At 39.2% G+C, this 62,113-nt stretch overlaps 2 protein-coding genes across 4 annotated transcripts; one reads left to right on the top strand and one right to left on the bottom strand.

The window, feature by feature from the left end:
- Positions 1 to 4,093: 4,093 nt before the first annotated feature.
- ZFYVE1 (zinc finger FYVE-type containing 1) lies at positions 4,094 to 27,998 on the top strand. Of its 3 annotated transcripts, none has more exons than XM_063289850.1 (12): positions 4,094 to 4,233; positions 5,277 to 6,126; positions 13,875 to 14,379; positions 15,576 to 15,790; positions 18,477 to 18,583; positions 19,893 to 20,001; positions 21,236 to 21,333; positions 21,427 to 21,544; positions 22,288 to 22,458; positions 23,484 to 23,688; positions 25,719 to 25,832; positions 26,249 to 27,998. In XM_063289850.1, exons 2-12 carry the CDS (start codon positions 5,629 to 5,631, stop codon positions 26,479 to 26,481), a joined length of 2,373 nt encoding a protein of 790 aa, XP_063145920.1. In that variant the 5' UTR covers positions 4,094 to 4,233; positions 5,277 to 5,628; the 3' UTR covers positions 26,482 to 27,998. The 3 variants fall into 3 exon arrangements, with proteins under 3 accessions (XP_063145920.1, XP_063145921.1, XP_063145919.1); XM_063289851.1 differs by having other exon boundaries at positions 4,094 to 4,434; positions 23,484 to 23,664; XM_063289849.1 differs by having other exon boundaries at positions 4,094 to 4,434.
- An 886-nt stretch (positions 27,999 to 28,884) lies between these two features.
- Positions 28,885 to 42,885, bottom strand: DCAF4 (DDB1 and CUL4 associated factor 4). Its single transcript, XM_063289847.1, is given in 14 exon segments — positions 28,885 to 29,250; positions 30,324 to 30,438; positions 30,530 to 30,706; positions 31,193 to 31,290; positions 31,360 to 31,455; positions 32,259 to 32,337; positions 33,119 to 33,193; positions 35,512 to 35,655; positions 36,082 to 36,184; positions 38,695 to 38,777; positions 39,057 to 39,214; positions 39,938 to 40,048; positions 41,224 to 41,405; positions 42,794 to 42,885. Coding segments are annotated over 13 exon segments (1,593 nt in total). The 5' UTR covers positions 41,324 to 41,405; positions 42,794 to 42,885; the 3' UTR covers positions 28,885 to 28,996.
- Between the last annotated feature and the right edge of the window lie 19,228 nt (positions 42,886 to 62,113).

The following is a 62,113-nucleotide window of genomic DNA, read 5'->3' as shown; positions in this document are numbered from 1 at the left end:
GTTCCTCCTCCTGTATTCTACTCTTGAGTTTTCCGGATTTTTGCCTTAAACAATGAGGACGAATGGAGGCGAAAGATGGAACAGTAGAATGACAACTCCGTTTCTGTGTTACTGTACTATTATAAACTTACTCTTCGGAGATCGCAAAGGAAGGGCGCGAGGATTTTGTCTCCTGTATTTGCTGTGGGGCATCAATACTCCTGAAGGGTAGTTAGTGCAGAATCCCATCTTGAGGTCAGCCTTGGGCGGGTTGAGTAGTTACACGAACAGTGGTGCATCCTGATGCACGACCTCTTCTACTTCAGCTTAGACAGAATCCTCAGAGCTGCCTCGGTTTGCAAATTAGGCACAGCACAGCTAAAATACACTTTCTCTAAATCAGTGGTTCTCAAAGTGTGGTCTTGGGACCCCTCTGGGGGTCCCTGAGACCCTTTCAGGGGATCCCTGAAGACATTTTAACATTTTTCAGTTTTAATTTTTAATACAGTAAATACGTGCGAGTTTCTTGTAGTGGTTAAGGCATCAGGCCAGAAATCTGGAGATCTTGAGTTCTAGTCCTGCTTCAGGCACAAAGCCAGCCAGGTGGCCTTGGGCCAGTCTCTCAGCCCTAGGAAGGAGGTAAGGGCAAACCACTTCTGAAAAACCTTGCCAAGAAAACGGCAGGGACTTGTCCAGGCAGACTAACTCAAAGGCAACAAATAGATATAACCCACATAAACCTTGTCGTTGAACCCCAGAATTTAACTAACTGAATAGCAGGGTTTATTCAAGTTGCTAGTGGTTTCCTTCAGGCACAGAGCCGTAAAGTGGATTTGCTATTATTAATCATGGGAACACATGATATATTAAACCGAAGTATGGATTATGTGGCTTATTGTGTGAACCCAGCTATGATGATGCTAAAGTAAGTTTCTTCTTCATCAGCTGTAATTTACATCACTTGTATTTTATGAAGTATGGAGTTGGGTGGCTATAGAAATTTTACATCCTAGTATATTGCCAAATATATTTGCATACCTCACTGGCTGTATTTGCACCATGTGCTGAGCTGTTCATTAGCCAACCACATTTTACAGTGTTAGGCAACCCCCCCACCCAACTGAATTAAATATGTGTAAGTGAACACAGCCAATGGGCTACAAATTACCCACCCACATCTTAGTTGGTTGGTACTTGGATGGGAGATCACCCCAGGAAATTCCAGGACTGAAACTGAATCTTAAGACTGAGACTAGTCTAAGAAGTAATAGCCACCCAGTGGCCTTGCTCAGGGCAACTCAAGATCATCTACAGGGTTATTGTGAGGAATATTTTTCTTATTTGGCAGGTAAAGTTGCTTGCCTCTGCTCAAAGTTGGACTCCAACTGTACAGGTCAAGTTGAGGTGCACAAGCTTTGTGTTATTATCTGGAGCAAGTATGATTCTATGATTCCTGTGGAAGTGGACAGGGTTCTCCATTCTGTTAACTCGGCCACCTGTTTGTTAGATCCTCCTAGATAGCTAAAGCTGCCTGGGAGGTGACCTGTGGCTGGGTCCATGCAGAGGTGTCAGTTTCATTGAGGGAGGGGGTGGACTCCTCAACCTTGAAGGAGGCTACAGTGCAACCTCTCCTCAAGTAGACATCACGGGACTCAATGATCCTGGACAATTATAATTCAGTCTCCAACCTTCCCTTTTTCGGGAAGGTAGTGGAGAGGGTAGTTGAGCTTCAGCTGCAGACAAACCTGGAGGAAGCTGATTGTTTGGACCTGTTCAGGGCAAAGTTCAATACAGAGACAGCATTGGTTGCACTTGCTGATGTCCTGTGGTGCAGCTGGGATGGGAGTAATACATCCTTGATCTCTCACCAGCTTTTGATTCCATAGACCACAGTATCCTTTTGGACTGGAGTTAGGGGTGGGAGGCACCATTTTATGGTGGTTCTCCATTCTCTGAGCTAGTTCCAATTGGTGTTGACCAACAGGAAAATATTACACCCATGGTCCTTCATTTGTGGGGTGTCACAGGGTGTCATGCGCTGCACTCATGACACAGGGTTTGACATTCTCTCCCCTTCTGTTTAACATTCATGTGGATGGGGTCAGGTATCATCAATATGCGGATGATACTGAACTGTATATCTCAACCCCTGGCTAACTGAGTGATGTGGTTAAAATCCTAACCCAGTACCTGGAGGCTGGGCAAGTCTTTATGGGGAGGAACAGATTTAGGCTCAATCCTGACAACACCAAGTGGCTGTATCTTGGGCCGCCAGGATCTAGAGGCATTCCATCATTGACTTTCAATGGGAATTTGAGACTTGTGTGCAATCTGGGGGTCCTCTTGGACTCTCATCTCCTGCTTGTAGAGCAGGTAGAAGCTGTGGCCAAGAGGGTCTTGCACAGCTACATCTAGTGCACCAGCTGTGCTCTTTCCTGGACTGGGGGGCCCTTAGTCACTCATGCCTTAGTCATCTGACAATTGGATTCCTGTACAGTAATGCACTCTACATGGGGCTGCTTTTGAAGACTTCCAGAAGCTAAAGCTGGTCCAGAACATGGCTGTGATGCAGGTGCTGTGTTTGTGTCATCCTGCTGCTTCAGAAGCTGCACTGGTTATTGGTTAGCTTCCAGGTACAATTCAAGGTGCTGGTTATCACCTTTAAAGCCCTTCATGGCATAGGGTCTGGCTCTCAGAGGGACCGCCTATCTCCAGTTGCCTCTTTTTGTCCAATTCGATCTAGCAGGGTGGTGGTGCTCCTTGATCGATTATGTGGCATTATGTTGACTCTTACAACTACATAGATAAACCTTCTCTAGGTTGATCTGTTCCAACTTGGCCCTTTAGGTCTTCCAACAGTGTACCCATCACTACTGTAACCAAGTCCATCTACTGTGATGCTGGTCATCTTCTTCTTTCTTCCATCTTGCCCAGCATTATGGACTTCTCAAGAGAACTAACACATCACATAATGTGTCCAAAATATGATAATATGAACCTGGCCATGTGTTCCTCAAGTGAGAACTGGATTGATTTGTTCTATTATTCATTTGTTTTCTTGACTATCCATAGCATTCACAGGAGTCTTCTCCAACACCTATGCTGAAAGTGTCAATACTTTCTATCCTGCTTCTTCAAAGTCCAACTTTTGCTTCCATAAAGTGTCACAAGGAAGACCACTGCCTGCATGATTCTGCATGATTCTGAACTTTGTAGGTATAGAGGCATCACAGCATCTGAATATTTTTTTCAAGGGCTTCATTGCTATCCTACCAAGTGTTAAGCTGTTGCGTATTTCTTGACTGCTGATTCCTTTACTGTTGATAGTCTATCATAAAAGGTAGAAGCTAATCACCATTTTAATATCCTTATTGTTGATTCTAAGGCTGGTTGCCCTGTTGTGATTAGTTGGTGTTCTTAATATTTAATCTCAGTCCCATTTTTTCACTGTGTTCTTTGACATTCATTCCTAGAGACTGCAGATCATTTGCATTTTCAGCAAATGCTGTCATCAGCATAGTGTAGCTTATTGATGTTTCTTTCTACAGATTTAAAACCACTCTCATCTTCTTCCAATCCTCCCTCAGTATATATTCAGCATGTAGATTAAACAAATAAGGAGCCTTGCCTCACCCCTTTCCCATGGTTGACATAATGTAGTGCTTAAATAAAGCACAAATTGACTTTTCTGGGTATTTGTTGTCTTTCTCAGTTACGCAGTGTGTCAGCACTAATGTCTCTTATTCCTCAGCATTTTCTGAAAACAGCTTGAACATTTGCAGTAAGCACTAAATACACTATAAATGTTAAAGGCTCACACTTATTCGAATATTCCTCACTGTGTGTATTCTATTTGTCCTTCCTCATTACACATCACGCCTCACCCCCACACTTCCCTACTTCTATAACCGTTTTCCATAATTATGAGTCCTGGGATTTCTGAAACGACACCTCCCAATATGCTGTGCGATTCCGTTTTACTCCTTCCGTTCTGCAACAGGAGACCATGGAACCGTCTCCGTTTCCAACGCTGCAAAGCTGCACACAAAAATACTGCAATTCCCACAATGCAATTGGCCGCCCTTTCTCCTTCCCCATTTGACCACTTACCTTCCTGTCTTAGAAAAAATAACCCTGAAGTTCCCTGCGATCAGCTGATCAACATTGACAACAAGGGGGGAAAGAGACGATCTTGGGACTGGCCCTTATATCTACCGGGGCACCAGGTCTACATGCTGGGGCTCAGATAATACGGTAGTTAAACCCTACTATCGGGAAAAAAAAGGGATGCCCTCTGCCCTCCGCCGGGTTTAGTAGTTATAAAGAGAGGAGCCGGAGGAGGAGACAATGGTTATTACTTAGTCACTGAGACTTGCAGGGAGGAAAAGGAGGAGAAGGAAGAAGATACCTATTGTTTTATAAACAATAGATTGGGCTGCATTGTTCTTCGGCACGGTTTGTTTTTCATCTTATTTTACTCTGCTTCCTCTCGCTTATTCTTGTTTATACAGGGAGATTTAGCGTCTCATAAGAAATTAAATTTAGTTTAAGACTATTTGTGGTGCTTTCAAGTAACTCAGTCAAACCGTGAGTTATATATTTTGTTCTTTAGATTATCCGACAAGGTTTAAGTCAAGATCTTCTCGTGGTAGCGAGTGAGTCACAAGTAAACACTGAAGCAATGTGTTCCCTGTAACCCCCCTCTCTCTCTTCCCCCCCCCCTTTCCTGGCCTGTTTAAAGACAGCTTAAATAACGTTAATTTTTATTGCTTTGCTTTATAGTAAGTATATAATTCATCACTATATGATATATTGTCTATTTATAGGGCTTAAAAATATATCCAACTTTGATGTGCTTTACTCAGTGTGTGTTTACAAAAGATGGGTATCATTGCTTGGAAAAGCGCAGTCCAAAACACTTTTACTTAAGATTAGGTGCCACTCAATTTGGGTGAATGGAAAAGTGACTTATAAATATTTAAAACAAATAGGATGGACTTCTCAGTTGAAAAGATTGAGTCCCATACATGTTTAATTAAAATCTCTTTGTCAGTCTGATGGGAGGATCCCAAGGTAGTTTTTAATCATATCTGAAGCTCAAATGGAGATTTTGTATGAGACTGATTTAATCAAATACATCTTTTCTTATACAAATATTTGAAACATACCCACAAATGTTTTTCGTTCTGAAGGAGGAATAAATCATGAAAAGAAAGTAAAGGGCTTTCTAATATTATCTGAATTCTTTATTGCAGTTATGTACATATTTAAATCAATAATTTTCCTTTATATTTTAGACATTACAAAGAAAATACTTGGTTTACATTTTGGAGATACATCAGATTGTTTTTCTTACATATATCCAAGTTTATTGTGACTTTAAGTGTGGAATTTATTTGGGCCCCTCAGTCATTATGGAAACTTGTGTTTACAATTCTTAGACCAAATGAAGAAAAAAGGATTTTGCATTTCATGAAAGCATTATAGGAGTGAAGAATCAAAACTGATACATTATATCCTTTTATATAAAAGGAAACTTTTATAGTTTCATCTCTCTTAAGACAAATACTGATTTTAGTCCTTTGGAAAACCAATGTATGTATCTGGTAAAAAACCCCAGTTTTATAAAGTAACCGTAATTTGTGGAAGATGAGTGCCCAACCTCCATCAGTAGATAAAGGACTGAATAGCACACTTTTGTGCCAGGAAAGCTATGCTTGCAGTGGCACAGATGAAGCAACCTTTGAGTGTGATGAATGTGGAAGCTTGCAGTGCCAGCGTTGCGAAGAAGAACTGCATAGACAAGAAAGACTTCGAAATCATGAACGGACTCGAATCAAAGCTGGCCATGTCCCCTACTGTGACACCTGCAAACTTACAAGTGGCAGCATCTTGCAGAACACTATCATAAGCTCCAGACAAAGGGCCACGGTAAGGTGCCAAGCATGCAAAATAAACTTATGTTTAGAGTGTCAGAAGAGAACACATGCTGGTGGAAACAAGAGGAAACATCCCATTACCGTATATCATAGTGGCAGACATCATGAGCAGCAAGAGGAGGAAGGGATGGATGAGGAGACCAAGAGGAAGAAGATGACAGAACATGTTGTGAGCTTCCTGCTGGTGGATGAAACAGAGGAGATTCAGGTAAGAATTGCTGTGAGCTTTGAAAATGAATATAGACTGATGGGAATGTCTTACTTGGTTCAGGATGATGCTATCTTGGAAAAAATAAACTCAATTATCATTCTAGGGGTTTCTCTTCATAGTCAAATCACTTCATATTCAAGTGATACTCTCCTTTTGATTTGACAAGTTACATGATAAGTAGTTTTCATTGTTATCCTACTGTCTTCAAGCATCACACTAAGCCATAATATGGACTGTTTGGTTTTAGTGTAGCTTGATGTGTAAATCCAACTAATATGGTTTATAATTTATGGCTTAGTATATTATGTGTACCCAGACAATTGTGGCTTATTCAATAAACTGTGGTTAAGCCAACCATGGCTTAACATAACATGCGTACCCTGTCAATGTGCTAAGCCAAAATTAAAGAAATCAAATTATAGTTTAGCACAATTTATCAACTAAGTTACTGTTTGGACACTGCAGAAATTTTACCAAAATGTTTTTTTCTTCATGAGTTTCTTCCCATTTGCCTTAAGAGAACTTTTCTGCAGTGTGTCCATACACGTAAAAGATCAGGATAAAATGTACATAGGAAGCAAGTGGCTGATTTGCTGTGATGCTGAAGGAGGCAGAGTCATCACCATTTGTATTGCTGTTACTCCTCTGAGGTTATGGAGAAGAAATCTTGGGCCTGGCTACTGGGAAACTAGAATTTGAATTCCAAAGTCCATAAGCAACTTTTGCAAAACTGAACTGTGTAATCATTTGTACTCAGTGAGTACAAATTGACTGAGTCATTGTGAAACTTTTCAATGGCATAAACAGCTGTTTCTTGGATGCCCAGTTTGAACCTTTGGACCAATATCTCTAATAGCAATAATAATTTTGTTTTTCTGCCTTAGATTTGTAGCCTTCCTCAAACAGATAATAACGATCACCACAGCCAATGGTAACTTAATTGGCCACCATGACCAATTAACTGTAATTTCAACACATCTGTAGGGCACCAGGTTGAGGAAAATGTAAATCTAATTAGATATCATCTCTGTTTTCTGGACATGGGAAGATCATGGCAGCTAATCATCCTCCTTAATCATATTATTCATCTGCCTCCTATAGTAGGATTTCATTGAACTGCTTGGCAGAAAGAAGGGAAAAGCACCTGAATAGCTATGGTAGATAGTCTTCAGTGAGAAGTTGAACAAAATAGGACAATACTGTATAAGTATTTAGCAAACAGAGGACTTTAAGACTGCAGAAGTTTACTATTGTTACCTCTTTTACAAAATATTTAAACAATGCATTAAAAAGATTAGAAAAAGATCCCAAATGAAGAAAACATGATTAATTTTTTGGTTGTCAAATCTATTTTTTTCCTCCTTTCATTCCTGGTATGGCTGTACAGTGTTTCAGATTCAAGGCAAAATGGCATTTCAGAGTATAGTCAGACTGTACCTATCTGCAACTTCTTAAAGCACCTGTGTCTTTCCCTGGGTTGTGGGGCTACCCTTGGCAGCTGCAGAAAAATATGTGCTTGATTTAAAAAGGTGCCAGCAGGTACATGCTGATCCTTGGATGCTCTGAAGCATCTTTTTGTTTCCAAATCTAAAGTGATACACAACCCTGCATGTTAGATTCTTTCTTGGCCAAAGCCCCTAAAGTAGGATTTCTCAGACTGTAGGTCCTGATCCCTTGTGGGGAGTGGTGGTCATGAACAACTCAGAAAGGGCTCACAATTTTTAATGTGTTTCATGTATTTGGTTTCTAACACAACTGAAATGGCCCATACTCTAATTTCTGCAGAATATAACAACTGATACCTGTTGATCATGTGACAAACTATTACTGGATATTAACAATCCATTGTCACTGACTGCTGATAATTGGATTCACCTTTTCGTAAATATATTTGTGTGCATCCTGCATTTCTGCTGGCATGGGATGTAGTAATATGTCCATAGAATTGGAGCGTCGGTAGAAGGGGACATGTTAGTGAAGTTCAGTAGTCTTATCATTTTTATAAAGTTGTAAGGTTATATACTGTATATCTATATGTACTGTATATCTATATGTATACACCCCCCCCCACAAAAGAGGTATATTTCTTTCTTGCCCAATACTAACCCCAATGAAATCCTTAGCTGTATTCATTGGAGGGGTCACACCAATTCATTTACCATGTTACAGTGTCTTGGAATCACAAAGTTTGAGAACTCTTGTCTTAATGGAGCAAAAAGTCAAAGTTCAATAGAAGTAAATATTAGTTCATTCACCAGATTAGTCTGGGACAATTTTCTTTATAAAACTTCAGATGGCTAAGCAGCTCCTAGTCAATGAAAGCAACGTTGAGCTAAACAGAACGAGAATCGTATCGTGTCTCCAAAATCAGGCATCTGTTGTCAGCCTCTTTTCCAAATGGACTAGATTCACACAACACGTTAAGCCAAACGTAATTTGCTTATTTCTGGATTACCATGTTGTTTGAGCCATTACTGACAAACAGCTGTCTACTTTCCACCTGAATTTATCAAACTTATTCTCTCTAAGTAACTGGAGTTAGAAAGCTTTTTCTAGTATTCAGTTCAAATATTTATTTATTTATTTACTTATTTATCAAATTTCGTCACTGCCCATCTCCCTCAAAAGAGGGACTCTGGGAGGTTTATAGTGAAGCTAAAAAGAGATTAAAATACAATAAAAACAATATGTCTATCATTTAAGGCCATTATTCTGTATCCTGCACTCTGGAATAATGGATAACAGGATTTGACATTCTGATCTCTACATAATGTTTCCTGGTATTGATGTCAAATTGACTGGTTTGTAGTTCCTAGGATCCTCCCTGTCCTCTTTTTTCTGAGCACAGGGACCACTTCCAGTCATCTGGCATTTCACCAGTCCTCCAAGATTTCTTAAAAATAATATATAAAGATTTGGCCAGACCATCAGCAAAATGGTCTAGGGACCCTAGGATATGATTAATCTCACCTTGGAGATTTAAACATATCCATAGTAAATAGGTATTGCCTGACCTTGTTTCTATCCATATCAAATGTAAATACTTCCTGTTCATTCTGCTCTTCACAATTGCCTAGGGAAATGTCTACCTTCTTCTGAGAGTAAATTTGAACCAAAATAAGAGTTAAGAAGGTCCATGCAGTACTTTGGATTTTATCTGATTCCAAAAAGTTGCTTGAAGCTATTTTCAAACAAGAAGGTAGCACTTGTCTACAGCTCTTTAAAGCAGCTGTGCCATCCTGGGAAAAGTCATATCTGCTTTAAAGAAGATTGTAGACAGGTGCCACATTTTTGTTCCTGAATATTCCTAAGCACTTTTTTCAGTTTTTTCCCAACTCAGCCCTAGAGCTGAATAGTTCCATTTTTAATTTGTTACCTGTTAACATTTTGCTTTTTTTACTGCAAAGCACGTAAACTGACTTTTTTCTTTTTATTTTGAGTGTAGTTGAAGAAGTTATTTTTAGCATCCTTTGTTAATCTTAGTGCAGTAGCTCTCCTGATGCCTATAGCTCTGGGCTGTCTACACCCTGAACCTGTTTCCACCTTTTATATGTATTTTCCTCACTGGAATTGTGTATAATTGTGTTTCTAGTATCTTCTTTTTAAGGAACTCCCACTCATCCTATCTTCTTTTCCCATTAGCTTCTCCTGCCATAAAACCCTACTTACAATTGCTTTGAATTTATGAACATTTGAATTCATGGCAGAATTTGTCTTCCAACAGATGTTAGGATAATTAATGTTCTTAATCTCTACTACATTGTGGCATTATTTTCAATACAGCTTCTGCACTGTTTTCTAATTATTAAACAGTTTTCTATCATAGCTTTAACAAATCTGTTCCTTGTTCCATTTTTCCATAAACATAACTTTGACCGTGTGTAACAGTTAAGGTTGCCAAATTGCAACTTGCAGGTATCTTTCCATCATGTAAGAATGTAATATAAGCAATGTAAGAAAATTAGAATATAAAATTAGAATAGAGCTTCTCTCTCAAGCCCAGCTTTTCCCAACCTCATGCCCTCCAAAGTTCCTTTAAGCACTAGACAGCATCACTAGTTCTGGCTGATATAATGTGAGTTAACTTCCAGCACATCTCAAGGGCATATATATGGGCAATGCTGCTCTAGGAGCTATCATATGGTCTTGAAGGGACAAGAGGAGAGAAGTAATAAAATGTGTGTCTGATGCAAATGCCATCCCTAACATACTTGTGTGCAATATCATGGCACCCATTTTGTCATTTTAGCATCACTGTGGTTAAGAATATATGCCTATATTTTAATAGCCATAGACATTTATAGAGACCTTTTACTTTTGTTTCCTCTGTCAGGGTTCATGTGTTCTTTCCTCCCTTTTTAAAAGCTGCTACATAGACATAAACATATCAGTGAAGCTTTGCCCATACTCTGATATATTAAATTTGCCTCTTGTGCAATTGTCAAATGTAGAGGTGCCCTATCCGTCCCACCCGTTGTTGACAATTTTTACTTCATGTACTGTATGTTTCAAGTATGCTTCATCAACATCTCCTTGTTAAAATTCAAATCAAGCTGCTATTGCAAGTGGACAGGAGAAGGTGTGATACCTATTCATATGCCACCCTTGTCCTGAAGACACTGTTGAAGCATATAGTTTTAATTCCTTTACATAATACCTTAATTATATTGAATTAATTATATGTCAATCAATATAATTAATCCTAATTAAATAACAAAAAGATATTTTATGCCAAAGTGTGCAATGCAAGGCCAAGTGGAAAACTAGTGGGGTGAGCTATAGAAAGTGCCATAAATGGTGGTGGAGAAGAAGGCAAGACACTGACACCAGTAGAAGTCTACTCACATGTTGGGGACAGTAGTAAATCCACACACACAGAGCCCTTTGATTCCTCAATGTGCCCACAAAATTGCTTTAATTTTATGTCAGAGCTGGAGCTATTGTAGTTAATTATCTTCTCTCCCCACCCCCATTAAAAAAAGTGCTACCTTCCTCTTGCAAAACAGAGTGAGAGGGCTGTGGTGGTTACTCCATCAATTAAGCTTGTCTACATCTAAAGGAATCTTAGGACTGCTCAGAAAGTTATTTGGATGAGGGTGCCTACATTTTAATGCAAGTAAGATGGAGCTCCTAATACATAATTTCAATTAGACATTGATTTTTGGATGTTATAAGAAAGTAACCTTCCCCAAATAACTTTTGTTTGGTTCAGTTGTTTAGGTCTAGATCCCCAACATGTTCCTACCAACACAACATGCTGATGGATACCTCCCTTTATCCCAAGAAGGTGCCATGTTCCACCTGATATTATTTGTTAAGAATCTTTTAACTAAAACAAAAAGCCCTGGGGTGCTAGTATCCCTCAAAGCAAACTGTAAGCCTCAGGCATAATCTTTATTTCCAGGGATGGCCCCTGGAGTAATTCATAGAAATTTAAAATGATAGGATGTAGCCTGATGCTCTCTTTGGAAGTGAGTCAACATATCTCAAAACACAGCAGAAGTACAGTAACTGAGGAGGTAAAGAGCACCTGAGGATTTTCAAAGGGATGGCTGAGAGCATCTTCTTGTCAGTTTGTCTTATGCTGAATTGGCATTTTGCAGTTGGCCACACCCAACTGGGCAAGCTATTTTGTGCGTCTGCCCATCAGGTGCTCTCAGAACCGCTGAGCCTTTCCCAAAAGGTTCAGGATCCTGATCTGGCCATTTTCTCTATCTATCTATCTATCTATCTATCTATCTATCTATCTATCTATCTATCTATCTATCTATCTATCTATATTTCAAATTTCCATCACCACCCATCGCCCTGGAAAAGCAAAAATACTTTTGCTGCTAAGGTACGATACCTTTAAAGAGGATGAGACATTTTATGCACTTCTGTGGGATAGCTTAGTTGCCGCTCATTCCTTGGATTCAATATTGGAAAGCATGCTATACTTCTTGACATGATATTGCTGTCTTGGGGCTAAAAAAGGGACTTTGAAACTGTATGTATTCTGTTCTTAAAATAGGAATAAATTTAATACGCTGGTTAGATTTCAAGATTTCACCAGCAAATTAGGAAACCTTTTAATCTTGCTTTTAGAAAACTTGGAACAAAAACTCCCACATGTAACATACAGTAATTTTTATTTATAACAATGCCTCTGGGTCCTCTTGGTGTGTTCTTGCAGCTCAGAACTTTGTCTAGAAGTATATATAGCATCTGCCAAGGAAAAAGTCAAAGATAAAGTGGGCTAGTGAGGAGCATCTGAGGATTGGAGTGATTAGTAAGGGACAGCCTCAGAAAGTTACCTTCTAAATGGGTATTTTGTGACTAGCCATACTTATCATGGCTGCCATTTGAGGAATAATTAAGCCCTGCATGTCAGCCATTTTGTGTGAATATTCTCAAAATTCCATATATCTGCTAGTATGAAAGATTGTTCTTGTACAACATTTTTACTTTCAGCAAGTGTTTTATATGGAGGAACACTAAAATGTGCTCTCTCATGCACAGAATGAAGTTAGAAATTTAATTCCGTCTCTGTAGGGCTTTGTTACTTCATTCCACAAGTAAACTTAGCATCTCTTTTTTGCACATTACTAATTTTGCTTAGAAATGAACATAATGGAAAATATACATTTAAGGGTTTGAGGGCAAGGACTAAAATCAATCTTTTATATGTCAGTTTAAATTATAGGTATCCTTTTTTTGCTTTGCCAAACATAAATTTCATAATTAAATGTGCTAATCCAGGATCCTGTTATTTAACTGTTGGCTGACAGCAATTGGAAAATATTAGTATGGGGAGTAATAGATCCTAAGAACCAGTTTTGGTGTAGTGGTTAAGGCACCAGGCTAGAAACTGGGAGACTGTGAGTTCTAGTCCTACCTGAGGCACGAAGCCAGCTGTGTCACCTTGGGCTATTCACACTTTCTCAGCCCTAGTAAGGAGGCAATGGCAAACCACTTCTGAAAAACCTTGCCAAGAAAACTGCAGGGACTGGTCCAGGTACTCACCAGGAGTCAGCACTGACTCGAAGGCACAAGAAAAAAAAAAGCACAAATTTCTTTTTATTTTTTATTTGTTGAACAAAAATTAATTTTCTTTCCAAGATGTATCCATTGTTCCATTCACTCCTTTCTCAATTTTATCCTTATAACAACAATATAAATTTAATCTGTCTGAGATGGTGACTGATTCAAGTTTGCACACTCATGGCTGGACCTAATTCTCTCTAGCCCTAGGCTGATATACTAACTATTGTGGAACGATTATGAGATGTGAACCACTCTTGTATGGATTTGTTTGTGTCCTGTTTTGAATACCAAGGTTTTTGTATTTGTTATTTAATTATTGTTATGTTGTTTTGACTGTTTGTAATCTTATTCTAAGAGGGTCTGTAAGCCACTGAAGAGTCCTTTTAGGATTAGAATGGCATACCAAGTCCAACCTGCTTAGCCTTTTGAAATTGGCTAGATACCCTCACCTACTTGGGCATTGGTATAATAAAGACGCATAAAGAGCAGCATTTCTTGGAAGAGATTGTTAAACTATGGGGCTCCCTTCAATACAAGTCTGATAAACTCTGAGCATCATAAATTAAACTTGGTAGTTGGGGGACTGATTACAAGTCAGGTTTATGTAGTGGCACAGCTTCAGCAGCTACAATGTTCTCATAAACATTGGGGGAGATGGGCGGTGGCTAAATTTGATCAATAAATAAATAAAATAAAATCTTGATTTCTTGTGTTGGAAGGTGGAGAATGAAGAAGAATTTATCAGGAAACTGAACTGCAAGCCTGACCAGCATGTAAAGGTGGTGTCTATTTTTGGGAATACAGGGGATGGGAAATCTCATACCCTTAACCACACCTTCTTTTATGGTCATGAAGTCTTTAAAACATCTCCAGCACAGGAGTCTTGTACAGTAGGTGTTTGGGCTGCCTATGACCCTGTTCATAAAATGGTGGTGATTGACACAGAGGGTCTTCTTGGTGCCATGGAGAACCTAAGTCAGAGGACCCGGCTGCTTCTGAAGGTCTTGGCTATTTCAGATCTCATCATCTACCGCACTCATGCTGACAGACTCCACAATGATCTCTTCAAATTTCTTGGAGATGCCTCAGAAGCATACCTAAAACACTTCACCAAAGAACTGAAAGCAACCACAGCCCGTTGTGGACTGGATGTTCCATTGTCCACTTTGGGTCCTGGAGTCATTATCTTTCATGAAACTGTGTACACACAGTTATTGGGTGCTGGTGAGTAGAATTCAATGGAAATACATTGTATATTAGGGCTGTATGAAGCTTTGATGGGATGCATTGATTCAGCAAAACTTCAGCTGAAGCACTCTTTAAGCCAAGTGCTGATTCAGAGTATAGCTCCCCTTTGAAGAGTTGGATTGAATTGACCATCCTGCTTTGATATGGGTGTTAAAAGGGACTACTGTAAATATGCTACACAAGTGCAGCGGCCTCTTTCCACTGGACTGAATAGAATTGGCTTATTTCAGTGCACTAATTCAAGGCAGAGTAACTCAACTTTCTGTGTCAAGGTTCCATATCAGATGGGAATTTAGGCAACACCTCTAGGCAGAGCAAAGGAACTTTGCTTAGGCCTATTATGGATCACTTGGGATGGAATAATATAAATGGTAGAGAATCCATGGACCTCTAGATATTGTCAGATCAGAGATCAAGGTTTGCCACTCAGTACCCTCAAAAGCAAGTTGCATGTATTCTAAGTCCCGTACCTATATGATACTCAAGGATGGTGGAGGCAAAAGATGTGCTTTATAGGGAGAAGCACATTGATCTAGTACATGTCTAGTCAGAAATAAGCCTAAGTGAGCGAGCCTTGGTGGCAACATGACTGCCTCTGAATATATACATCTGCTGGGAGACTAGTGGGCTTCCTTGTGCAGCAGGTTGGCCACTGTGAGAACAGAATGCTGGACTAGATGTGCCAGGGATCTGATCCAGAACGGTACTGCTTATATTCTTAAGGGAGTTTATTTCCAGGTGAGAATAAGGTGATTTAACCTATAGAAGGTTAAATCATTCTTTATCCCACTTTTCTATTTTTTATGACTTTGATAGTGGCCCATGTCTAGGCTCATGAGTCTGCCTGTATTGCTTCTCTTTGAAAATGTGGCTTAGACAGAAATGTGATTACACCAATGTATCTATGCCATCTAGACATGGCATAGATACATTACACAGACAGATATTTTCTCTCTTCAGTGTTTCCACAAATACAACAATTGCAGAAATCCTTAAAGGTCCATCTTAATGATTTTTTGTGTAATTTTGGCCATCTCATCTCTGTTGTTCGACCTTGCCTTTCCAGAAATGTATGATACTCAAGATATATTTAACTACCACTTGATTGCCGAAAACATTCAGAATTATGTGGTTCAGCAGCATATTAACAATAGCATGTTAAATCTATTCAGATCACCCTTCTGAGGTGCCCGAGAAACTAATTCAGGATCGATTCCGGAAACTTGGTCTCTTCCCTGAATCCTTCAGCTCAATCCATTACAAAGGAATAAGAACACAAAACCCCCCAACAGATTTTTCTGGTCTCAGGCATGCTGTGGAGCAGCAGCTAGAAAATAATACCACCCGTTCTCCACGTCCTCCTGGAGTTATCTACAAAGCACTCAAAGTAAGTAGAATTTGTTCTATAGAAATAAGGCCAGATATATGATTGGAACCAGTAATTCTAGTGTTTCCCAGTTTATGTCCTGTGGAAAGGGCCTATGTTCCAAAGTTTACAGTTGTTCAATTTTATTTCATGGTATAATTTGGTATAATTCTTTTCAAATGAGATGCCTGGTTTCTCATTCTGTTGATAGGGCCCTGAATTCAGAAAAGAATCTAGACCAATCACTTTTCAAGAATTGGCAAGCCCCAAATGGTACAGCAAGTGAGTCAAGCCACAGGAGTAAATAGATACTGATCTTCCTCACCTGTAGAGGAAAAATGTGGCTGAATCTTGGCAAGTCAACAATTAGTTTGGAAGTCTGGCTCTTGACAGTTCAATTTGCTTCTTCTATTAGTTAAGGAAAAACTAAATAAACTGGGCTAGCAGAAACTTTGGTCTTGCTGTGGAGCTAGAGAAGAGTCCATGTAGATTTAATTCTTTTTCTATCTGCTCTGGGAAATCTCGTTTTGATAACTTCTGTAATCTAAATACTTAGTGTCTCAGGCACTATAAATACATAAGCAAGTCAGGACTGAGCTATTATAGTGCAATGGAAAGGTCCATATTGTTACCAGGGTAACTGACAGGACATGGTCTCTAGGCAACAACCTATTCTTTGGTTTGCCTTGGCTTTCCTCAATTTTCTTAAGTGGGAAACTAGATTTTCATTGATAGATATCAAAGATGTGGCACCTAGAACAAACAGAGGCTAGGACCAAGGCTCTTCAGGGAGCAATGTAAGACTCTGAGTAGCAGCTGGGAAATGTAGAGGTACAAATCTTTCTGTACTTTACTGTTAATCAGTTTTTGACATGCAGATTCATTACTATAAAACATTTCTTCACTACAACTCTGTCCTCACATTTCCCGTGGAGTGGATTTTTCTGTTGTCCTTTCCTGCAGAGTGGCTGTATAACTTGGTTGCAACCTAAACACAGAGATTCTTGTGGCATTTTTGTGGACTAACAAAGTAATTATGGCATCAGCTTTGGGGAACTACAATTCATCCCATAGGTACATGGAGTAGTAACATGAGAATGTATATATGCATGTATACATGTATTGGTGAGAATAGGAAAGGACAACAGACAAGAGACTACTGAATAAAGATGTCAGAAGGAAATGAAATGTAGGTGATATAGACCATGATGATTTTTACCTCCCCCACAACTATTTGATGAACATGCACAGCACAATAAGAAACATATCTGTTTAATCCATGAAAAAGAATACTTAACTACCTGCTCCTTTGTAATTTTGTAACATTAAACATGATCCAGGGCAGTGGCTATGCATGTTTACTCAGACATAAGCTTTAAGATGTCCCGTAGGGTCTATTTCCAGATTAAAATGTATGAAAAAGAAGTGACATTCATTTCTCTCACATTTTCCCTTCTCTACTGCACAGTTAATGTTAATTTTCAGAAAATCAGCCCATCAAATCATAGTATTTATCTGGACTGTGAATATTCATGGTTTATTGATGGCATAGACATATTTTAGTTGTATTTCAGGTGAAATGCACACATTTTAGTCATATTTGCTTGTTTGGGCTGGACATATGGGTGTAATAAATGATCACATGACCTGTTCTTGTCAGTAGGGGTTAGTTACTGTGTGAACTAGAGTGAGCTTCTGCAGCTTCCATAACACTACGGAATATGTATATGCTTTCCCCAACATTTCAAAGCTAAGTCCTGATGTTTTTGTAATTAGGCTTCCTGGTGCTTTGGCAATAAAACTATGGTTGTGCCACATTTGAATGTGGTTCTCTTTTTCTGAACTGATCATTTTATTCTGCCTCTGCTGGAAAGGGAGTTTATGCTGCATTGTTTTCTTCTTTTATATTATATTTTAATATTTTGCTCTGTAATGCCATCCAATTAATATAGTTCATTATAGAAGGCTATACAAATAACAACAATCCCTCAGGGAAAATTTCTTCTATAGGGTTTCCTAAAAAATGTCTATTTTGGCTAAGAATTCCTAGGGGTTTAAGAGATTTGTGGCTTCTCTATACTTGCTTATGGCTAGGTTCCACAAATTTCACATAATCTCTAACCTTTTGATTCTGCTATTAATACAATTCTTTTGGGGAATAAGATTTTATTTTATTTTACTCTTTTATAAGCTTATATCTTGGTTGATGCTCAACCTCTGCATTCTTAATCAACATAATGCTTCATAATTTTTTTTTTAAATGCTCTGGACTAAAAGTTTATAATGGGAAATGGGGAGGGAATAACAGATTATTCTGCTTGTGATGTTAAAAGACAGCTAACAAAACAATAATGGAAAAACTAACAGGTTCAACTCTAAGGTATAAATAGTTTGCTCTTTGCATAGTGTATTGTTTGAATCTAACCAATTACAGTTCATTCATAAACCATTGTTAAACAACCGTGGATTTGTATAAGGGGTAAATCCAGTCCTGAATTCCCATGTGCTATTTTTTTCAGCAATTGTACACCTGAAATTCAGTTGTGCATTCAGAGGCTCTGATGATTACAAAAGAAAAAAAGTGGGGGGATGTTGAGGGCCACAGGCTGTTGATCCCTTGACCTGTATCTTCCCATAAAGTTGCTGTTTGTTCAACATACTTACAATTCTGTGCTCACTGATGGTTTCTCTCTCACTTGTCCTCCAGGCATTAAGTGATCGGTTCTGTGGTGAAATCCCAGATGATCAGATGGCTCATAGCTCCTTCTTTCCAGATGAATATTTTACCTGCTCCTCTGTGTGTCTTAGCTGCGGGTAAGTAGATATGAAGGCGCATATTTGAATAAAGTTTATCTAGTGCCAGAAAATATACAATACGTTGTAACATTAGGGTGATGTACCAGTGCGTCATTTGGTTTTGATGAAGGGTTGCCTGCCATAGTTCCTTCTAGTATACATTGCAGAATGTGTCTGCTGCTAAACAGTCACCTGTGGCTCAAACACTTACGAATGTTGGATGACTTTCAAATTGGGATTTTTATTTGCTTTGTTTGTTAAGATGTTGTATGACCTGACATATTCATTTTAAATGGCCTTGGTGTTATTTTTAGATAATTGTTATGATTTCTACATTAAGAGGAGAAGATTTGGGGTAACATAAAAGCTAACAAATCTGAAGTGGCTATATTTACTTCTGAATGATACTCAATGGGTTAATCTAGAAATGGAAGTTCCATTTGTTGCAATTTCACCTTTCTAATTTGAGATTCATAAATAATTCTCTGACATTAGAATGGCATATTGACCCTCATCAAATGGAACTAGAGACCAGCTAAAATCCCCAGCTTTAATCATGCTGAAATAACAGTTCTAAAATGGTAGTATTTATTGTAATAGCAGTTTGCAATTGATACATAGCTCTTTTCTTTGCATGAAGTTTTTGTTGTACTTTTCCCTTCTTCTTCATTTTGTTATTGTATAGATGAATAATTTCTCTGTGTACTTTTATGATTGCTTCAAGGTAATCAAGTAAGCATTAGGTTTTGGTAGTTGTAAAACTGCTAGGGGAAAACAAGCTGTATATAAATATAAGGCAAAAGGACCGCAAAATACATCAACTATTCAATTTTAAGCATTGTCAGTGCAGAAGGATAGGTAAATGTCCCCTCCATCCTTTTGGTGGCTGCCTTTGAATAACTATTTCAAAGCCATTTTTCCCCTTCCAGTGGGGGCTACTTTTTCCTGCGAAGATCTGCCAACAATTATACTACTGCAAGGTTACATAATCAAATCATGTTGTTATACTACAATATTTATTTATTTTTATTATTCAAATTTAATTTATCAGAAGGCTAATATAGAATGAGGACAGGGACCTTTACTGTCATGTGAATGAACAAAACTTAGTTTTGTCTCTTTTTCCCGTTCTTCCATCCCCCTCTCCCAAAAAGGATTGGAAACAAGAAAAACTTTTTCTGAGAAGAAAGTGTGTAAAAAGTGCTTGATTCTAATGTTACTTAGAATAATCTATGTAAAATCAATTATTATTATACTGTACTGAGATATGTCTTGCTGCCAACTGTTTGACCCCTGATCTCTTCTTTGCTTTATTTTGAAATTTCAGATGTGGGTGTAAGAACAGCATGAACCATGCAAAAGAAGGAATGCCCCATGAAGCCAAGAATCGCTGTAGATACACTCATCAGTATGATAATCGAGTGTTCACTTGCAAGGTGAGTGGAGCATGTGAAGAGGCATTTCTGGTACTGGAGACTAGGAAAAGCTCATTGTATTTAGCAGGCCTGTGCAACTGTGAGTTGCTAAACTGAAGGCAATCCACAATTCATCTGTAGTGGCTTGGCAGCTTGCGATGGGAAATGGGTTGGATTGTTAAACTGTTGGCTCCTTAATCAGACTGCCTCATTATTTCCACAGCCAAAAGGTCTCTTTGGAAATAAGCTGTCTGGTTATTTGGGAACATAGGCAATTTGGTTGGCGATTGTCATCTAAGAACAGAAACTTTACTCTATTTCTCAAGGAGTTTTTTTAAAAAACCATTCAGAAGATCAGTCCTAATTCATTACTAATGCACCCCTTCAGGTGAATTAGGAATGAAGCTGTTTGGAGCAACTGATTATGAAACTTTAGAGAAATCTGCATCAACCTGATACCATCTTATCTGTGGATTCTGGATATATGTGCTTCAACATGCCTGGAGGGCTTCCCCAGGCAGGGAAAGGTTGCTTTAGAAATTAGAAATTTCCCTTTGTTTTTAGCATATTCTTTGAAATACCAGAGAAAAGGAGCAGAATCTGGAACAGTTGTCTTTTGCTTTTTTCTTTCATAGTTCAATTTTATGCTGCTTTTTAAATCCCAGTTGTTTGTCAGATGCATTTGCTCCATTTCTTTTTCTCTCACCTTCCAATTCACATTAGTCATGTTTTTGGATTTCCTAGGTAAAATTGGAGTTCTTTTAAAACAACATTTTAGAAACCCGTCTCCCATCAGTCTGGGTACTTCTGGCAATGTACTGAATTAAATTAAAACTTTTTTTTACCCTTTAAAAAACATTTTAATCTTTTGGGATGTTGTGAATGGCAGTGAGGTGGGGAGATGGAGTAAAGAAGGTTGCTGTAAGCCCTCCTTCCCTTCTTTCTGTGCACATTATATGATGTAGCTAATTCTGGCAGTCCAAGGTAAGTAAAAACAACATGAACTAGGAACAGAGGATTCATTTTGGTAGATCCCAGATAGCAGTTTTCAGCTAGAAATAATGATGATTTTCCTAATTTATTTATGGTGTCTATATTCTACTTAAAGACCATGTTAAGTTTTACTTATGTTTATGTTTTCATAAAAAATGTTCAACTCATGAGATTTCTTACTGCTCCTTTTTTGAAAAAGAAAAATTATTGTGCATAGTAGATCTGAAGAGAAAAGCTTTTTAATTGATCTCCTGCTTTTCAGGCTTGTTATGAACATGGGAATGAGGTTAGGGTAGTGCCCAAAACATCTGCTTCTACAGATTCCCCTTGGATGGGCCTTGCTAAGTATGCCTGGTCAGGGTGAGTATAGGTGCATCCCTTCCCTTTCTGATCTCCTCATCTCATCACTTCAGAGAGGCTGAAGTGAGCAGCTCTTTTCTTCCCTACTTGCAGATACGTGATTGAGTGCCCCAACTGTGGAGTTGTGTACCGTAGCCGACAATACTGGTTTGGGAACCAAGATCCTGTGGATACTGTGGTGAGGACGGAGATTGTGCACGTCTGGCCAGGAGTAAGTTTGTTGGTACTGATTGGTTTCCAGTCTTTTCAGAACCATAGGGATTGGAAAGGCCATTTAGATCAAGGATAGATAAACTATGAGCAGATGGGGGCCATAATTCAGCCTCTTGGTCTTCTGGAGAGCCACAGGAAGCTATCCAGTGATGTCCAGTGATCCATGATTGTGCAAAGTGATTTGGCCTGTTTTTTAGCATTTTAGAAGGGTGTTGAAGGTGCAGAAGGAAATGGGAGGTAAGCCATTTCCATTCCCACCCTTAAACACCTCCCCCTGAGATTTTGACTGCATGGTCTTGTGGTGCTAAGGAGGCACACCCAAGCTATTGGTGCCCACCCAATTTAGGCCACTGAGTTCAATTAAACCAATCTTCAATATGACCATAATTGATGACAGGTGTTCTTTATTCCATTTGTGCTAATTCCTTCCTGGAGTTGACATGTAGAAAACAATTTGCAATAACTGGATGTTTACAGTTCTTCCTAAGTGACATGTCATTCCAAGGCAGGTGTACAGAACTTGTGACACTTCTAATGTTCTGCATTTTGATTTTAGCAGCCTTTGGCAGCATGTTCTAAGGCCCTTACAATCTACTCAAATGTGTCATGGCCAGTCTTGGTGGCATTTCTAATCTTTTGCTATTCTTTGCATAAAGAGCAGTATATAGTTGCATTTGATGAAGACAGTTTAGCAGAAGCAGATGAGCAAAATTAGATGTCCACATTACTATTTCATTTCAGACCGATTGCAGCCTGAAGGACAACAACAATGCTGCTCAACGCCTGATAGATGGAATGAATTTCATGGCACAGTCAGTGTCCGAACTGAGCTTGGGACCCACAAAAGCTGTAACCTCTTGGTTGACAGATCAGATTGCTCCGGCTTACTGGAAACCCAATTCCCAGATTCTGGTATCCAGCACCACCATAGTTATATGTTGTTTACAAATATTTCTTGTTTTTCTTCACTTTGCTTTTTCCAAAGGGCTGAACTAATGGTTCATGATTTGTTTAAATACATTTATTACAGTGTTCAAACCTATAGACTTAAGGGTGGGGTTTTTTTTTGCAGAATTGCAAATAACCACTGCCCCTGGAATGAGTGTAAATTGGTCCTAGGAGTTGTAAAAAAACAGTTTAGGGGTGCGGTGGGCAGTCTCTATCTGAAGCTATCTGCTGGGTTTTTTGTTTTCTCCACTATTGAAATATAGTAGAACAATGCACCATTTTCATCTCCAGGATGGCGTTTTAATTTCAGCAAGATTTGTTCCTACATATTGTATGCTGACTGACTGAGTCTGTTTTCTTTATGCCCCATTAAAGTCAGAATGAGGAACAATTCTTGTCAGTAACCAGTAGCCGGTTATTTTGACTTTATCCTTCTCTCTTTTCAGGGCTAAAAGCTGGGCCACAAACTCCTCAGTTAAGACACCAATGCTGTGCTTAATGACCCCTATGCATCTGCCTAGATTCTTCCAGGAGGCCATCTTAGTGAATATATCCATAATAGTGAGGGATATAGCAATGTTGATTTAGTTCATTCTTCCCCACTCTGGTGCAGTTCAGATATATTGGATTACAATTCCCACTAAGGGCCATTGTCCAATGGCAGAGCATATATTTTGCTTGGAAAAGGCCCTAAGTATTTCTAAATAGATCTGGAAAAAACTTCTGACTAAAATAGTTAAGAAGTATTACCGGTCAGCACTGATGCTGAGCTAGATAGATGACGCATTTTAAACAAATAACTTTGTTTCCCTGAGGAAGATGAGAGTTGAGTGTGAGTGTCTTTGAAGGACATTAGGTTGAGGAAAACTAGGTTAGCCAAAGCCAGCTGAGTAGCTTAAATACCCCTTCACCTACCTTTTTTCTTTCAGTTCCACTAAACAGGAAAAAATTCTGCAATGTTTTGACTTTGCTCATCCTTTCTTGTTCAGAATTGCAGGAAATGTGGCATATCTTTTAAAGATAATGACACCAAGCACCATTGTCGGGCTTGTGGAGAAGGTTTCTGTGATGGTTGTTCATCCAAGACCCGCCCTGTTCCAGAACGTGGTTGGGGACCCACACCTGTGCGAGTATGCGACAACTGTTATGACAACAGGGGCATTCAGTTAGGTAATCCCATCCTGACCATACTAGGTGTGTGAATCAAAGTAGGAAATCGACAATGTTTTTTTATATTGTGATAATGTAAATTCTGTGACACATGAGAATGAGACCAAACTAAATGACACCTGTGATCAGCTACATGTAACTAACATAGTCTCATTAATTGCAGTGGGTCTTCTCCAAGGCTGAATTTGCACAACATATATATTCATGGTTTGCTTGACTGTGATTCAGTGAATAAGCCAGAAATGACTGAGCATGGTCAACACCCTAAGTACAAGCGATATTAAGGTTAACGTGTAACATAAATTCAGCTGAAATATGACTAGGTCATCAGGCTAAGATAAAACAGAGCCCTTAACATTTTGGAATCCCTTTCCTTTATGTGCAGCTCACCTCAGTCACTGTTGAACCTAATGCTTCTATACAAATTGTCTAGGATGTTGGACTTCAACCAAGGAGACCCAGGTTTTAGCCCCCACTTAACTTGGAGCTCATTAGATGGTTCTAGGCTACTCCCTCCCTCTCAGGTTATTGCTGTGGAGATAAAATTAAAGGAAGTCCCAATATATGCCACCTGGGGTTCCTGAGAAAAATCGAGATGCAAATGCAAACAAATATACATTAAGGAAAATACAAGAAATTGTCAACTCAGGGCAAGTGAACACAGAAGCAACCTGCGTATTGTTCAGTCTATTGTTCATGCAAGTCCCCCATATTCATAATGAACTGTTAAAACATCTCTTACTGGCTTAAAAACCTGAATTATTTCATTTCATTTATTTATTTAAATTTATTGGCCACCCAACTCCAGTGGATTCTGGGTGGCATACAAAGCTAGGAAAAACAGAGAAACAGCTAAAAACATTGAATCATACAGGCAGCCCAGGCTAAAATAATATTTTTGTTTTGTTTTGTTTTGTTTTGTTTTAATCCGTTCAATTGTGTCCGATTCTCAGAGTCTGCCTGGACAAGTCCCTGCAGCTTTCTTGGCAAGGTTTTTCAGAAGTGGTTTGCCATTGCCTCCTTCCAGGGGCTGAGAGAGAGTGACTGGCCCAAGGTCCCCTAGCTGGCTTTGTGCCTAAGGTGGGACTAGAACTCATGGTCTCCCGGTTTCTAGTCTGGTGCCTTAACCACTACACCAAACTTGCTCTCTAAAATAATCTAATAGACAGCAAAAACAACAACACAAAACAGGGGCCATGGAACAAATAATAAACATCAACCTCAGGCCTGGGACTATAGCCAGGTTTTCAAAGCCTTCTGGAGCCCCAGGGGAGAGGGTGTTGTCCTTACCTCTGGGGGGAGGCTGTTCCAGAGGGTGGGGGCTGCCACAGGGAAGGCAGCTTCCTAGGTCCCACAAGATGGCAATGTTTAATGGAAGGGACCTAGAGCACACCCACTCTGCTGGATCTTATTGGGCGAGCAGAGACAGTTGGAGATAAGCAAGATAATCACAGTATGATTCACAGTAGTGCTAGCTTTATATGCTACTGTAAGGATGTTACTCCAGAGTGTGACTTGTTCATTTGATAGCAGCTGGAAGTCATGAACATTTCTCAAAGGCCAATAGAAAGGTGAGAAATAATCCTGGGTTTTACCTATGAATGCATTCATCTGGAAAGGTCAGCAACCTTTGGTTGAAGTTCTTAGAATTTAACTGTTTTGGAGTAATAGATTTCATTTGTTGCCTCCACTGCAGTCTGGCTAGTGTATCTGTGGGAGCTTTATAGAAACATACAATTAGAAGAAACCATTTAGCCTACTGAGTCCAATCCCTTGCTCAGTGAAGGAATCCAAATTAAACTATCTCTGACAGGTGGTTGAGCAACCTCTGTTTAAGTATATCTTGCAATGGGAAGCTCATCACCTTGGTCTATAATTTGTGCTACTGTCTAATTGCTCTGATTGTGAGGAGGTTTTCCCTAAGATTCAATCAGAACCTGCTTTCAGTAACATACGACAATTGTTCTATATGTGTTGTGATGATTTTTAAATAGGGTTAGGGAATTCCTCTGGGGTTATGCTTTTGGTTTTGAGCCCTAACATTTGTTCTTCAGAAGCACCTGAGGCACCAACAGATGAGGAAGGAGGGACAGTGATTGCCAGGAAAGTTGGTGAAGCTGTGCAGAACACCCTTGGAGCTGTGGTAACAGCAATGGACATCCCACTGGGTAAGTGTTACAGATGGCTTTAGAAACGTTCTAAGCTTCTGACTAGTTACAAAAATGGGTTTGGGGGGAAAGTAACGCGGGGGAATGAACAGAGCCTACCTCAGAGGCAGCTGATATTTTTTCATTGATGGGTTTATAAATCAAGTACTCTGAGTTACCCTCCCTTTGTGATTATGGCCAGGTATTTTCAAATCTCAGCTGGAGGCAATTTCCCTGTAGTGTTTCCTTGCGTGGCTGTACTCTATGTGAGAATAGGTAGGGCCAGTATAGGGAGGGATGGTGGCTTAACACAATTAAGGTATATACATATATAAACCTTGAATAGGTTTTTTTTAAACAAACAGGTGACTTTGTAATTTTTGCCCTACTTTGCTGATAACAAACTAACTTTGTGGGATTTTTCTGACCATTTGCAGGTCTTGTGAAGGATGCCGCTAGGCCTGCCTATTGGGTACCTGACCACGAAATCTTACACTGCCACAATTGCCGGAAGGAATTCAACATCAAATTGTCAAAGCATCACTGTCGTGCTTGCGGCCAGGGCTTCTGCGATGAATGCTCTCATGAGCGCAGAGCTGTCCCTTCCCGTGGTTGGGATCATCCAGTTAGAGTCTGTTTCAATTGCAATAAAAAGTCTGGTGATCTTTAACCCCACCTCCCATTCCGGGTTCTCAGTAACACCGTAGCTTCTCAGGGTTAGATAAAAAAAATGAAAAGGAAAACTAGGCAGAGTGCATGCTCCTCATTTCTAGCCTTCTTTACATGTGTAGATTTCAGTAACATTGTGGAATAACAAATAGCCAAGGTAAGGCTTGATTGCCAGCTGTGATCATGAAAGTTGGGGATTGGAGTATGTGGAAAAGCTTGCAATAAATTGAAGAATCCCAAATCCAGTATATTATATACCAGTCAACTGTATGTATTTCTGTATCTCTATAATGTAGTATGCTAAATGCAGCTGGCTGATGAAGCTTTGATAATTTACTGTTAAAATCAAAAGGTAAATAGAAATTGGGTTTTTTTAAGTGTAATGGATCAAGCACAACCTCTTGAGTGCCTTGGGATTCATTTGCTTGAAGCAGTCTGCTACTTACAGCATCATGAATTTCAATAGCTGTGATTCTACAAGTCGGTGACTTGAAACAACCGCCATTCATGAACCTTGGTTTTGGATACTGAGTACCAGGCCTTTAGTCTGGCCCTTGCAACTCTATTACTCCTATTTATTTTATCCCAGTCAGGTTTTTTTCTGCTGGTAGGATCTTTCCAATCAAAGCTAAAAGCAGCCAGAGGAGGAGGAATGCTGTTTATTACTATGTGCGAAGTCTGATGAGCAAGTTTGGAAGCCCTTGTATTAAAACACAGTGCAAGTCTGGAGAGAAGTAAACTCTGTGGCGCAAACCCAAAACTTATCTACTAAAGCCATTCCAGTTAAGTTTTGAGGTGATGAATCCTTACTCTTCTGGCCCACAAACTTCTGTGCTTGATTTTCTTTGTGATGTACTCTTTCTTCATCAAACATCTCCAGACTGAAAGCAATGGTGAGTATGAAGTGAACTTCCATACCCAGCAGTGTAGTGTTTGTTTAGCTTCATAAGCAGTAGTCTTTCCTAAACTGGCAAATGTAGAGTCTTGGCGGTGTGAAAGGACCCTCGAAGCACTCAAACAAAACTGGAGAACGGCAATCTTCTGAGTGTACAAGCAAATGAGACAATGGCATTATTTTTACAACAGCCTATATTGAACCGCTTTGAGGCATTGATCTAATCACTGAATAAAATGATAGGATTAGGCTTTTCTGTGGATCTTGTTACAATGATAAACAAGACACCATTAGAAGCTTAGTGGATGAATCCTTATCCTTTTGACTCCTTTAAGTCAAATGGCACATTCCTATGGTGGAGATTTATCTACATTAATAATGGCTGGACTTTGGCATGATATCTAACAGTTTCCAGTTTATTAAGTATATTATTGTATATCTTGATGCCTGAAATCCTGTTGTAGGACTGTATTAAGTGCTATAAAGGACTTACCCCTTCTGAACAAGTGTGCTGATTTCTTCTGAATGCCTGCCTAGTCTTCCTGTCATTAGAAGGAAAATATAGTTTTGACTTGTGTATCAAAACAGAATTGGATTATGTAATAATAAATTTCTGAACTGCACAGGGATTAATATGTATTTTGTAATTAGAAGCTGAATAGGTTTTTTCCCTCCTCTTCTACCATGTTACTGCATATACAGAAATACTGAACACTCCTTGTATAAAATATTCACTTGTAAGCTTCTGCTTCATGTAGTTGTTTTTTGTTGGTTTTTAACCACTTCAACTTCATTTTAAGAAGCCGAGTCAATGTTTTGCCAGTGCTGTCTTCACCATCCTGATGTCCTTCAGCTGTGTTAATTTCAAATTGCATTGTTCCAAGTGACTAGGCATTCTACAGTGCAAGCCACGGTAGATTCAACATACTACTGATGCTGCTAAAGGATTTAAGTTGCATGGCCTTCTCTGTGTTTTAAAGTCACTAATTAAGTGGGCTTAAAAGGTCATCCTTAGAACAGAACCAAATACACCTTAGAAACACTGAGTTTTCTACTAAAATAAAAACTGCTGCTTAATTTGGAATCACAAATTAATCTAATACTAAATATCAGTATGTAAAAATTGGAGAGAACAATGCTGACAAGAACAGCTTATTGGTTGAAAAAAGTTATGGAACCACCTATATCAGTCCTTAAATAGGAGGAGTTCAGAGTTGGCATAACAAATTTCAAATTAAATAATGATGGGCGTTGGAAGCTCAGAAAATTATGTTCATTATGTAGCAAAGCTCACTCTGGACTCCGATAAGATTTCTAGACCTGTTTGTGGAACATTCAGATATCTTGCCACCTTCTTAATGGTGAAATATATCAGCTTTCACTTTTAGTTGCAGGCTTTAACAATTATATTAGAAGTCATAGGAATACTGGCAGTTTGAGTTTGTAGGTCATTACTATAAGAGAAAAGAAAAAACAAAATACGGATAGCATTTACTTTTTTTGTTAATCTGTTTTATTGACTCTAAACACTGAAAAAATATTGATAATTATAATGAGAGTCCCAAATGTTAAATATGACAACTTGGGTATTGCAGCATAACAATACCCATCATTTTTATTTTCAGTCACTCTGGAAAGCGGAACAGTCCATGTCTTTAGTATCCAGGCAATATGGATCATCTGTCTTATAGGAGAAGTAGTAGAGATCCTGTCTGACTGCCATAAGCAAGCCAGGAACACCTCGGACACCTCCAAGCTGTGATGAGAACACCACGCTTGGAATAGAATCTCTGGAGGATGGATATGGAGATGGAATAGTTCGTAGCAAATGAGCATCCTGGAGACTCCAAATTCGTGTATAACAGTCTTGACCCACTAAGAAGGAAAAAGCAATTAAAATATGAACATAAATTCTAACACCTAACTACTTGTGCCTTTTGAATGAAACTGTCTTTTTAAGTTCTGCATCCACTGCCTTTCCCAAATTAGAATGCTTGCTATAGATTTTGGTAGAGATGGCTTAGGGTAATTAAAATGAATGAAATGGCCATCTAAACTGACAGACTTTGGGGGAAGAGGTCAAGATGGAGAACAGAATGGTTTGTTCCATAGTTTGCCATCCACCCCTGAGCTGGTAGCTGAATTTGGGTAATACAGATTCCAATCCACCGAGCAAAGTATGTATGTACAGTATGTATGTATGTCTCAAATTTGTACTACCGCCCATCTCCCCCCAAGGAGGGACTCTGAGCGGTTTACAATAAGTAAACACATACTTGAAAAGAGATAGGTGAACATGTGGGAGAAAAAGTAACCTCTGATAGAGAGTAGTCATTTTCTTGAAATCTGGGTCAGTATCTCAGAAGTATCATTAAAGCCAGCTAGGTATATTTCTTCAGTTTTCATTTTGTATTACACTTAAAGGCTAGAATCTAATAAATACTGCTTCCAGTTTTTGGCTTGCTCTCAGACCAAATTCATTTTGTATACAGGTAGTCCTCAACTTACAACCATTCATTTAGTGACCATTCAAAGTTACAAAGGTGCTGGAAAAAGTAACTCACGACCAGTCCTCGCACTTAAGACTATTGCAGCGTCCCCCACGGCCACATGATCAAATTTCAGGCGCTTGGCAACTGGCATGCATTTACGATGGTTGCAGCGTCCCAGGGTCATGTGATCCCCATTTGTGATCTTCCCAGCCAGCTTCTGACAAACAAATCAATGAGGGACCACATGATTCACTTAATGACCATGTGATTCACTTAATGGCCATGGTGATTCGCTGAATGGCTGCTGCAAAAAGACAAAATCAGGTGCGGTCACATGACGCTTAATGATGAATTTTCCAGTCCCTGTTGTGGTCATAAGTCAAGGACTACCTGTAACAGCATGTGTGATACCTGCTATTTAGTAGTAAATACAGTCTGTGACCAGCAAGGCCATACCTGCTGAAAGAAGCCCTTCCTCCTCATTGATGTGCAAAGGAAGAAGAGCATGCTCATTTTTGTGCCCTCTATATTCTTTTACACATTTTAGTTTTCTCAGGTCCCAGAGCTTTACCTGCAAGTGATCAAAGTAACAGAACTAATGTATCTCTTTAGTTAAGCATAAAGTATTGTTATCAGGAAGATTTTCTTAAAAAAAATCCTACCTGGCCTAACATATCTGCAGCCATGAGATATTGTTCAGTTTTCAGGAGGTTAACAGATGTGACTGCTGAGTCATGGAAGAGCTGGGCAGCTTTCCACCCTTGCCCTTTACGGCTGTGTTGACGGACATCAATGCTGAAAACCTCCCCTGACCGGCAGCCATTATATAACACTGGAGACTGGAAAAGCCAAGGAAGAAATTTAAACCTTTTCAAGTAACTAAATCCACCCTAAAAAACAACCTTCAGTCTTTAATATCACTTTACACCAGATTCTGTTTTTAGACTACCAGAAGCATATAATGGGTGATTTCCTGCAATTCTATTTTAGCCAAATGACAGACAAGGTAGTAGATGATGCAAGCAGCTGAAGAAACAGGGCAAGGTTTATATGTAGCTATCTCATATCTTTATTGTCTCTCCCAACCTGGTTGTCTAGCAAAAAGGGGTTTAGTTTAGCAGCATATTTTCTAATGATCAAATATTTAGCATTGGTGACATTCTGTCATGTGAGTATCTGAGTAATAGGCTGCAATTTCCTTCTCACGGCATGCCATTCCAGAGAATTAAAAGCAGCCATCATGTTGTAGCAATTCACCTGTTTCTGCCCTCTCATGTCCTCCTTATGTCCTGGCATACGTATATCAGGGTGATAGCCTCTCCTACCTGGGTGGCAAACTGCTGTGCTAGAACATCACTGTTGGTATTAAATGTTTGATGATGACCGGTCACTGCATTTGTCACAAGGATTCGTTGACTTAAACCTAAGGCAAACAAAAATGTAAGTGCCAATTGTATAAGACGACACCATAATGGAAATTTGAATTACTAACCTGTGCTAAAGCAGTTATTAGCCTGAGGGTTATGACACCAGGCACAAGACCAGGCTGTGGAGATCTTGAAGCTGCACAACATTCCAGGCTGATCTCCTAAAATGAATAGGAAAGAAGATATCAAATGCCACTATGAAGTGGGAAATATGCTCCATGCAAACCTGTTTCTAGTAATTTCTGAATATTATATAATTATTTCAGCAGAAAAATATGACAATACTTGAAACAATGTGTTTTAAAAATGAAACAACGTTGGAAAGAATGCAAGTGATAATTCTGTTTCACTAGCCACTCTTTAGAATCTGAGCAAATTTTCTATTTGGAAGGGGTGTTTATACTAATATCCGGAATTAAAACCCTTCAGACATTACAGATTTCATGATAGCTAACATGTTATGTGAGGAAATTGATTATTAGCTTTTCTAAACGTAACATCCCAGCAGCATTATAGAGACTGAATAATTTTTGTCCCAATATCATGGCTAAATCTTGTTTGCTTAAATGTGTCATATTCTTTTATGATTTTTACTGTTAGGCTTCACAAGCTTCTATATCCCTAATTTGAGATAGAAATCCAAGCTCTTACAATATGGGTACACTGTGTAGCAACAAATGTTCATATTTTCCTCCTGGACCAATTTTTTGGTCTGTATTTTACCCTATTTTGCACATATTAACAGAAATAGCTCAAATACATTCTCCAGGGAAAACATCTGTTTTGTAATATCAACAAATAAGATTTGTTTTCAAATTTCAGTTCCCTGTTAATATTCTCATGGATCGAAAATATATCCCTATATCTATAGAAATCAATGGAAGAGCAGCACAAACAACATTCTCCCAAGAGATATGTAGGCGTAACCTTCCTTTCCCCCCATCTGCAAACAAATACGAAATACCTGTATTAGAGCTGTTGAACAAGGATGCTGGCAGCAGGCTGGCACACCCTAAGGTTTCTGCAGCACCCATGAGGCACAACTTGAAAAATGCAGTTAAGGATATTAAAGAGGATGCACAGAGCTCACACAGAAGCAAAGGGTGCCACATGACATCAGACTAAGAGATATATCAACCTCTGCAATGAAAACATTGATAAAATATTTCACTAGAAAACAGTAGCTTTCAGACTATCTTAAAATATACAGTAAAATACACATTCACTGAAACTAATGCTTCCATTCTCTGATTTTATTAATTTATTGCAATGATTTTATAGTGTGCATTGGAAAGATTCTGGACAGTGTATCACACAATAAAAAACATTAAAAATTGACACAAAATACCATTAAAAACAAACAATATTCCTCTCTCTTTAACAGAATGAAAGAAGAAATATTCTTCCTCTTTTGTCCATAAAGCGGGGGGCGGCAACAAAGGCTAAAATCAGTGTTTCTTAACCTGGGTTAGAATCCCTAAAATAGCAAAAAAATACATTCTGGATGCACACAGGAGATATATTTCTCTTTTTAGTAATAAGATTTTAGAGGTGCCACACTTCGTGGCAGATACGATCTTGACTTCATTATACTCTGCAGTTCCAAGCCTTCTTATCAAATGGTAACTTGAATCACTCTTTAACCTTCAAATCAAGACTTTAGTGATTGCCATATGATGCGCAACAAGTATTTTCCCATTCTCTCTGCTACAGCCTCGATCCAGAAGGATTTATTATAATCAAGAAAACTCACATCCTGGTTTGGTTTTTATCTTGTAAGAAACAAGGCTATATCTGTGAAATGGTTTTGTGATGAACTCAGACATGCTTTATTTAATAACAAGGATATAAAACATGGGAATCCAGATGACTCAAAGAGGCCCAGCACACAGAATTCACCTTGGAAAATAAAAGGCAGATAAAACCTATTATAGCAAAATTAAGCAAAATTAAATGAGAAGAATTAGTACGGCAAGTGCTAAAAATTTGAAAAGATAAAAAATTTCAATAGGTGATAATACTTTGGAATGAAAGTAACTGGATAGAAAAACAGGAATACATCACTAAGGACTATGTAGGTCTCCACAAATATTTTCTTAAATCTTTATATACTTGATACTGAACACTTAGTTTCCATTAATTGATTTGGTTAAAGAAAAAAAAACGACCGTCTTTTTCAAAGTGAAATACGGGGAAGTATTAAATGTGCACAGCAGGAAAAAATTGCTTTCTATACTAGAAGATATGTCCTACCTTGGAGTGAAGAACCACACTGAGACAGTTGGTTAAGTCTAATGTTTATTGTTCTACTCTACTAGACAAAAAATCCTGCTAAACTGAAAGGCTGAGGGAAAACCCTCACAGATTAAACCCAGAAATCAAGGCGGGTCTGCTCTGAGTTTCTTCGAAGGGAGATTCAAAGCTTCTAAACTACGCATGCATTTTTCCCCCTGGAGAGGGGCCCCTTCCTGCTCACCATCAGTACTCATGACAAGATACTGGCATTAAGCCATAGTGTAATTAATTTGTTTTTGGCTTAGTATAATGTGTGAATTCATCTATTATGTCTTAGAATTATACATGAATTTGGCCATAATGACTTATTAGACAAAGTATCATTTAAAAAATTCTGGATTAGAGTTGTATGAATTTATTTATTCAATTTATGTGGTTGTCCACTCAGCATGCAACTCAGGAGAGCATAGCCAGTTAAAAGCAACAAATAAAACCGAACAAAAAGAAATAAAATGAAAATATATTAAAATATATTACACTGGAGGCAATTCAGACAACCAGAAACAATCAAAATGGGCTCATAAAATTTCCTCTACCTGGAGGGAAAGCCTGATTTTTATAGCCTTTTGGCAGGCAGGCAGGCTTGGGGCTGCTATAAACATAGCAGCTCTACTGCATTTCAGAATATATTAGTTGAAAGCATGAATAATTGATATTCATTTTAATTGCTTATGGACAGGAACAGAACTTCCTTTTCTAAGACCAGATTGCAAAGAATGTAAAAAAATGTGTAAAATATATCTGTTGCATCTAACCTAAATTATGATCAGCAAAATACTACAACTGAAGAGGTGGGAAAATCAACACGTTCTAACAACTTTCCAAGTTAATTACTCAGTAGAACTCAGATAATCTATTTATACAAGGGCCAACAAATTGACAATTTGTGACACTTTTTAATCCTCACTGTTTTTTAGAAGACATTTATATCCTATCTTTTAAAAACAGTCCAGGAGTGTAAATAGAATAAAATATTAATTAATTAAAAATTTCAAAACCCCAAATAGAAACAGCAATGGAGATAACAATAATAAATGCCTAGGATAACAAAATATTTACATGGCATCAAAATGTCAGTAAAAAGGTGGCAGACAAGCCTTCCCTAAGAAAGGACGCCCTTACTGAGATGTACTTCAGAAAGGCCCTTCACTTTATATGCAAGTGGAGGCATCTAGAAGACCCCCACTGGCCTCAGTGGTTCAAATGGGGAGATGAAATCCATGAGGCATCTTGGCTCTGCATGGTGAAAGCATAAGCACCAGGGCTTTGAACAGGGGCTGGAAAAGAAATCAGGAGCTACTGTAGTTACTTAGAAAGAAAAGAAATAGGTCCTCAACACCTAGAGTACAGCAGCAGCAATATCTTCTGAACTACAATTTCTAAAGCAATCCACATATAATGAATCACAATAGCCTAGACCGATTAGAGTATGGATAACTGAGGTGCACCAGCTCAAACTGGTGGAAAACACTGTGCTAGGAGCCAAGGAAACCCCCAAACATGCTCCTTTAGGAAGAACGTTACCCAAGCCAGAATAGGCTGAATTCCACCTCCTAAAATACATAGGGGTGGCCTACATATCAGAAGGTCTTGCATGACAAGCTTAACTGAATTAAGCCATTCAATCATTTTTCAGAATCACATTTTGCCTAAGTACTGAATCTGCTTAGTCTGGACAAAAACTTATATCACAAAAAGTCGAATGAATTCATTTTGGGTACTATGCTTATAGGCTTCCACTGTTAAATATCCTGCATTGCTTCCTTTTACAACTCATTTAGCAATTCACTTTGTAAAATCAACCAAATATTATTTAACTGTCTAAAATCATAAACTATAAATGCTTATCAAATAGAACTTTAACCACACAATTGTAATTTATATGATAAAAGGGTGTGAGAGATCACAGGACAGAATAATACCTTGCGATTTGTGAAGTATAGGTTATCATACATCTCCACAGTAAGAGAATCCTTTCCCAAACCACTCAGGTTGACAATTCCATATTTACATCCGCCACGTTCTACGTCATTCACAGTGATTATTCTCTCAGAGGAAGTGTCTGCCTGTAAAAGATGTGAATGGTTCTGAAATGGTGTACTATACAATTTTTCCTTAAAGGCCCATCTACTGAAATTCATTGATGCCGAGTATTTTTTATTTGTCTTAAATAGTTAATGTCTCCAAATATCATAGATTAACACATGTCAGATACTTCTCCCATCTCATAGCCAATTCTAGTTAGTTGTTACATTCTTCCAAATGTATCTTAAAAGAGTTTGTAAAAATACTTAGGAGAATATCTGCAAGAAACCATCCTTAATATAAGACCATGTTACAATCTTAATGTAAATATTATTTGTTTATTGGGCTTATAGGCTGCTCTACTCAACTGACTCTAAGTAGTATACAATTCCCTAAATCTGTATCTGAGTTAAAATACATAATAATCAAAAATTAAACCAACATAAACTATAAATCTGCCAACATACCACAATTAGTTTAAAATTGTTGCTTCCAGAAACTGAGGAATTGAGGCTCTCAATTTCTAATTTCCTTCTCTGCATGCAATTCACCTTTAATTCATGAATCAGCCTTCATAAGAAAGCAGAAAAGGGAAAAATTAAATAAGCAAAAAACTGAAATTGAATGTGAATGGACACTATTAGCTAAAAGGCAGTATTCAATTGCTCAAAAATCTCCAAACCTGTTTATTCCTGTGTAGAACATGATGAGACTATTCAGTTAAATTTTATATATGAGTTTTAAATGTGTATGAGATCTACATATTATTTTTAAAATACCATTAACTGGGCAAAGGTAAACAAAAAACTAGTAACTACAAAGATAAATATTGGTAGATTTACTCTTTCTGCAATGAATCAAATATCCTAAAATAGAATGTGCCCTTCCAGTTAGGACATCCAGGGAGAGGCTGTTGAGGGTCCCCTCAAACTTGTGCAGTCCATGGGGCACAATCAGGTGATAGATCTTGATGGTAGACCCTACCACATCAAGTATTTTATGCCTGGATATATGCATGGCCCCAATTCATTTTGACTTCAGGAAGCAAGTTAAAGAGTACTGTTCCAGTGTCCTCATAGTTCCAGTGGCTCATAGTTTTGTTTGGATGATCTTCTTAGTTGACTGTTATTATTTTAATTGATTTCTTAAAAAATGTATTATATTTTAAACTATTGTATACTGCTGAGAGTCTATATGGATTGGGCCATCTATACATATTGTCAAATTAGTAAATAAAGATTAACCCCCCAAAATACTGTACTTCCAGCAGACAGTTATCCTGATACAGTCAGGACCAGAAATATCGGAACAAGGATAACTGTTTTGGCATTTGGCCTCTGTACATCACTACACTGAAGTTGAAAGGAAGCACATCCAGATGGGAGTGAAGTCAGGACTTTCAGCTGTAATTCAAGGGGTTTGACAAAAGTGGGGCACTAACCATTCAGAAAGTACAGCCAGTGGCATACACACACACCCATTGTTGGTGGCTCGTAAGTAATGGAACAAATGGCTGACAAGTAGCTGCATGGCCAGGTGTGGCCTGTTTTCCGGGCACCCCATGACCAATCAAACAGATGAAAGGCCTGGAGGTGGTTCTGAGTGTTACATTTGCATTTGGTAGCTGCTCCCTGGAACTCTCAACATGAGGTCCAAAGAGGTGTCCATGCGAGTGAAGGAGACCATCATTAGGCTGAGAAACAAAATAAACCCATCAGAGAGATAGCAAAAACATTGGGAGTGGCCAATACAACAGTTTGGAACATCCTGAAAAAGAAGAAATAAACTGGCAAGCTCAGCAACAGCAAAAGGCTTGGAAGACCACGGAAGACAACTAAAGTGGATGGCCACAGAATTCTGCTCATGGTGAAGAGGAACCCTTTCATAACATCTAGCCAGGGCAAGAACGCTCCAGAGGAGGTAGGCATGTCATTGTCAACATCTACAGTCAAGAGACAGCTTTATGAATGTAAATGCAGAGGCTTCACAACAAGGTGCAAACCACTGGTAATGCTCAAGAACAGAAAGGCCAGATTAGACTTTGCCAGCAAATACCTCAAAAAGCCTGCCCAGTTCTGGAATAAGATTCTTTGGACTGATGAAACCAAGATTAACTTGCACCAGAATGATGGGAAGAGAAAAGTATGGAGAAGGAAAGGAACAGCTCATGATCCAAAGCATACCACATCATCTGTCAAACATGGTGGAGGCAGTGTTATGGCATGGGCATGCATGGCTGCCAATGAAACCAGGTCACTGGTGTTTATTGATGACCTGACTGCTGATAACAGCAGCAGGATGAATTCTGAAGTGTTTAGGGCTATACTTTCTGCTCAGATTCAGCCAAGTTTATTTATTTTTATTTATGTCTCAAATTTGTACTACCACCCATCTCCCCCCAAGTAGGGACTCAAATGCTGCCAAACTGATAGGATGCTGCTTCATACTGCAGATGGATAATGACCCAAAACATACAGCAAAAGCTACCCAAGAGTTTCTCAAGGCAAAGAAGTGGGATGTTCTTCAATGGCCCAGTCAGTCACCTGATCTCAACCCAATAGAGCATGCTTTTGACTTACGGAAGACAAGACTGAAGGCAGAAAGACACATAGTAAAGGCCTGGCAAAGCATCTCAAGGGAGGAAACTCAGCATTTGGTCATGTTCATGGGTTCCAGACTCCAGGCAGTCATTGACTGCAAAGGATTTTCATCTGGGTATTAAAGGCAATCAGGTTTGTAATGATGTTGGTTTGTTTCATTACTTATGAGCCACCAATGATGGGTGTGTGTGTATGCCACTGGCTGTACTTTCTGAATGGTTAGTGCCCCACTTTTGTCAAACCCCTTGAATTACAGCTGAAAGTCCTGACTTTGCTCCCATCTGGGTGTGTTTCCTTTCAACTTCAGTGTGGTGGTGTACAGAGGCCAAATGCCAAAACAGTTATCCTTATTCCAATATTTCTGGTCCTGACTGTATTAGGTTTTAGTCTAGCAAACAGACTCTCTATTCTGTGGGACTACTAAGGTCAACACTATAGTGTGAAAGGTCTGCAACATAAACAGGTTTTAAAATATCTTACCTGCAATAACTGATAGAGCTATAGAAACCTAACTGCTTCTTGCGTAAGATGACTGAAGAGTTCAGCCCAGATCTGGGTGTTTTCTATTTAAAACAGTGAAAAAACGAAATCATGTTTCTTGTACTTAAACTAAATTGTGTGCAGTTACCATTTTAATATCCAACCCCCCCCGTCCCTTACTATGTTCAAACCAATAATTTAGGATTATTACTAATTGTTATTAGCACAAAAGATTTATAATGAAATTTAGATGGAAATAGAGAAAAGGCTACAATCTATCACATAACTAGGTTTAATGAGATAAAATGGTTTAAAAGCATGTACTGGATTGTTAGCACTGTGTGACTGTAATTCAACCCTACCTTCATCATTTTCTCCTCCTCTTTTAAGAGTCTTAACCTTTGACTCTCCATCTCCTTCTGATGAATACTCTCCTTCGTGAGAGGATTGCAGTTGTTATGCCCAGGAAGTAAGCGAAAATAGCGATTCTTTTCTGGGTCATAATAAAATCCTGGTAGTTCTTGAAAAGAAAATGACAAATCCTATTATTAGAAGCCTCTATCAACTTCTTCAAAACCTACACAGTATTGCAGCTTTAGGATCTGGAATAAGAAAACTTCTTACTTCCAGTTCAATCCAGAGAAGATGGTTTGTCACACTACAAACAGCATGGCTACTTAAATAAAACAACAACGAAAGATATGAATCATTTAGAATAGCAAATAAAATAAATCAAAATAAAATTCAGCAAATAAAACAGCAATGGTTATTCTAAAACTTTAAAATGGTGAGTCTGATGCAAAAGTTATCTAGCACATTGTCCTCACAAAAAAAGCAACCATTCTGCACTTATACTGTATTTTTTCTCAAAATATTCAGACTTTAGGAACAGCAGGGCTAACCAGTAGTGCTAGTTATAGAATAGTCAATCATGCATATTTGCTGCAATTAGCAAAATATCTGCCATCAGAGCTATTACATAAAAATTTCTAATAACTACAGTTTGGAGAGGAGAAAAGAATATTAACTGTGTGAATTATGTGAAAAACTGTCTTCCTATATTAATAACAACTGAAAAAAAGAAGTGGCTAATGAAAAACAGTTATTTTCTATTTATCCATATTATGTGTCATTTTGAAATTGGTAATTCATTTAAATATTTTTTAGCCGTGACGAAAAGGCATGTTTTTGAAAAGTTAAACAATTTTTTTGGCTCAAACTTATGGAAGTAGTGGGAGCCTACCAGGAACCGAAGAACTCTCGCATGAATGAGAAGATGTAGAGGGTGATTCAATTTGGCTTGTACCTGAGTTCTGCAAGCATTGAAATTCTCTTTGATGAGACCTATGAGTATGTGAGAAAGAATTAAGAAGATAGTATATAGGTTAAATAATAAAGCAACTATCAAATACAGACGTACTGAAGGGCTACAAGTGTACAAAGAGCAAGAAAATGATGTCAAAAATTCCATTATTGTATGCAGCGCAATATCTCATCTAATAATCTGCCTCACTAATTATTCAGTAAATATTTGGCAAAATAATCCAGTCTCCAAGCTGGATCAAGACAAGCATCTTTCAATTTGTTCCTCAGGCCAGTGGGCCATGCCTGCTTCCCTACTGCTCCATACTCCAAGGACAACTAGCAGCATTGGAGCATACCTTCTGGCATTAGATTTTACTTCATCACCTCAATTTTTCCACTTGCTAGTGCAACAACTCCCTGGTTTTATATACTATAGAGTGCTATTCAAATTCTACACTGGCTAAGAAATAATAGCTTGTTATTTTACATACCAGCTCTCACCGATTTGTTAAAATCACTGTAACTAATAATCTGCCTCACTAATTATTCAGTAAATATTTGGTAAAATAATCCAGTCTCCAAGCTGGATCAAGACAAGCCATTACTAGAACATGTATCATAATTCTCTCCCATTCTTATCACCTTCCATCAATTTATTGAAGCAGCTGGTGAGGAAACAGCATGAGGGGTACTGACGAACGGCCTCCATTAGACTAGGGAATCTACGAGCTGCAAGAGTAATCCTGTGATAAATAGAATTCTTGGTGTTTGCCAAGTATCTTCATGGCAGCATCTAGCACTTAGCAGAGGCTTTACCACAGTGCCCAATAAAAGCCCTCTCTGCCATGTCTTTTTAAATCAGGGAAGGGTGATGATGGCAGAGCAACTCCTATCAGGCACTACAGTGAAAAGGGAGAGAAGTAATCTTAATATACAGCATAGATTCCACAAGCAAAATGTTATCAAAAAAACATTTTTATAAGGATTACCCCAATTGGTAATAATAAACTGAAAAATGAAATGTTCCAAGTACCACAGTATAAAGGATTTGCTATATCACCTTCATAGTAACAAAATATATTAGATACAAAATAGCAACCCATATAGTATAATCAAGGTGAGGATTTGCTTTCATCATCAACTTCTGATATACAACTTTAAATAATCTATTCTCTTTGAAATTCATTTTTAAAAGGCTGAAAATAAATACTTGCCTTTCGGTAGAGTGCCGATGGTGGTATACCACGTAAGGCTGAGTATTACACATTTGTCTACGATTATGCTGTACATAATTTCCTCTACCTCGCCACCTATTTCTCTTCATCTCTGTAATTAATAAAGATACTTTAAAATACAACTTAAGCTTTTTATTTTGAGTAATGTTGACAGCTTTGGGAGTCAATAATCTACCAAAAAAAACAAAGCACGTGCAGTTAAATATTAAAAAAAAAAAAAAACTGGCAGCCATCATCCTGATCTGGTAATCTATCATGGACAGGGGAACTTATTCCACTGCATACAAGACTCTTAATCAGTAGTACCCAAGAGTACACAAATAGTCCATCTTAGGAGCACCCCATTTTCAATAAATTTCATTTACAGTGAAAAGTAGGGAAAAAAAGGAAAAGTCAAACTTAACTCCTTGTAACTATATGGACACTTACACTTTTTTTTTTGGCAACAGTAAAGAAATTGTTGCCACATTTTTGACTTTCCAGTCTAGCCTACAGCCTGATATTACCTGGTGGCCACCAATCCAAGAACTAACTAGGACTGACTCTGCTTCTGAGCCAGGTAAACTCAAGACAGTTACTGAAAGGTAGTGATCTGCCTTTTCTGAATTTGTTGAACGTATATTTCTGCAAATACTAGTTTTAGGGGTAATCAAGCCAGTGGCTTATCCTGCTTAACTGAGATAAATAAAGCATCAAGATAAGCTTGGCGCAGCAGTTTTTATCTGAAGTGACTTAGGCTATTCTCTTCACATTATTACTCTGCCCCAGATGCATCTTGCCTCCAAGGATTTGTCCCTGTCCCCATTTTATTTTTACAACAATCTGCTTAGTTAGCTCTTGCAGAAAGGGATTATCGCACAATCAACCACAAATTTTCAAGGTTTAGCGATGATTTGATTCCGAGTTTCCTCCACAGCTAGTCTGACTCTCTTCTCCCTTTCCCAAAGTGCTTCTAAGTTCAAGGAAGACGGTAACAAAAAAACAAGCAAAGGCTCTCGCGTATCAAGCTCAACACTTGGTGACCCCACAGGCACATCCATCTATTTTTCTTGGCAAAATATTAAGCAGTTTGCTATTGTCCTCTTCCAGGATTTTTAAAAACTTTTTTTGACTTCGACAGCCTTCCATCCAAGTCCGACCCTGACTAGTTTTTCAAAACCAACTAAAATCAACTAGGTGACGCCCACGATCATGCAATTATCCAGTTCGCTTTTTAGATCATCTGCTCAGTGCAGGAATCCAATCCAAAGCCTCCACGAGAGATGGCGGTAGCGCTCTGCTTCAGCCTAACCACCTCTGCGAGCCCCCTCGTCCCTGGGTAACTACTACCAGTCGAAATGCCTGTCCCTCGCTGCCTAGAGACCTTTAAAACCGCAAAAGAGCCCTTCCGCTTTCCTCCAATATAACCACTACCACTGGGCACGACGGCGGGGAAAACGCTTTAGGCCCCGTCCTGCCCCTTTTCCTCGTCGCGGAGGCAACGGACCTCACCCTCGCCACGCAATGGCCTGACCCGCGGCTCGAAGTCTTCGTCTCTGCCCTCCAACACTTCCACCCACCTCTTTGCCACTGGCGATTTTAATTGGCCGACAGCGGGCGCCTATCCCCTTGCGCGTTCTTCCCTCAACGCGGAAACAGAAGCTTCCGATTCTCTCCCTCTGTCACGTGGCCCTGTTCCCTTGTTCGTAGAAGAGGCGGGTCACGCGACTGTCTGGCGGGGGAGGGGGAGGGGCTTACTGAACACATGCAGAAGTAGGCGGGGCGCTGGGGAGAGAGGGGTTTTGATTGGAGAGTGAGTGAATGCGGCTCTGAGAACAGTCAGAGAGATACAATAATGGGTGAGAACAATATTTCTCAATCTTGGCAGGTTGAATATGTGTGGACTTCAACTCCCAGAATTCCACAACTAGCTCGCTAGGGAATTCTGGGAGTTGAAGTCCACACATTTTCAAGCTGCCAAGGATGAGAAACACTGGGTTAGAGGAAGAACTATTAGGATTATAGAGGTTGAAATAAACATTTTCTAACAAATTTCAGCAAAGGATCGTTTGTTCAGCAAAGGATCATTACCTTGTCATGGTGCTGGAGCTTGAGCACCTCAATGATGCCATGAGCTAAACCGTGAAGGGCCACCCAAGACAGGAAGATCATGACAGAGAGGTCAGACTAAATGCGATCCCTGGGGAAGGTAATGGCAACCCACCCCAGTATTCTTGCCATGAAAACTAAATGGATCAGTACAATCAGAGATATGTCGGCTCCAGGCAAAAATGGGTATGATCAAAAACAAAGATGGCAAGGACCTAACAGAAGAAGAAGAGATCAAGAAACGGTGGCAAGAATATACAGAAGACCTGTATAGGAAGGATAACAATATCGGGGATAGCTTTGACGGTGTGGTCAGTGAGCTAGAGCCAGACATCCTGAAGAGTGAGGTTGAATGGGCCTTAAGAAGCATTGCTAATAACAAGGCAGTAGGAGACGATGGCATCCCAGCTGAACTGTTCAAAATCTTGCAAGATGATGCTGTCAAGGTAATGCATGCTATATGCCAGCAAATTTGGAAAACACAAGAATGGCCATCAGACTGGAAAAAATCAACTTATATCCCCATACCAAAAAAGGGGAACACTAAAGAATGTTCAAACTATCGAACAGTGGCACTCATTTCACATGCCAGTAAGGTAATGCTCAAGATCCTGCAAGGTAGACTTCAGCAATTCATGGAGTGAGAATTGCCAGATGTACAAGCTGGGTTTAGAAAAGGCAGAGGAACTAGGGACCAAATTGCCAATATCCGCTGGATAATGGAAAAAGCCAGGGAGTTTCAGAAAAACATCTGTTTTATTGACTATTCTAAAGCCTTTGACTGTGTGGACCATAACAAATTGTGGCAAGTTCTTAGCGGTATGGGGATACCAAGTCATCTTGTCTGCCTCCTGAAGAATCTGTATAACGACCAAGTAGCAACAGTAAGAACAGACCACGGAACAACGGACTGGTTTAAGATTGGGAAAGGAGTACGGCAGGGCTGTATCCTCTCACCCTACCTATTCAACTTGTACGCAGAACACATCATGCGACATGCTGGGCTTGAGGAATCCAAGGCTGGAGTTAAAATTGCTGGAAGAAACATTAACAATCTCAGATATGCAGATGATACCACTTTGATGGCTGAAAGCAAAGAGGAACTGAGGAGCCTTATGATGAAGGTGAAAGAAGAAAGTGCAAAAGCTGGCCTGCAGCTAAACCTCAAAACAACCAAGATTATGGCAACCAGCTTGATTGAGAACTGGCAAATAGAGGGAGAAAATGTAGAAGCAGTGAAAGACTTTGTATTTCTAGGTGCGAAGATTACTGCAGATGCTGACTGCAGTCAGGAAATCAGAAGGCGCTTAATCCTTGGGAGAAGAGCAATGACCAATCTCGATAAAATAGTTAAGAGCAGAGACATCACACTGACAACAAAGGTCCGCATAGTTAAAGCAATGGTGTTCCCTGTAGTAACATATGGCTGCGAGAGCCGGACCATAAGGAAGGCTGAGTGAAGGAAGATCGATGCTTTTGAACTGTGGTGTTGGAGGAAAATTCTGAGAGTGCCTTGGACTGCAAGAAGATGAAACCAGTCCATCCTCCAGGAAATAAAGCCAGACTGATCACTTGAGGGAACGATATTAAAGGCAAAACTGAAATACTTTGGCCACATAATGAGAAGACAGGACAGCCTGGAGAAGATGTTGATGCTAGGGAGAGTGGAGGGCAAAAGGAAGAGGGGCTGACCAAGGGCAAGGTGGATGGATGATATTCTAGAGGTGACGGACTCGTCCCTGGGGGAGCTGGGGGTGTCGACGACCGACAGGAAGCTCTGGCGTGGGCTGGTCCATGAAGTCACGAAGAATCGGAAGCGACTAAACGAATAAACAACAACAACAACAAAACAAATTTGGTTGAGAAGACCAGTTTGAGAGCTGTGACTCTGAGGCTAAAGGCATTGCTGTGTATGGCTTCTGTTTTATGACTGCTTTAAGGCAATGAACAAAAATCCTACCAAATGAGTAAGGGAAACTGCAGAATGAGCATATTGTCCTCCACTTCTCAGTGGCCTTTCTTTGATGAAGGGGTACTAGGACCTTTATTGTTGGGCACTCCAAACATCTTGGATTGAGGAAATAGTTCGGTGGCAGAGTATTACAAAGTCTGTTTCCTTGCAAGAAGAGCTACAGAAGAGGCTTGCTATTTCTGTGATGCAGGCTTACCTGTGAAGCACCTGGAAACAAGCCAGATAAATTGGGCTAATAGAAAAAGCAGTGTTAATCCAGCTGTCTCCTCAAGAGCAGGGAGTAGTCTGTTTTCATCTGTTGGGCTCTCTCTTTCTGCCAGCAATCACTACACTTTTTAATAAGTTTCTAGTCGCCATTGCTCCCCTGAAGAAACGCTTTTAGCTCTGAGGTTTCCAATGTGGGGGTGGGTAAGTGGGAGAGCTGTCAAAACTAGCTACCACTTTGCTGGGGCAAGCCTGTAGCAGGGAGCAAAGTTCAAAGCCAGTTTTTAGAGAAGGCTAAACCCATAGATCTAGTCACGTGATACAGCCATACCCAATCAGATGGTTTCCTGCTGGTTTCCTATTCTGATGCCTTAGGGACATTCAGTATTTTTATCTGTTATTTTACATGGCTAGTCTTTCAAAATTTGTTGGATGATTTAGATCAGTGTTTCTCAACCTCAACAATTTCCCCAGCTGGCACAGATCTTAAAGTTGCTCAGGCTGATCATCTTTAGACAGTCACAGTGTTTGAGAACCTCCGCTGGCTTTATAAAAATCTTGTAAGGTGTTGCTATAACACTGGGTTCTTTGAATTTCCGCCTTTGAGATCAGGGACATCTGCCTCTTATGTTGGGAAATTTGGAGAGTTTAAAGGACTTAATGAGAAAGGGACTGGCTGGATCTTAAGCCATCCTCATCCTCATCCTCCAGGACACCTCAAACATGGCAAATACATAGATTAACCTGACAGTTGTCCTTTATTCTTTGCAAGAAGAAAAGGAAAGGAAGAAAACAGGAAAGATACAAATTTTTCCTGGCCTGCCTTGGTAGTCTGCTCTTTGCAGAATACTGGAATTTTCTCAGAGATGTTTAACATTGCAGTCCTCTGAGACAGTTCATAAAGTTTTGTGTTTTTTCAGGTGGTAACTTAGTGGTAAACTATTATTACTTTGTAGATAAATGATCTTGATTTGATTTTTTTGTGTAGCCAATGGTCGGTCAGTGAGATTATAGTTCTGACTTTCACCTGCAATTCGTCAAAGTTGAAGTATTCTTTACTGTGCCATATTTGTTGGACTGCATGCTTTTAATCTGATTATTCTCTTTATATTTTGCCTTTTCTCTCTTGTGCAGAAGAACACATATTGAATTTATTGTAGGTTTAGACTGAAATCCTGTATGCCTACATACTTAGCAAATCTCACAATATATACATACAGAGGGAAGCTATCCCTGTGAATAATGTGGACTTCCCTATGCTATGTATTCTGTAGCATTGCAACTGAGTCTGACTGAGGATGCTTACAAGCATAAGATTATTCATTTATTTAGGTGCCTTCAAGTCAGTCTTGACTTCTGGCAACTGCCTGGACTAGTCCCTGCAGTTTTCTTGGCAAGGTTTCAGACATGGTTTGCCATTGCCTCCTTCCTAGGGCTGAGAGAGAGTGACTGGCCCAAGGTCACCCAGCTGGCTTTGTGCCTAAGGAAGGACTAGAATTTACAGTCTCTCAGTTTCTAGCCTGGTACCTTAACCACTACACCAGACCGGCTCTTAAGATTAATTTACACATAATTAACTTGATCTATGATGTTTATGCTCCTTCAAAGACAAGCATCTAGGAAGATTGAAGTGCCCCAGGTATGTATGTATGTATTTATTTATATATTTCTGCTTGTTTCCCCTAACAAATGGTGGGTGAGTCAAAGTCTACTATTACTTTTAAGATTTAATCCTTGTTCATCAGAGCTCCAACCAACTGGTCATCCCGTTTATTTCCATGCATATTCAGAAGATTGAGTCCATGCTAATTCACTTCTGTATGTACTGGTGTGTTGTGTGAATATGTGATAAAAGATTTTAAAAAATTCAGCTGGCCTGGCATATTGATGTCAGGAAGTAACACAAAGGTCAAGTCCAGAGTCCAAAGGGGGGAAAAACAGCAGAAGCAGGTATGAAGCTTTTACAAGAAATAAACTACAGGTCTGCAGAGTGCAGGACTATCCTACCCTTGCTTTACCTTTTGCAGGCTCAGACAGGTTTATTTATATTACAGTTCTGTAAAAATCCACACTTTGTGTGCACATGTTCTTAGAATTAACTTGCCTCCATTTTTCCCAACTGTGCAGTGGATTTCTGTTCTGAAACAGTTAAATAGGAATTTATGAGAGGGTTTTTGTTTGTTTGTTGCTTGGGTCAAATATTTGCTCTCCTCAAATATCTTTGCTTGCCTTCAAAATCTTGAATTACTTAACTCTACTTACTGTGATCACTTACTTCTGCTTCATCTGCAATTGCAGGCATCGGTCACCATTCCATGTATATCACTGAACAGAAAATCGTATTGTAGACTTAAGTTGTGGAATTGGTATTGTTTTCTTTAGATATTTAGTGTGGACTGGCTTGATTACACCAATGAATTATGACTTGAATAATATTAATCTGAAATTAATATGCAACCTAATTGTAAGGGTCAAAAATCATATGACTCTCAGCTGCTGTAAAAATGTTGGTTTTGATCTAATGAATTATCTGACAATTGATATAGCAGCTGTTTTTCCCCCAGGGGTATTTTTCAGCATTGAATCTAAGTTGCCAAATGTTTATATCCATAATAAACAGAGCATAACATTTAATATCCAATATATAACTCTTCTAGGACTTTTCTGATGAACGCTGTCATTTTCCATTGTAGCCAGTAGAGGGCAGCATTGCATTAACATAAAGATTGCTAAGTGTACTGTACTGTTACCTTTTTTTCTTCTTAACAGATGGCATGAATGGACACATTCCTTTACAAATTAAAGCATAGAGAAAAAAATGTGTGCTAGGCAATTCAAAGATCTGTTTGAAAAATGGATTCTGATGTATTTGTTGTGTTTATGACTGGACTCAGAAAATGATTCCTAGGAGCTCTTTGTGTGAGTGTGTGCATGCACCTTTGAGTTGGACTTGACTCCTGATGACTGCATGGACAAGTCTGTGCGGTTTACTTGGCAACATTTTCTAAAGTGGTTTTCTTCTTAGTGTTTGGGAGAGAGTGACTGGCCCAAATTCATCCAGCTGGCTTTATGCCTAAGGCGGGATTAGAATTCATGGGCTCCCAGTTTCTATCCGTATTGGCAGCCTCTGAAATGTTTTTTCTTTAAACCTGGGATGACAAAACAGGATGGTCCAGCAAAGCAGCGTCATGCTTTTCTTCCAGAATGTTCTGTTTTTCTCCTGGAACACACCAATACTGATATTCTAAGAGTGGCTTGTATAATTCCAAAAGGTACACTGACATGTTCTGCTCCCTAACACATCCCTAAACCACAAACACAGTGGATAATGTTCACTTGTTTTGCATAATTCCTCCTTTAAATTCACAATGTAGGATGTTGTTAGCATCTTGTAATTAATCTGGTAGACAATTTTACTTTATTTTCAGCATAAGCTACAGGACTGATGTTATTCACTGAGCAGGATCGCCAAACAAGTCTTCTGTAGTTTAGTTAATCTGATACTGGTATCCAAGAGCGAGCCTCCCGCCCCCCGCCCACCTGCCCTGCTGCCCATTTCTAGGCAGACCCTTCATTTCCCCAATCAACGTGTGATCAGGTAAATGTTCTGCAGATTGGAGCCCGTTTCAAGAGGCAGTAGCAGAATATTCTTCCCCACAACCACAAGCAGGCAGCCAGGTCGTGTTACCAAATCCTAGTTCTCCAGAGGCCAGATTTGGCTCTAGTCTGCATCTGCACATTTGTCTGCATCTGGATGCAATTCTTCCAAAGCAGATGTCATCTCTGGAGAGTTCCCCTTCTGAAAGAGGAATCCCATGTTAAGTCCACAGCAGGAAAAAAGCCAGCTAAATGATATCTAGTAAAGCCCTTGGATACCCATGCTGGTGAACTTAATGCTGTTTTTATGGGTGCTAATAAATCATCCAGAAGAAACCCCCTCAGGATGTATTCTGAATGTGTTCCATACAACCTCTGCAGTTTTCATTATTTTTGATTTGTGAAAAAACAGTTGACTCCCCTAAAATAAATAAACACTGTCAAAAGCAAAGTGCTATTTTCACTGAGTTTTGAGATTTGCATTCAGTTTAGGTTACATTATATATTGGTGTTGGTATTACGTCATGACACAGCAGCTTATCCTAAGTCTTTTCCTCCATTTAATCAATTACTAAAATTCCTCAATTATCTTGCCACTCCACAATGCACATGCTTAAAGACATCAATAATAATAAGGCTTCTATTTGAATTGGCAGGACAAAATCTCCAGATTATAGATTTTTGGCCCTTTGTCCTTGAACAGTACTTTAAGGAATCATAAACTGGTTTGAAGCGTACAGGCTATCGCTTTTTTTGAGAAGGCAGTTTGATGAGACAAGAAAGGACAATTAACTGTAGTCAGTAGCTTTGACCTCTCTCCCTTCTGTCCCTGGCTCCTAAATTTAACTGTCATGAAGACATAATCCATGATTTTAAAAAGGAATGCACACTGAAATTCAAATCATACAGTGATGCGTAGTATGAGGGAAAAAGATATTCCCACACAAAAATGTTGATTGTGTCATTTAGGGTTAAAAATTCATCTAAAAGTCAGCCTAAGGAGGATGAGGAGGGGAGATTGGCTGATTTCAGGTTGGCTGGAAACAAATTATTTACATCTCCAACAAAAACAATGCATGACCACCATAAAATGTGCCTGTGTTCAATGAGCAATTATGTCTTAAAAGTAGTGAGTGTGGGCAAGAAACATGGTTTGGGGTCAGGTACACTTCGTGATTAGCCTATCAAATCCAATCCTATTTCAATGTATGGGACATCAAGAATCATCCAAAGGCTCCATATCGGATGCACCCAGGGTAACGTTGGGTCCTCCCTTGCAGATCGATGAGCAAGATAAAATCCAATAAAACCACTTTTCCTGTTATTTAAGAGGGAATCTAATCTTGGAATATCTTCAATTGAGGGGATTTTCTTATACTACAGAATGCATTTTAATTTCTGCTCTATTAAGCGCACACTTCAGGGCCCATTCTATGCAATTAACACCTTTTGTCCATTGAGTGCTATGCTGTTTAGGAGGTTTCCTTCTCTTGACATAATATATACACACACACATACACAGACCCATAGATAACTGTAGATTTTTTAATACAAAAAGTTATTTGAATGGCTAAGCATTAAAGTAAAAATAAACTTCTCTTACAAGGAGTATTTTCTAAACAATGATTACAATGTAACATAAGCTCTAGAGTTGGTTTTTAATGAAGATACTGCTATATAGTCATTGCTTTTATGTGTAATAATTTCTTACGTTTTGTTCCTTCTTCTGTGCCTTGCACCTTGTATGGGATACACACTTACATTTCATACACATACACACCCATTCACTGCTACCTTTCCACCAGAACCACTCACCTCTATGTATACTTAGGCCTTCAGTACTGATAATTCATTAAATATCAGAGCAGTTGGAATATAAATACACATTATATTACCTCAGCAGCTAGGGTGTTTTGTTTTGTTTTTGGTGCCTTTAAGTCAGTTTTTGATTCCTGGCAACTTCCTGCACAAGTCCTTGCGGTTTCCTTGGCAAGGTTTTTCAGTAGTGGTTTGCCACTGCCTCCATCCTAGGGCTGAGGGGGAGTGACTCGCCCAAGGTCACCCAGTTGGCTTTATGCAGGACTAGAACTCCTGGTCTCCCAGTTGCTAGCCTGGTGCCTTAACCACTACACCAAATTGGCTCTCTCAGGTAGGCTTAATCCACTGAAACCAGAACATTTACAGCAAATGTTACAGTGTATAAAATCACAATACTGTCCCCACTTTTTAGGGACTGCTGCTTTATAACAAACCCACATGATTTGTTTCTAATTTGATTTCTTATTAGACTATACATTGCCACAATAAGTGTTTTAAGCTAAAGACAGTAAGTGTCATGCAATGAAATTTGGAGGTGAGGGTTGGAATCAAAGATCTCTTAAGGATCTCCTCCTATTCTGTAATTCTCGAGTGCTAAAGATTTTTGGGAGTACAGCTAGCAATGTGAATGACCTGAAGCTCTGTGCTTTCTGACAAAGGGCTGTGATTGTATTTCAAAGGCCCGAGAATACATATGTGATTTAATCATATCTTGCCCAGGCATGTACTGAATTACCTAAATGTAAGGATTCATTCTTTTTTTTCCTCATCAGACTCAGGAGAGAGGGCTGTATTGCTTAGTTGTTTTGGGTCTCTGCTGGAAAAGAGACCAAATAAGAGAAAGCTGGCTTTGTTCCCTGCAAGAAACCCTATGATCCTATAGCTTACCCTAGAAACCGGACAGGGATTTTACATGTGTAAGGCTGATGCGTGTGTGAGTAAAGGCAATTTAATAATTGAGCACAGCTATCATAAATTAGCTTTTCTATCCATTTTTGAAGGTCCTAATTAAAACCTGATTGTAACAACATAGCTAAACACTTAAATTATCCATGGATTATTCATTGGGTAAGTTTTTCAGCTAATAGAATCCTTCATGTTTGATCATACTTTATTTTACAAGTATGACCAAACATGAAGGATTCTATTAGCTGAAAATCTTACGGCATAAGTGAAAATAGTACTTTGTAGATACAGATTTTTCCATCCCACAGAAAGCAAAAAGATGAGATAAACAACAAATCATGGAACCTACAGAAAGACATATAGGATAATATCTACCATCAGTGTGCACTTGCCAAGCATCTCTCCTGCAGCAAAATACAAAAACAAGACTGTCCCTTTGTATGCTGCTGTGTGCTTATCATTTAAATGTATCTTGTTAAGAATGGTGCTTACTGTATATAACATCTCTGCTTGTGACCCAGGGAGCTCCGGCCAATGAAGAAGATGAACAAACAGTCTGAGAGTTGATGGTTCGTAGAAAGATCAGTGGAGGTTGTCTCAGTCCCTTTGGTTGTTTTTGACCTAAACTTCATCAGCCTCAGCTGTCATGACTATTGTCTATGGCAGTGTTTCTCAACTTTCAGCATCCAGAATTCCCCAGCCAGCATGCATCTTAAAGGTGTCAAGATTGAGAAACACTGGTCTATGGACTGAAGGAGCTGAATTCCAAAGCATTAGGTTGCCTATCCCTGATTTAAACCGTAAGGAAAGGGCCCTGCCAGACCTTGGGGAAAGTGATGATAATAAGTGTTATCTCACCAAATCCCCATACTTTGTGAAGCAGCCATTTATATCGTTTCCAGTACAGTCAGCCTGCTATGCTCATGTCATGATCAGTTGCCTTGATAAATGCACCACTCATTTGCGCCTCATACATTTAGATGTGAAACAGCTGGCGTAGTTTTTGTTGCCTTGCTACTCCCTGATAACTTGCTCCTACAGATATTTTCCAGCCTGCAACTCTGACTTGTTTGAAAATCGTGTCTTCTCCAGGTTTGGACAACGCACTTAGTTTTATAAAAGCTAAAAGGCTGAGTGATATGAGGGTAAGATGGTGGGTGGCTTTACTAACCAAGGTGCTTAGCTTAGCATACAGTATGAACAGTCTCTGTGTCTGCTTCTTCTTTTTGAGAATGTAAGAGTTTCTTGTAAAACCTGTCAGTACTTGATTAACAAACCATAGTATTTCGCTGTTTTCATATGTTGATATGGAAGAATATAATAATTTTATTCATGACACTTGCTGCCATATAATCAAGCTTTGCTAAGTTGCTTAAATAATAATAATAGAAAAAAACAAGGACAGACATAAAATAAATTCCAGTGGAAATCCAGTGGAATTCCAGTGAACATCACCTACAAAACCCTGAAAAGCTCTTAGGCTGTTAGAAGTTCTTTAAAGATCATTTATTTATTTAAATGTATTTAAATTTAAATTTGTCTGTTTATTAAATTTATTTTTAATTTTTAAATTAAATAAATTGATATTTTAATTAATATTTAATTTTTAAAAGCTGGGCAAATTACTCCCCCCGCCCCCCACCCCCTCAAAAAAGAACCCTTCACAGTGGTTATTGGACAAGAGGATGTTTTGGAAACAGAGTACAACATGTCAAAAGTCCCCGTAGTCACTTCCGGAATCTCTTTTGGGAAAGGCAAAGACCTTAAATCATTTTCAAATGTTAAACCCAGTGCTTTCAACTGAGCTTGAAAATGGGCTGGAAGCTGGTGTATATTGTAACTTAGTATTTGCAACCAAGAATCTTTTGGGGCCAGGATGCATCTGGAATGTTGAGAACCTGCAGTGGATGCCCGGGGAGTGGGGGGGGGGCAGTCTTTGAGAAAAGATGGCTCCATCCTGATGAGAAATCCATCAGCATCAGAAAGAAACTCAAAATTACCCTGCCTTGATTTTGTTTAGTAGAAGTCGAGACAAAGAGAAACTTGGACAGGCTTTTAAGGCTCTGTTACTCTACCCTACAATAATAAACAGCATTCCTAGAATTCCTGCTGTGCCTGTTCCTCCACCTGGCCTACCTCAAAGGGCTGACAGATAGTCCCAAAACACCCACTGACTAGAAGGTGGACCAGCCACCCCCAGGAGGTGCTCTCTGTGCCAGGAGTTTTCTGATTCCCCACATGCTTGCTATAAATAGGATAGTGTTAATTGACAGTGCTTGGCTTTGCAGCATACTAGATTCCTATTTAATTTGTTTTCAAAAGTCAGGTGGGATAGGGAGTGTGGTGGGTACCCTGGGAGGGGGTAAATGTGCCCATGCCATCTATTCCTGCTGTGATAAGATGAAATCATTTGGCTCTAGCTAAGAATCTTCTTTTAAATGTGGCAGTATAAAATATGGTTAGCAAATAAATAAATAGATCATGCCATCCTGTGCAGGAGTAACTGATGTCCCCAAGACCACTTTTAAAGGCAGCCTACGTGAGATAGCTGAACAAACATCTATTTATCTTGCAAAGGAAGGACATTTGACATGAAAAACGATGGCAATATCATATGTCTACAGTTGGGAAACTGGGACACTGGTAAAGCAGTGTACATTAGATATCACTATCTGTGAATAATTAGGGATCCAAAGGGCTAGCCAAGACTTTCTTACCCCTCCAAATTCCCACTGCCTTCCTTCTGAACACCTACAAAGCCTCCTCTGTCAAGTGGGTGTAGCGTGTGCAAGATAAGGCATTTAGCCACAGAATAAAGGGGAAGGGGCCCAATCTTAATTTCTTAACCTTAGTGTAAGCCTGCTATATCTGCTTTCATATTTTCCTAAAACAATACCAGATGGGATTTAACAAATGAGCAAGGGCAAATTTTTCCCAGCACAGTGGGGGCCGGGGGTGGGGGGAAGGGATTTAAATTTTTTTGCCACATTCTCAGTTACTGCAGTCTCCATTTTCTCATTTTGATCTAGTTCATTTTATCTAGAAAATGTTCATGGTATCTGCAAAATGTAATCAGCTTAAGACAATATTCAGCAAGAGAACAAGAAATTAAGTATATGCATGTGTCATTAAAGAATGTGTTGCTCTGTGTTAACCCTGTTAATATCTAACTTTACCACACCTTTACAATGTATCATATAGTGCAATGGATGTTAAGAAATAACTCAGCAATCAGTCCAAGTGACACAAAAATATTAGATTACGATTATCCCAGAATATTTTGATTTAATAAATACAATATAATTATTGAACTTTGGTAGTCTAATTGTATGTAGGGCTGTATGTTATATTTTGCAACTCCCTCTTTCTTTACTTCTGGCTCTGCAAAATCTACTTTTGTCTTAATAAAAAGAACTAAACTTTAAAATACAAAAGGCTCTGTTGCTATTACTCTACACTTGGGGAGCTGATATTGTGAAATGTTTAAGGTATCTGTCTGGGAAGACCCAGATTTAAGACACCAAGTGACCACAAACACAATGGGTGGCTTTTGGCCAGTCACTCTTTATTAACGCAATCCAACCAGTAAGGTTGTTGTGGAGATAAAATGAGGGAAGACCCCCATGTATTTGAGCTCTCAGAAGAAAGGTGGTATATAAATGATGCTATGACTATTCCTACAAGATGGTTTTGTGGATTGATCAGGGTGATCACAAGACATCAATCTTATTGGACAAATCCTTATTTTCAAAATGTCCATTTATTCCTACTAATCTAGATATTCACTTCTCATCAGATATGTGCACAGGCAGTTGTTCCAGAAATGCTTTTGCAATGCCTTTTGATATAGTCTTTCTGCTCTGGGGACAAGCTGTCCCATTGGTACCTTATGTAAATTTGTCCAACTGCATTTGTGCAAAAGCTGTTACCAAAATGCCATTGTAGGATCTTGGCTAAGTATCTTAGAAGATTCTCTTTCACTGTCTGTAACTGATATCTTAACACATAAGAAGGTGTGGAAATATTTTGGGCTTCTCTGGCTAACATGACAGAACACGCATTCCCATTGCAGAAAAAAATATTCAACCTAAGTCAAAATTAAATTTAATTCCAATAATTTGTTGTGTAATGTTTTGTCACTAGGTTGCATCTGGAGGAAGGTAGAGAGGCTGTTGAAGCATATATCAAAATCCACAAAAGTTTTATGTGTATGTGTTATGATTCCGTGGAGCTACACACAAAAAACTGTAGTGGGAAACAGAATTCAATTTCCTCAACAATGCAACCTTTTTAAAGAAAATTCTAGACCATGTGATTGTAATGATGTGCTTGAAGACTATGTGGGTAATAGCTGTTAATCTCAGAAGCTGGAGTTATGGATGCGTATGTCCTGGATGGAGTTTCATTGTCCTTTACTGTCAGCCCATGGTGCTGTACATTTACCTTCTCTTATCTAGAAAAATTCCAGACTTATACAAAACAGCAATATTTATGTTAGTGAGTGCTGAACCCATACGATGGAAGTCTGAAGGGTTCAAAACTCTCCTCCCAGAAGCCTTACACTATGTCCACCTCTTGCTTTGGGACAGGAATTTGCTAGTTTTTGCTGCTGCCACCTACATTCCAGGGAATGCCTCACCTGATGTCTACCTTGTAACCCCAGTGTGTAAAAAAATAGGGCTCTCACAATCTCTGCTGTCTTTTTGGCAAATAAAAGATAAACATGTGAAAAGCTGAAATGATTTCAATAGTTCAGCTTCCTGACATTGTAGCATAGTTGCATGTGGCTATATGATTCAGCCTTTCCTTCCATCCCTGGGTGATAGATTAATCTCACCAAAGATTAACAAAATCAAACTTTATTTAAAAAGAAGAAAAGATAAATGTATAATCTCTTTTGAACTTTAAGTACGTAAAATGCAAACATTCAATGATGACAGAGAAAAATTATAACAGCTGTTTGAGTTATTGGAGAACAGCATCCTGAGAGAAAAATTATGAAGATGTAGTGCTTTGACATATCATAAAATAGCTCAATCTTTGCCCCAAATCTCCATAAAAGAGATTGATTAGATGTTTCAAATTAATATTACAGACCCCCTCTTTATCTTCAATTACAGGATCTACATCCCACAGCCTTGTGTGGCACAGAGTGGTAGGCGGCAGTATTGCAACCAAAACTCTCCACACGACTCAAGTTTGATCCCAGGAGAAGCTGGATTCTCGGGTAGCCGGCTCAGGTCGGCTCAGCCTTCCATCCTTCCGAGGTCGGTAAAATGAGCACCCAACTTCCTCGGGAAGATGACGACTGGGGAAGGCAATGGCAAACCACCCCGCTATAGTCTGCCAAGAAAACGCCAAAGTGGCATCCCCCCAAAGGGTCAGACATGACTCGGTGCTTGCACAGGGGACTTTTTTTTCACACCTCCCACACAGTTCCCTATGCTCCTCAAAGGACCCTCTAGACAATACATCCATCACTCTGTTCTCTTGAATATATTTGATTGTGAAGTCATACTTCTGTGGGGCAAGATTTCAATGCACTCAGTTCTTGTGTTGGGCTTCCTGTAACAACTACAGTGCTGCATGCTAAGTTCTCAGCTTGAATCAAGGGTGTTAGTAGTGGCATTCTTTTTCTGATTCAGATTAATGTAAATCCCTTTGCAACCATTTCTTGTTCAGGAACACCACAAGGACCTTGGTCTGAACCTCTTGCATTAACAAAACCCCAATACCCCTCCATCTCTGAGGCATCAGTGATTAATGTGAACTATCTGTCAAAGTCCAGAGCTTGTAACCCAAGATAACTGCTGCCAGAAGTATGCAGTGGGGTACCTCAGGGTTCTGTCTTGAACCCAGTGATCTTCAACATTTTTATAAATAACTTAGATGAAGGGATGCTCATCAAATTTGCAAATGACACAAAGCTGGGATAGATCGCTAACACCTTAGAAAATGGGTTCAAGCCTCAAAAGGATCTTGATAGAATTGAACATTGGGTCCTATCAGTGAAATGCTGTTCATTAGTGAGAAATGTAAGGTTCTGCACTTAGGCAAGAAAAAGACACACAGATACAAGTAGTATCTGTAGGATCAGAGAATTACTTTTGAGAAGGATCTTAGAGTTGAGGTAGACCACAGATTAAGCATGAGCCAGCATTATGCTGTAGCTACCAAAAGAGTCAATGCAATCTTGGGCTGCATCAACAGACATAGAATGTCAAGATCACAGGCAGTGATAATTCTACACCAGTCAAATTACATCTGGAATACTATATCCAGTTTTGGTCACCACAATACAAGAAGGATGCTGAGGAACTGGAAAAAGCGTAGAGCGACAAAAATGGTGAAGGGCTTGGAGGGTAAATCCTATGAAGAACAGTTAAAAGAACTGGGTATGCTTAGCCTAAAGAAGAGAAAGTTATGGGGAGACAAGATAACAGTCTTCCAGTACTTGAAGGGCTGTCACAGGGAAGAAGGTGTGGGTTTATTCTCTGTAGTGTCCAAGGCTGCAAGAGCTAGTGGGTAGAAGCTTCACAGAGAGAGATCCAAATTTGAAATAAAGAGAAATTTCCTAACTGTGAAGCTATTCAGCAATGGAATACCCTGCTTTCTGGAGCCATGGATGATCCAACACTAGAGGTTTTCCAACTAAAGTTGGGCAGCCATTTGTCTGGTATAAGGTCTTATATAAAAGAGGGGAACTTGCATCAGAATAAAGTATTGCAATCATTTTCATACATAGCCATGCACAGATCCCAACAGAAGTGCTTTTATTCATGGTAAAAACTTGCCATTCTCTTGCAAGACAGAATAACATAACATTGTCTTTCCCAACTTGCTGATCTTCAGAGATTTTGGACTACAAAGCCCACAGTTGCCAACCACAATGCTCTCTCGGGTTCAACAGTCTTTTTTTCCCTCCTTCCTGTCAGCTTTCAACCACCTGAGTTCACTATTTAGATTATATAATTTGTAGGGTTCTTGGAATGTACTTTACCAATGGGCATGCATCATATCAGACCTCTTCACAAGGTCATCCATTCAGCATACATGACACCTGTGGAAAATATCGCAGTACTTTTTAGGGAGACCAGTGTTTCTCAACCTTAGCAACTTTAAGATATGTGGACTTCAACTCCCAGAATTCCCCAGCCAGCATGATCAACAAAGCTGATTAGGTTGGCCTTATTTTGCGAAGCATGGTGGAAGGGATTTTCAAGAGGGAAAAGATGGTGGTGGTGGGGGGAATGGGGTGCTTAAACTTTCTCTTCCATTCAGTTTCTCCCTGAAGTATTTCTCTTCAAAGCTGTTGTACCTCTGCAAGTATTCCAAGCAGTGCTTACCTGACAAATAGTCTGGAGATCTGCATAGGTAAAAACAGCTGGGAGAAGGGAATGTTGGGGAAAGCAACTGGAAAAAGGAGGGTTAAGCATGCTCTGCAAGGCGAAGAGGGCTGCTCTTTCTAGCACCCATTCTGTTGTGCCAGGTAGGACAAACTGGGCTGTTGCCAGGGTTCTTTTGAATATAATATGCTTACTTTGGGATTTGGAGTACAAGTGAAATTCCCATGTTCCATAAATGCAGGCTGTGACTGAGTGAGAGAAACAGCTGCACGGCTTTGGCACCATGCTTCCCAGGCTGACCCTTAGTGTGTAACCTCGGTCCTCTGGAAAAACGGCATCCATTTCAGGCAGTGTGGGCATTTATTTACCCAGGGAAAGCATTAGGTGGTGAATTATTCCAAATGTATAAATAGAGTGAGGCGTCTCCAGCATGTTCAATGCAGATGTGACTAGCAAGTGCCTTTCACTTGCAGAGAATGAGGCACATTCACATCATAGATTTAAAAAGCCAGAATCTGGACTAACAAGAAATATGTTAATCCAAAATCGAGAGATGTTAGATATGTGATTCTCACAGGATTTGGTTTCAAATTCTGGTCCTCAAGTGGCAGTGGGGTAAAATGAATGAAGGCCATCTCCATGAAATATAGCTCAGGAATGGGAAAGTTCTCCAAAGACCTTGGGACACACTTTTCTAATCTTGTGGCCTCCAGAGGGATAATGACCCCAGCAGCTGGGAATTCTCTACATCTAGAGGACATCAAGTTGGGCAAAGCTACCTTAGAGCAGCTTCCATTTAGTACTTGAGTGCATAAAATGAAGCCCGAAAGCGGACCCTGCTGTGAGGCAGACTAAGCCAGCTGACTGTAGATGTCATCAAAAGGCTTTAATTTTGGAGGGGATTGAGTGATCATGACGGTGCTTTACTGCTGGGAGAGAAGGCACCCATGAACATTCCTACTGTACCTTAGGGGCCAAGAGTTTAGCTGATCTTGGTTCTAATGCACTTTGACCTAGCAAAATAGCAGCATTTGTTTCTCTTTTTTTGGCAGCAAAATGTTTTGGCTAGGGTGGCTCTCGCAACTGAATGATGGATCCATATGCCTAGAGAACAGTAGCTTATCTGGTTCCTGGTAAAACATTCAGTAGGGTAGAAGAAGGGGAACTCGATCCTTCTACTGAAAGGAATGGTAGAGTAAGTGGAATCTACCCCATGTGGTTGTTGTTTTGTGGAAAAATGGGAGAGAGAGTGGAGTGTCACTGCCTTGAGGTGGGATATAAAAATAAAACAACCAAATAAATAAATAGTGTGGTAAACTGGGAAGTAAAGGACAAGGGCAGGGGTGGGCTGATTTCAGACTCATTGGATCTATTTTGCTTTTTATTCAATTTCTGAGATCCATTAACCAGAGCCAGAAGTACTGTGAATGGAAATCACAAACATGAAGGAACAGGATATTTCCAAATATATAATCAGGCTAAGAATTTGTGATGAGTCCCTAATTTAAATTTGATTATCTTTGTGTTAGAGTAAGGAATTACAACAAACATTGAGTTCTGATTAACAGTAGAAATATATTGATCTTGTAGGTTTTGTAAGTTCATGCTTTGTATCATCAGTGATAACAGCTAGCCACCTTGTCTTCTGCCAGCCTCTTTTTTTTTGCCTTTGACTTCCCAAGCCCCAGAATCTTCTCCAATGACATCTGCTTTGCAGTATGTGTCCAAAATATTTAAACTTTAGTTTTATTATTAGTGCTTCCAGAGAGCAGCATGGTTTTACTTCATCTAGTATTGAATGATATGTTGTTCTTGCTGTCTAGGGTATTCTCAACCATTTTCTCCAGCACTGTGATTCGAAGGCATCCATTCTGCTTCATTCAGCCTTTCTGACAGACCAGCTTTCTCAGCCATATGTTACAACCTGGGAAACCATGGCTTTGATTTAGGTCCCTCGGTTGTCAGTGGGATGTCTCTGCTGGTTTATATTTTGTCTAGATGTGTCATAGCCTTTCTCCCAAGTTGTTTTTATTTCATAGCTTTAGCCATGATCCCTGTAAATTTGTGAGTGTAGGAAGATAAAAGTTTGCAAGCATTCTAACTTCTTCTCTGCCCGTTTGCACTGGGATGGCTTGGCCTGTTGTAACCTAGGGGTAGGAGGAGTTAATACTGAGCAGCAGACTGGCTCTTGCACTTTCTTCTTTCACCTTCAGCAAGAGGTTCCTTAATTTTCTTTCCTTCCAGCCATCCAAGTGGTATCATCAGCATATCTGAGGTTGTTGATATTTCTCCCAGCAAATTTCATTCTAATTTGCATTTCTTCTAGTCCAGTATTTCATATTCTGCATATAAATTAAATGAAGTGATAGAATACAACCTTGGTGTACTCCTTTCCATATTCTGAGCCATTTAGCTGCTTCATATTCCATTTGAACTGTTGCTTTCTGGGTATCATACAAATTCTTCCATAGGCACATGAGATAGCCCCTGTATCATTGTTTTTATCCATTTGTTTTGGCCTACACAATCAAATGGCTTGGTGTAATTAATAAAGCAAAAATAAGCAATTTTAAGGGGAGTTGCTGTATCTTTTTCATTATCCATAGAAATGTGATCTCAGGGGTCTCTGCCTCTTCTGAATACAACTTGTACATCTGGTAATTTTCATTCCATGTGTTGATTCCTTTCTATAGGTTACACTGGTGGCTTTTTTGTGCACAGCATATGATTCATTATCAATATATGGGATACCTACAGATGTAGACAGTCTGATCCTCCCATGTATTTTGTTTAAGAAGTAGAACTTTCTGAGTTCATGGGACTTTAGTAAATGGGCATAAGGTTTCAAATGAATTCTGAATTTCTGTGTTTGTGTAGGAAAAATATTTTTTAAAAAATAAAGAATACACTGAATTGGGTTGCTTGACTATTTCTCAGCATCAGTACAG

Source organism: Candoia aspera, chromosome 1, assembly GCF_035149785.1.
Source record: "Candoia aspera isolate rCanAsp1 chromosome 1, rCanAsp1.hap2, whole genome shotgun sequence".
Classification (NCBI taxonomy): Eukaryota; Metazoa; Chordata; class Lepidosauria; order Squamata; family Boidae; genus Candoia; species Candoia aspera.
This window is presented reverse-complemented; position numbering and strand designations above follow the sequence as displayed.

Bases quoted from the DNA above. Each gene is read 5' to 3' on its own strand.
- ZFYVE1 (XM_063289850.1), top strand. From the start codon at position 5,629: ATGAGTGCCCAACCTCCATCAGTAGATAAAGGACTGAATAGCACACTT. The intron at 15,791-18,476 runs GTAAGTAGAATT...CTTGTCCTCCAG, and splicing joins TTATCTACAAAGCACTCAAA to GCATTAAGTGATCGGTTCTG. The intron at 21,545-22,287 runs GTAAGTTTGTTG...ATTTCATTTCAG, and splicing joins TTGTGCACGTCTGGCCAGGA to ACCGATTGCAGCCTGAAGGA.